A 72089-nucleotide genomic window follows, 5' to 3' on the forward strand; every position below is an offset into this window, starting at 1 on the left:
GCTCATCTTACACTCAAGCGTGCTGAGAAAGCCCGTGCCTTGGTTAATAAACTTCCAGGTAAACTATAAGATAACTGAGAAACGTAAACTTAAAGTACCAAGCTTGGTTATCTAGTTATGATTTCACATCATTCTGCCAAATGTGTGTTTGGTTCCTTCCATTTGATCTCCATAGTTTACCTGTTTTGCTTACAATCGCTTAACACGGTGCTGAAGTTGTTTTATCATGTTAAACCAGGAATGGTGGAGGCATTAGCTTCAAAGACCGTGGCATGGGAGAAAGAGAGAGGGGTTGAATTTTTGTATGATGGTGTGAGTAATAATGTACACTTTGAGCCTTTACTTCCCATATATGCTTACACTCTTGGTATCTAACTGACCCTTGCATGCTACCCAGATTCGTCTGCTTTCTATGCTTGAAGAGTACACTATCTTGCGACAAGAGAAAGAGCAAGAGCGACGTCGGCTACGGGTATGCTATTAACCGTATTTCCCAATTATAGTGCATAAGCAAATACTTTTTAATCATGTTATGGGACCAGGCTAATAGTCGTTCACTATTCTCGTGCTCCAGGACCAGAAGAAACTTCAGGGACAGCTGATAGCAGAGCAAGAAGCACTGTATGGGTCAAAACCAAGCCCATCAAAGCCCCAGAGCGTAAAAAAGGGTCCTAGGTATTCAACTGGAGGTGCAAGCAATAGAAGAGTCTCCTTGGGAGGAGCCATGGTTCCAGCTCATAAACCTGATTCTCTTCACTCTGCAAAGGCTACTCCCAAAACACGTCCTAGCAAGAAAAGTGACCATTTAAATCATCGCCAGGACGATGGCATTCCCGCTTTCTCAGCTGGTATGTTCTCTGTCTATGCTTTAATGAATTTAAGAAACATCTCAATTGCTTTCGAGGTAACTAGACCATTTTTCAGTTAGGAGAGGCCTGGACATTGCTGAGACTCCTGTTCGAAAGCACTCTTCCACTCCCAGTGCTGTAAATGGTAAAGAACCAGAGTCACCATTATTAGTTCGTAAGCCATTCTCACCTATCTCTTCAGCAGTATCATCGAAAGCCAATATGACAAACATGTTAGAAGTTGAAGATAATGGTGATACTTCACACAAAATGCTTCATCGAAGTAATGATCTCTCACACACTACTACTCCATTAAAGACAATTCCTTTGGTCGACGAAGAGAATAGGACTCCAAAGGCAATGCCAATAATACCTAGCACACCTTCGACATTATCAGTTCCAATGCAGACAGCCATGACACCGGCACCTACGTTGGCACCTATACCTTTCGCTATTACCAAGCCAGTCGAAGAGATTGAACGGTCGTTTGAGGAAAGAAGGCTTGCTTCTCTGCTTTCTAAGATTCAAATGACGTCATCATGATCAAGTGACACTTGAATTAAATTTGGTTCTACTTTTTTTTTTAACTGCTTTTTGTTCTCTCAGGTTTGTAATGGCAAAAGTCAATTATAAAATTGACTTTTTCTGCTATGCTATCTATGTAAGGAGTTCCCTGAATGTGGACGAAAATGTTGCAAACAATTCTTTGTGACTCTAATGCCAACTTTCAGTTTTCTTATCGATGTTCCCACACAATCAGTGATCGGAAGTTTCCAGAACTAGAAACTTTTTATGTAATTTTCACAGTTTAATGGACATTTTCTTGCATGAACTTTTCCTCCAATGTTAAAAGTTTGAAGATTATTTGTCTAATAGCTGCAAATTGGGTATCGATCTAGTTTGGTTTTATTTGATCCTTCTAAAATGTAAATACAACCAAAATTTCTATTTCAACACCCATAATGCAACAGGCTCGCACTTTTTATGGATTTAATCTATTTATTAATTTCATCGGGTGTAATATTAAACTGAGAAAATATATATTACTCCAATGAGAAAATACATATTACTCCAATCTATTAAAAGTTGTATCGAGCTAGTAGAGGGACTAATTAGACCTATTAATGCGAGTCTCAAGACACAATTTCAGACTTATAAATGTGATGGACTCACACTATCTCAAGGACTAACAATAATGTCAAAGGCTAAACAAATTAAATTAGGATTCGATCAAAGAAAGATTCGAGGAAGAATCTTTTCGAGGAAAGGAGGAATGATATATGCACGGACGGGGTGAAATTTATTAAATTCCATTCACCGAAGTTGCCAATTTTCAAGCTTAGGAAATCAGCAGACTTGCGACGACTTTTTGGATGGGATCCTGACATTTCTGGGTTGAGATGTCTCATGGCGTTTGAAGATCTCTCTCTTAGCTTCAAAACGCATTTTGAATAACTCGATTTCTAAATGGGATTATGATGGAAATTATGAGTTTCGGGTTTTTAATTCGAGTTTAAACATATTGGGTTTGGGTTTAATTTTTATTATAATAGAGCCCAATATTGTATTTATCAGCTATTATTATTTTATTATTCTAAAATTTTAATAATTATTAAGTAGTTTAAGTTATTTAGGAGTTTTATTTAAACAAGAAAATTTAGTTTAAAACTACTTATTTAGATTAATTAAAGTTCTAGTATACTTAAGAGTTTTATTTAGATTTATTTAGCTAGCCTATATATAGGCCTTTGCATTGTACACAATTCAGACAATTCATTATTATTTAACTTCTCTTTTGAGTTAATAAATTCTTTTTGAGTTTTTTTTTCAAGAAATTCTCTTGAGTTTCTTTTAGAAGAGTTTTAACAATTTTTTCAGATTGTGGGGATTATCTTCAAACTTTTTCTTACCAAGTTTTCTATATTGGAGGGGAAATTAGAGCCGATTGAAGGGGGTTGTGGATTCTTCTTGTTTCCAAGGCTTCTTAGGACTTCTACACGCCACATTCCATCTTTTCCATCTATCTTCTTTATTATTCTAATCTTTGATCTCATTATTCTATTTTATTCATATTGACTAGTTATTTTTAATTGTTCTCTTTTTTTATTATTATTATCTAACTTGGATCCATTTGCGTTTCAGGTTGTTTTAAAATCCAAGTTTCTTTCAGAATGTCTAGACCCCTAAGTCAAATCCGCGGCTTTGACAAATTTTACGATCTGCTTTCGCATTCATCCGCCTCATTCGTTACCATTTGGTATCAGATTTGGGCATTTTAGGTGTTCTTTTTGTTTTTATATACTGATTTGTAGCAACTCATTGTTTATCATTTGGTATCAGATTTGGGTGTTTTAGGTGTTCTCTTGAGTTTCTTTAAGAAGTTGTTTTAACAATCTTTCAGGTTGTGGGAATCATCTTCAAGCTTTTTCTTGCCAAGACCTTTTTCTTGGAGGGGGAATTAGAGCCATTGAAAGGAGTTGTGGATTCTTAATGTTTCTAAGGCTTCTTAGTACATCTTATCTTTTCTATCCTTAATTTATCGTTTCCTACTTATTTAAGTTAGTTCTTGTTGTTTTAGCTTGCTGATTTTATTGATTTTCGTTCTAGGTTAAAGTTGTTTCAAGAAAGATGTTCTCCTATCTTGTTCCATCAAGAAACACATAAAATTAGGAGTTTTAATTTTTTCTTATTGTTTCAAGCATTCTTGCACAAAACAGTTTGCTTTTATCTTTAAAATCACTTTTAACAAATCTGTTTGTGTTTTGTTTTTCCAGATCTTGTTGGGGCGTTTTCTTGAGGTCGAAGGACGATTTCTTTTCATCCAAGAAACTCTAATTCATTCTCTTTTGGACTCTTTCCCAGTCGGTTCATCTTTCTTTTATTTTAATTTCTTTTGAATCTCTTTTGTCACAACTAATCTGTTTTCATTATTTCTTGTGTTAGTTTACATTCGTCTAGAGATCTAGGATAAATCTGCGACTTTAAAAAACTTTACGATCCGCTTCTGCATTCATCCACATCATTCCTTATCACCTATATAATTAGGTCTTAACTAATTTCTAATTAAATTCAAACTCTTTGTCTATTAATTATAGATTTATTTAGTGATGGAGTCTGTAACACCCTTTACTCTACCTAATCGTCGAGTCCAAGCAACAGAGTGTCACATTCGTTGCTAGAGCAACTACTAACAATTTCATAGTAAAAACATTATTTCACTTCATAAATTATATGAAATCAATCAATAATACAACATAGAATAACATGAACATTCTTTTTCAGATCTTATATAAGCATAAGAATGCTTTAAATTCAACCCAATATCAAATACTGACCTTCTTATAATATTTTAAAAATTTTAGATCAAGTACACTATAAATGAATCATTCAAATATTCAATCATGTCATAAACACCTAAATAATACACAATTAAGTCCGAGCCTTGAGCCATAAGCTCTTTTGTAGACCCGAAAATGAATTAGGACCAAATTGCAAGGTTTTAAAAGTTTAGGTTCCACGTCATGACGTGACCTTCTCTACGTCGTGACATCACCAAAATAGTAAGTCACGTCACGATGTCAGACCACTTGACATCGGGACATCACAAATTATCTATCGACATTGCGACAATGGGTATTTCACGTCGAGATGATGACCCTATTTTTTTTGATGAAATTTGTCCATTTGGTACCTATTTCATGCCAAGCCAAACCTTAAGCTTATTTAGTGCATGTATGCACATCTAAACCTACACAAAACCAATTTAAAGGCATTCGAAAACATTCATTTATCATTACTCAATTCAAACAATTCTAATTACCAAAGCAACATGTCTAAAATTTTGGCACCAAAACCTATCAAAACTACTTGCTCAATTCAAACTTACCTAACATACATATACCATTTCAGATAATTATATTTTCATAGCATTATGCATCAAATCATACCATTAAATTCCATTCCAATACCCTAACACACAATTTCTCAATCAACCAAATATTTATCTATCATTAAAGTTACTAAGTAATCATTTCACTTGTAAACATTCAATCCTTCTCCTATTGAACATTCAATCAATTTCACCAATATAACCATACTAATTGTTTTCCAAATTTTCCAATCATAAGATCCACATGCAATATAACATATTACCAAGCTTACTCACATTTATACATGCGCATGGACAAGTCCAAAATCAACCATTCAACAAGGTTCAAACAAAAATCAACTAACCAAGATAAACACTTATATCAACCCTATATACATGCCACAAAATCGAACTTCAAACGATTAAAAGATTACCAAAACAACAACATGATAGTGCAAGCTTCTCTACGATCCACCTCGCATGTTCCACAAGTTGGCAATCTATAGGGAAAAGGAAACAAGAAGGTAAGCATTACAAATGCTTAGTAAATTCACTGACTTTTAAACAACAACTTACCTCAAATTATAACATAATTCAATAAGATGCTAGCTTTACGAGTTTGCCTAAACATGGCAACTACATATCGACAAGGTGAGTATCAACATATATTGCATCTTATAATAAATCAAGCATATAACATTCTCAATCACTTATAACCAACATTTATTAAATTCGATATCAATTTCATATCATTTTCTATCTATTATAAATAATACATCCAATTTCAATATAATGTTATTCATTATTTCATTTCATTATTCAAATTCGAATCAAATCATTAATTCATCACATTTTCATATCAATCTTCCCGACTCGTATAATAAGTTCAAATGATCTTTTATAAAGCACATGTATTTGTATCATCAAATCATATTACCAACACAATTCGTATATCATTTATCCCATTTACACTTTATACCCTTATTAACCTGACTCGGACTCAGACTCAGACAAATACACGGATCCAACCAACCACACTAGTTTGGCACCCAGTGCCTCATCGACACGTAGTCAAAGTAACCTTGAAATCTTCCTATCTATGGCATGCTAACTATATACGGCTCTGCCCGAACAAATAATAGGGTTACAATTTACTCAATTTCATTTACAAGTCAATTTCTCAATTCAATGTTATCATATCATCAACCAATTATCAATTTGTATGCATAACATTATAATTCATCTTAACATAAAACAAATTTTGTAATTACAACAATATACAATATTTTCAAATCTATTCAATTTAATCCTCTATCTCGAGGATCAAACATAATCATCTCAATTTGGTTCAATTCAACTAATCAACCTCAGATTGCAATTCATTATATTCAATTTATCAAGAATTTGTCATTTCTTTATGATTTAGTCCATATCTCACCTTTTGTACCAAATCGTAAACAATCCAAATTTCAATTAAAATATTTATAATTATAATTTTAAATACATAAGAATTTAACAAAAACATACCGTATGAACTTACCTGAAAAAACAAATGGTTAATTCTATAAGGACTAATCAACAAATTTACCATTTTCCTTGATTAATTCTAATTTGGTCCAATTCTCGATCTATAAATTTATTAAATTCAATTTATCAATTTCGACACTCTTATTTCATCCTATTATAAACATGTATCAACTCAATTTCATTTTTGAATGCTCCTAAAATATAGCATTTTATTCTATTTAGTCCCTAAAATCGAAATAGTTATAACTTTCAAATTTAAGCTTTGTTTTTGAATATGTTTTAATTTCATCCTTCCACAGCCCTCTAGCACATATATTTATAGAAATTTCATGCTAATTTTGAAATAATTACACTTTAGTCTCTATACTCAAAACTAGCACATTTTACTTTACAAATTAGTCTCTATTCATATCCAAGCACTAAATCTAACAATTTAACACTAAAAGCTTTAAAAATCATCAATGACAAACTTTTAAAACTTTAACAGTTTTTCTATTTAATACTCGGATTAACTAGATTAAGTTACAACGATATCAAAAACATAAAATTTACGAAAAACAAACCTCGAATTCACCACATGCAGGTTTCGATTGCTTGGAAGAATTTGAAGCTCTCAATTCCTCCATCCATGGTGTCCGAACGGTGAAGGAGAAGAGAATGAAAAATTCTCTCCCTTTCAACCTTTGTTTTTACTTTAATGTTTATTATTTTCTTAACTTTTAATGATAATTTCAAAAACAAAAAAATAAGGCCAAAGTCATGTCTTTGTCATCCACTATAATCTATTGTGGCAAAATTGCTACTTAAGTCCTTGAAATAATGTTATTTAAGTCTTTTTAATCAATAGCGATTAATTTTTATGTTTTTTTACAATTTTTTCATTTACCTTAATTAGTTGCTAATTCAAAAAAAATTACCTAACCAAAATTAATTCACCAATATAACAACTCTGTAAATATTTAATAAAAATATTGGTTTGGTTTATGAAAACAAGGTCCCGATACCTCGTTTTCCAAAACCACTGGCTTTAGGGTCGAACCACTTAAACTTTAACTAACTTTCAAAATAACAAATTTATTAGATCAAAATTCAATATAACATTGTAATTGACGCGTAAATATTAAATAATAATATTTACTGACTCGATCATTGAAAAATGATGCCTTGGAACCACCGTTTTCGGTGCCACTGAAAAACGGGATATTATAGAGTCATCCCACTAAGTACTATGACTTAACTCTCTATTATATACCATAATGAAAACTACTCATTTCAAGCTTTAATCCAATGACCTCATCATATTTGGGTTGCCCTTATAGGATATATATGATCCATTTAGGTGCTTACAACCGAGGGGGATTGATAGGCTTGTTCTATTTCACTCATCGCAAAGGTGTGTAATCCATCGTCACCAACAAGTGTATTAATCTTCGTCTTAATTGCTATAAATATATACGAGTCAAATACAATCTCAACAACGATTTTGATTTATCAACTAAATTGGTCACTGCTAGACAAAAATATATGCACGAGAAGGCAATATATAATATCGAAAGAAGGCTGAAGATGGTATTATAGGTTTCGCCAGGGTGGTGTGCTTGATTTAGAGGAAATATTGATTGTTAGAAATGTTTTTCAATATTTCATGTTAAACTTGAGTCCTAATGAATGGAGGCAAGCTGATGCGGATGCTAGGGTAGACACTATTAATCTTATTCCTACACAATTTGGATGGCCTAACGAGGCAACTGATGAATTGGCTCTTATACTATAGGGGAATAGAGACGAGCCTATGAATTATTTTTATTCATTTTGTAAACAAAATCCTTGTTCATGGTATTCCCAACCTTTAACAAATATCGAGTGTGATGCGAATCCCCTTATGCTAACTTCTGGTGCTAATATAAGAATTTTTGGTGATGCAGGCTCAAATCAAGGTTTTGAAGATAGTTCTGAGGAGTTCACCAACTTATCAAGAGAAATTGACGAATACATGGACGTACACTCATATATGCAAAGTGTGTGAGGTGGTCCTTCTGGTATCATTGCTGGAGATGACAATGCAAGCAGTAAAAAGAAATGGAAGATTGCTGCTGGAGTTGGTAACATTGTTCTAAGTAGAGAAGACAAAGGTAGTATATGAGCAAAGCTTCGTCAAAAGAGAAAAGGGGATTACATTGAAATTCTTGATGGCATTGCTCCTATTTTTATAGCTCTTAATGTAAGTTTGTCTCCTGCTACTTTTCCTATTAACTGCCCATCACCACCAAAAACAATTTTCGACAGTCCTTTTTGAATTACAATTGATCACGACCCCTTGGTGGTTCTGTGAAATTCAATATTCTTGGTGGTGGTACAAGGACCTTGTTCCCTTGGCGTGAGCAGCTTAGTGTAAATAAGTTTCCCTTCAGCTCTAGTGAAGTAGGGAAACAATGGAATTCCCTCTTTCCTGAGGAAACAAAAGGGCTTTTTTGTCCAAGTGAATCATCTATGAAAATCAGGAAACCTTCACTGCAAGAGTTGGCAGTCTCTTTGTAAGTGATGTTAAATAAAGCATGCGTTGCTAGCTTGGACCTTGTTGAAGGTATTAACAGGGCAGAATCATGAGGAGGGAAATTGAGAATATGTATTAGTCCGCTAGGAGAGCACTAGCTCGGGCATGTGAACACTATGCTACTTTGGCTGAAGAGAATAGGAGATTGTCAGAAGAAAACCAAAGGTTGGGAGGTCGACTTGTTATTTTTGAAAAAGACGTGGAGAAATTACATGGAGTGATCGTTGGTGAGCGAGCAGATAAAGTAGCATTGGAAGCTAGCTTAAGAAAGATGGATGAAGAACATAAAACTGTGGTGGCTAACTTAAGGAAGAGCCATGAGGAAACCATGGAGAAATACAAGAAGGAAACTATGCAGAGCCTACAGGAATACTCGCCAGATTTGAAGGCTAATTTTTTGTTACATGCTCAAATAGATGGTGGCCATTTTGATGCTTGAAGAGTAAATTTTGATGCTCTTAGCGAGCTAACTGGTAGTCATCTAGATTTCGATGTCTATTTTCCTTCTAGAGCAGCCTAGGAGGAATTCGCAGCAAAATGGAAAAACTCACCAATTTTTTTCCTTGCTGGCGATCCTGCCGAGACAAGCTCTATTCCTGAAGATGCCTTTGGTGCCAGTGTTACTCTCATGAATGAAGGCCAAGGAAATGAATGCGAGGAGCATCACGGGGAAGAAAATGAAATGTTAATTGACCCTTTGGGAACAAATAACAATCCATGATTTGATTATCCTTGTTGTATTTTGTTTATTGTCTTTGAATTAAAAATTGAAATCTTAGTTTGATCCTTATGAATGCTGCTGAATTTTTTCATGTTATAATGTTGTCCAAATGTGGTTGTTTTGCATATTATAATGCTGTCCAAATGTGGTTGTTTTGCATGTTTTAATGGTGTCCAAATGTGGTTGTTTTGCATGTTTTAATGTTCTTCAAATGTGGTTGTTTTGCATATTAAAATGTTGTCCAAATGCGGCTGTTTTGTATGTTATAATGATGTCCAAATGTGGCTTTTATGCATGTTACAATGATGGCCAAATATGTTTAAAAAATTTTGCTTCTTGATGTTCGAATGAGATTGAATTTAATTGAGTTAATGCATGTTCGAATATAGTTATTAAGTTATGTTTCAAGAGTGTTCAAATGGTTGTTTATAATTGTCTTAAAGGTGATCGAATAGGGCTACTCAATTGTGCTATAAATGTGTTTTCAAGGGTATTAAATTGTGGCTATCTTAAAGAGGCCATAATGTTGTCCAATTTGATGTTATATGTGGTGTTAATGTTGTCGTATTTTTTAACATAATAATGTTGTTCAATGTGTATAAACAAGGCACTCCATTTTGTGCATAATGGGGTGGTCCAAATAAATGTATTAAAATGTTGTTCAAAATTGCATATTTAATTATTGTCTAAGAATAAATATTAAGTTGTTGCTCGGAAGTGCGTAGCTAGGAAAGTACTGAATTTATGCATTAAATTATTAATCAGAATATATGCTTGCTTGCTATTTGGTTTGCTATCTTAACAATTAGAATGTGTATTTTTATGTCATTCGAATCTGGTTTATCGTTACGGGTTAAGAAGCTTGTAGTGCTTGATAGAATTGTAACACTCCTTACCCGATACCGTTTCCGGAGTCAAGCACGAGGCGTTATCTGATTTAACTTACCAGTTCAGAGCATAAAATTTTCTTTTAAAATTTATTTCACTGTTCACCATAATGCTGTGCACCTGCGCAACAGTCACTAATTTAATTATAACTCGAGTTACAAAACTCAAAATTTAGATCCATAAATTTTCCCTGAAACTAGACTCATATATTATCTGACCATAAAATTTTCAGAATTTTTGGATTAGCCAATTAGTACATTTTATTCATTAAAGTCTCCCCTATTTCACTGACTGACGGTTCTGACCTTTATTCACTAAAAATAAATTTTCTCATCGTATGATTTTCATATGGAGTTATAACTTGTTTCTACAGAAAATAGACTCACTAAGAAAAATAGAAATATAAATTATTACTCATAATTATTTTTGTACAATTTTTAATGATTTTATAAAGTCAGAATAGGGACTCCAAAAACTATTCTGACCCTGTCTAACTAAAATTCAAATATCTTAGAGTATAAAATTCCTTTACCCACAACATTATTTTTCTGTGAAAATAGACTCGATAAGATTTAATTCTATATATCATTCATTCTCTAATTCATTTTATACTATCCTTGGTGATTTTTCAAAGTCACGTCACTGCTGCTGTCCCAAAACTGTTTCATTGCAAATTTGTACTCTTTCATATTTTCTAGGTATAAACTATCACCTAGGCATTCATAACACCACACATGTTCTTAATTAGTCATTTCAATAGCTAACCATTAGCCATATCATATAAACACACTCAAAATGACTAAGTCTCTATACATGCCATAGCTTTACACGTTTCGAAATCACATAATACCGAGATGTCTGTAGATAGTGTGAGACGAACTCCGACGTCCTTGTGATCCTCGAACTGACTTGGCGATACTATAAAAATAAGGAAAATAAAGAAAGTAAGCATAAAGCTTAGTAAGTTTACAAGTAAATAAATAATCATACTCATAAATGTCATCAAACATTAGAATCTTTACTCGCTTCTTTACTTATTCGCTTACTTAAATAACTCCTGATTATAACTTACTCCTCCCTTGCTGAAATTTCTTTCTCAACTGATAACTAAGATATTCTCAATCCTTATAACTCACCTGAATTTATTATTATGCTTTTATCTAAACTTTCATGTAACATCGTCTATTTACTAGCCCGTTGAATCACTTGGAATACTAAGGATACTCGGGTCTCTTGTCTGATAATACATGCCAAAGCTATTTCCCAAACATAGTCTTACATGGGATGTTTTCTGTACTGCCAATGCCATATCCCAGATATGGTCTTACATGGGAGTTCTCATATCGGTGCCCATTCCATGTCCTAGACATGGTCTTACGGGGGACCTCTCATCTCGGTGCCAACGCCATGTCCCAGACATGGTCTTACATGAGACCTCTCATAATCTCAATGATGCCAATGCCATGTCCCAGACATGGTCTTACATGGGATCTCATTCCCTTAATGTCATGACATTTGTATCCGATACATTCCCAATGTTTCAACAGGGCTTTTATTACTGATTCTCTGTCACCTCATACTTAAGTCAACATTAGATATTTTCATGAAATAAATACATAATTGCTGAAAAATAACAACATTAATAATAATTATCAAAATATTGCATTTATTCACCGTAAACTTACCTCAATACAAAATATGATCAAATCTAGCACTTTAGTCTTCAAGCTTTTTCTTTCCCTGGTCTAACTCTGGATTTCGTTTTTCTTGATTATGGAGCTTGGAAGCTTGAAAACTGTAACTATGGCTTCCCCCTTGCTAATTTCGGCCAAATGAAGAAGATAAGCACAATTTGCCATCTTTTTCCCTTTTAATTCATTTTAATTACCAAATTACCAAAATGCCCCTAACTTAAAAATTTCCTATTTCACTTATCTCATGTCCATTTTTGTCCATAACTTAACCAATGGTCTAATTACCATATAAAGTCCTCCAATTTAAAATTTCATAACAATTTGACACCTCTAACATGTAGAACTCAACTTTTATGCTTTTTACAATTTAGTCCTTTTGACTAAATTGAGTGCCCAAACGTCGAAATTTTTGAATGAAATTTTTACGAAATAATTTCATGAAATTGTAGGCCATAAAAATATAGTAAAAATAAAATTTTCCTCATCAGATTTGTGGTCCCAAACCACTATTCCGACTAGGCCCAAAATCGAGATGTTACAAGAATTGCTTGGGTTATTAGATTTGAATGGTTTATCTGGGTGCCAATTGAAGCATGATTTATGTGAATGTAAACAATTATTCAAAGTTTAATTAAATTTTGGACTTTACAGATCAGGAATTTGAAGATGAATATGTGACAATCAGCCTGTATGACTACAAATGCAATATGAAAGGATTATGTTCTTATAATATAATTTAACATATTAAATTGGTTACGAAACTTTGGTTTTTATTTTATTTAAGTCCTTACATAATTTATGATATGTTATAATATTAGTTATAGAAATGACATGGATTTGATTACTCAGTGTTCGGTATGTTTTTCGTGCCCAGGTTAGGTTCAATCGTGTGAACTCGTTGTTATCAACAACTAGCAAAAAATCCCGCACTCGTTGAGTTGGTGAAAGTTTTGCTATTTTGAGTCGGCATGTACCTATAGGATTTTATGCTATATTAAGATTAGTCGGAGAATTGTCCATATTTCGAGATGTTATATAAATAAGCGTATATGATTGTTGATAATAGTTTGTACTATGTATATGTTTCTTGTTGGTACTGCTATACAAGTATTTAGATGAGGTTATAGTATAGTGCTTTGGATGTGAATCCGTATATATATAGTTGGTATAAAGGATGCATAAAATGCAATGAATAATTAGGTTAATAGTTGAGATATTGGTATATTAACCATGATATGGCCATGGTCTAAATGTATGATTTGAATTTATTATGGAATGAATGAAGTCAGTTGTTTCAGCAACGAATGTGATATTTCATTGCTCGAACCCGATGATTGGGTTAGGTAATAGGGTGTTACACGTGTAGTCATATTGATAACATTAATATACTAAGTAACAAAAGTTACCAAGATGATTAACTCTAATGAAGCCATTCATAACTTTGAATTCGTTATACTTGGGTTATAACTTGAGGTCACTGAATCCTCATCCATATAAACGTATGCTAAAAAACTATTTAAGAGTTGCTTTCTTACATCAACAAATTCAAATAAACTTTGGTTGCAATTTTAAATCAACAAATCTTTATAATATCATATGTGAACGTAGGTCAATGAGTTGTTTTAAGAGTTGCGATCTTAAATTAGCTAACTCAAGGAAATTTAGGTTGTGTTCTTAAATCAGTTAAGTCAAAAAACTTTAGGTTGTGATCTTAAATCAGCTAACCTTTATTATATCAGCTATGAACGTAGGTCATTGAGCTATTGTAACACCCCTAACCCGCATCCATCGCTGGATTAGGGTTAAGAGCATTATTGTAGTAACAGAACACTTAAACATACATTTCATACATTATCATAAACATATAAAAAATAACCATTCACATACATATCGTCCCTAAATTGAGCCCTCGAGGCCATAGAGATAACATAGAAATAATTCGGGACCAATTTGAAATCATTTGGAAAGTTTATGAAAAAGTTACAAAAATTTGACTACAGGGGTCACACGGCTGTGTCTCAGGTAATGTAACATTTAAAATAGGGACACATGGCCGTGTCCCAGCCCGTGTCCTCACCCGTGTAACACTCTGAGTAGGGTTACACGCCCAAGTCACACGCCCGTATGCCAGGCCGTGTAACTCTCGAAATAGTCCCACACGCCTGTATGCTAGGTCGTGTGTTAGACTGTGTAACTGCCTAGCTTGCACGCAATATAACCTATAGGGGACACATGACCGTGTCGCCAGACCATGTGTCACACATAGTTGAGTCACATGCTCGTGTTTCAGGCCGCGTGGACATGAATTTGCCCAATTTCAAGCCATTTCCAACACAAAACCATGCAACCACCTAAAGGTCTTTGGTACACATAATCAATGAATCAAAACATGACCAAAACCTACATGAAATGGCCAATTCAATAGTCCAAGATCATTCAACCAATATGTCATACAAGGCACCTCAAATGCAAACATCAAAACTTACCTAAACATGCATATTTGGTCACCTTTCCATCATTAAATATAGTTCATCTTTGACCAAAACATGCCACAAACGTAACCATTAACACATCACCTCAAACATACCATTTGAACCATTCAAATTACGCATCTCAAGTTAACCATAATGGCACCATCCAACAAGGTATCAAATGGTACCAATCAAGACAACTTGCACAAGTTATACATACCAAATCATCTATTAAACATTCAACTAAACATCATTATAAGTCCACTTATACATAAAGATAAAGGTACAAACATGCTCAATTACCATTTCCAAACTATCACCAACATGCCAAGAGAATCTTATTAACAAACACTATAAAGTTACCAAAACATCATCATTTGGTAAAGCATCAAAGTTAATCGAATCAACATAACCTTTCAAAGCTTAAACATGCCAAGACATAATTAACACATACATCTTAATGCCATTACAGAGCACCTTATACATGCCATTATAAACCTTAGCCAAATTACTTAGAATCTAACCAAATTATCCACTGGATAGTGTGATCGGTCTCTGATGAACTTCCAACCGATCGAGCTTCCGATAATTTGTAAAGTAAAGGAAAATAACGATGTAAGTAATGAATGCTTAGTAAGCTCGTAAAAACTTTAAGCATAATATACCATTTCAATAATGAACTTTACAAAATTGTATAAACCTTTACCAATGCCATAAGATTAATAAAGCCTATGCAACACCATTAAACTCATAAGTTAGCATACTTGTTCATGATACATATGAAATCAACCATTAATATATAAACATAACATTTTAATTCATCATCGTTACCATACGATCATGTTTTATTCCATTTGCTTACTTACCGTTTCCAATACCATTAGTTTAATATAAGCCTATTCAAGCATCATCAAGCTCACATGTTATTAGATTCATTGACAATTATATAAACTCATTTATATCATAAATAGATCTCATAAGACACATTACATAAGAATCAATCTTTTCATATAGATATGAACCTTTCCAGTTAGTCACTTACCGTTCCATTCCTTTTCTTGCATGTTTCATTCCTTTTCTTACCCGTTTCATTTGCATAGTACAAAGCATAAGCATGAAAATCAACCATAACCACAAGCTTGACATAAGCCTAAACAATATCATCAATCTACAAGTTAGTGCATTTATACATGGTTCAAATGAGTTCATCCATAACAAGTAACTTAGATCTTTGTTCATACCATTTAAATCACTATTTCCTTTTCATAAGTACATGATATATTTCATTTGAACACTTACCATTTCCTTTCCTTTTCATGCCCGTTGAACAATTTACAATATCATCAGATACTCGGGAAAGCTCGCACGAAGTGTGCGTAAACATATAATCGTAACATTTCCTTTACATTATTGTTCACACGAGCTGTGAAATGGGCTTGCTCATACGAGCTGTGGGTCAGAATGTACACTACATGATATTGCTCACACGAGCTGTGGAGTATCCGCAACAAACGCAGGGCCTCAGCCATCGGTAAGAAATTCAAGCCCAGCACTCGAAACATGAAATCCCTAATGACATGTCATTTGAATACTACGAATTCCTAAGGTTCAACCGGGACTCGACATCCGTCAATTCATCATTGCCTCGTTACATTGGTATATCAATTGATTTACATTAAAAAAACAGAATAAGCATTCGATTTAAACAACATTATACCAAATACAATTTATACGAACTTACCTGGCTAAATTACAGCAATGACTGAATACAAGGGCTATTTGGTAATTTTCTCTTCTCATCGATTTCCCATTCGTTCTTGATCTAAATTAATATTTTCATTCAATTTATTAATTTAGGCAGCAAAACCAATTCATTTTATGCAATTAAGCTAATTTTTACATTTTTACAAAATTTCCCCAATATTTTACTTTTATTCAATTTAGTCCTTGAGCCTAAAACATGCAAATTAACCATTTTTACTCAATTTTAAGCTTAGCCGAATTTATTGGAACATTACTACAGCCTATATTTCTGTTATTACACATTAAATCCTTGTAATTTTACTATTTTCACATATTAGTCCTTAAACATTAAAATTACCAAGACTCACTTTACAAAAAAAGTCTTATCTAGCAACCAAGCTTAAGATTCTACCATAAAATTTCAAGAACATCTCAATTTCATCCATGGTACAATTCTAAACATTTAAAAACTTTACAAATTGACCCCCAGGCTAGCTAGATTAAGCTACAACGACTTCAAAAACATAGAAATCATTAAAAATGGGATCAAAATCACTTACAGGCAAGCAAAAGAACTTGGTCAAATGCTCCAAACCCTAAAAATGGTGTTTTTGTTCTTTAATTTCTGCTGTGATTCTCAACTAAGAAGATGATACCATCTTTTACCTTATTTTACTTTACTTAGTAATTAAATTACTTATTTAACCTTCCCTATTAACATTAAAATCACTTAATTTTATGTCGATAAATGTCCACTAGCTTTATGATTGGTATAATTACCAAGTAAGTCCATTTAATTAAAATTTTCATAGCCATTTGACCCTTTTAACAAGTAGAACTCAACTTTTACACTTTTTATGATTTAGTCCTTTTCATCAAATTAACCCATTAAACATCAAAATTTCTTAACGAAAGTTCCTTAATAATACTACATAAACATTTAAATAAAATTTACAGCTAGGTTTTATAAAATTGAGGTCCCTATACCTTAATTTTTAAAACCACTTGACTTTAGGGTCTTACCACTTAAACCTAATTATTCATCCATATAACATAAATTGTCAATTCAACATTCATTTTAATACCATATTTGACTCATAAATAAATATTAATTTTACAAAATTTCTCATCGAATTTGTGGCCCCGAAACTACTATTTCTAACACTATTGAAAAACGGGGTATTACAGCTATTTTAAGAGTTGCGATTTTAAATAAATTAACTCAAGGAAATTTAGGTTGCGATCTTAAATCAGTTAACCTTTATAATATCAACATTTGTAAATAATACTTCTTTATTAAAGAAAAGAATTTGTTCATACATAATACTTCTTCAAATGGCGAGCATTCCATGTTCATGGTAGAATAGGACCCTCCATTTTTGCTAACTTGGTAGGCTCCATAATCTATTTTTTCTATCACCTTGTAGGGTCCTTCCTAGCTTGGAGCCATCTTTCCCTGCAGCACTGCTAGAAGACTAGCCTCGGTATTTCTGAGAACAAGATTACCCACCTGAAGTTGTTTTCCACTTTAGAATTATAATAGCGAGCTACTTGTTGAGCTTGTGTAACAGCCCTGAATTCTGTTATTTCTCTAATTTCATCAACGAGATCCAAGGTAAATCTCATGGCCTCTTGATTAGCACTTTCATTAAAATGTAATGTTCTATGCGAGCGCATACCTATCTTAGCAAGAATCACTACTTCTGCTCCATAAACAAGTGAAAACGTAGTGTCCCTAGTCACGTGTGAGGCGAGGTTTGCAAGGCCCAAATAATTCTTGGCACTTCCTATATCCAAGCGCCTTTGGCATCATCAACCTTCTTTTTCAAGGCTATTAGAATTTTCTTATTCATGGCCTCTACTTGACCATTTGTTTGGGGAGTCTTGACAAAGCTTTAGGCCAAAGCAATTTGTAAATCCCTATAAAAAATTTTAAATTTCTCTTGGAATTATGTTTCATTATCTGTTATGATTAAGTTAGGGATGCCGAATTTGTAACACCCTGTACCCGGCCTTGTCACCAGGCCTGAATACGGGATGCCACACCACCGTCTCGTCTCATTTACATTAAATAGAAAGCTAGATTCAATAAATCAAATGTCTTTTGTTATGTCGATCAAGTTTTATTACATTTAAATGATTAATTTTCATTATTATATGCAAATATTTCGTTAATCGATCATACAAACACCCAGAGTCATGCATAATGGTCAAGTAGCAAAATTCCACAAAGATGTCTGTAGGTATCGATATTGATAATCAGGTATTGATGTTTCCCTATTGTGGTATCGTTACCACTTGTGAAAACAATACCAATTGAGCATTCTGTTTCTTGATTCAAAAACCCATCTGTCAAAAATGATCGGTACCTCTGAACCAATTATCGATATTTCTTTCCCGAGTATCGATACTCGTAAAAGGGTATCGATACCAAATCTCCATTCTGTTTCCTGTACATATTAATTCACAAAGGTATCGATTTTTAAAGCCCAATATCGATACCTCTGCTACTAGAGCTAAATTTACAGCATAGGAATGCAATTAACTTACCTCAAATAATTCCTAAACAACATGTATCAAGTGTTAAGTCCAATAATCATTCATACGGATTAATCGATAGTATAAAACACCAAAATCGAGTCCGAACAATTGTCATCATGCTAACATCAAAGACTAAGTACTCTAACATAAATAATAACATGAAATTCACGTAAGCCAACTCAAACATCCAAAAATCAACAGCTCAAAAAGATTCGACCACATTGCCTATCTCCCCAAAGCAAATGAAAATAATAAAGCACCTATAAAAATCACCAGCCTTCCTTGGATCACTCCCTTGGAAACCACACTGCCCACACCATGACGACACTAATTTGCAAACTTTAAAATGTGGGGAATGAGATTTTGTAGGCTTGGTGAATGGATAAAATAACCACAACATAAACATGTCATCATGCTACACAATCAGTCATTTATTCACAAATAGCACATTCTTAAGTCTAGCATCATCTAATATTAAAACATGCATAGTCTAGGAGTCTTTTCGTAGCACATATACAAAATCATTCAAGCATAGAACATATTCCACAAAATTATATAATAAAATATAAAATAAAATAAAATCAGATAAAATGAAACTTGGACTATGAAACATGTACTGAGCTCTATCATCACACATTGGATACACGGATCTGTTTACACCACATGACTCGTAGAGTCAATCATGTCCCATAAGTGAAGCGTATAGCTAACACTCTCCTTATTTCCGAATGGAGCTTAGCTCGCATTCCCTTATCCCTCCAACATGTCCCAGGGCCTCAACGCCTAAAAATCTCTATACATATAAGTGAGTACCCACAATCCTATGGCATGCCAACTATATCTAATGGTTCCAAGATCACAAGGCCAAAATATCCGAAAAAAATCACATAATTACTTACCGAATAACCGTGTACTGACACTACATATTAGCAATTTTTGCAAGACACTAGCATAGTCATATAACATATATATCACACATTTACCCCATGTGCATAATTGCACTTTACACAATAAGCACCATGTCCATATATCACCTACTATTCACATTATATAACCATATAACCACAAGATGGGTATAGTTTAAGAAAACTTACACTCATAATTTAGAGTAGGGGTTTAGGCTACGTCTAAATTCCCAACTATCACACGACTCGTGTTTATGAGTAGCAATTCTATACACTCACCCCTTTATGCTTTTGTCGAAAATTGAAAGCTCAACTAACGTTCTCTAGCTCGTAGTAATCTTTAACGAATCTGAAGCTTAACACATATAACCACACAATAACCACTGTCAAACATCAACCAAATATTCACTCAAACTGACTAAATCACAAGCTTTAAGCTAAGTCCCCATGTAACTTAAACTATTTATAATAACAAACTTTATATACCAATACCTCGATCTATACTCAACCTTTTTGCTTAAAATTAGTTGTGTTCATCCAATTATTCATCTACGCCTAATTCGCAACCTTCAAACTAGAAAAATCTACTCAATTTATGGTAACGACATTTTTCGACATCTTTTAGGCAATTTTTTGTAAAATTCATTAAAACATGAGAAATCATTAACGAAACTTTAGGATAAGTTTGAAAACCTTCTAATAATTCTAGAACAAGTTGAAAAACACTTTGAAACCAAGTTTTTATGCAAAATCCCAAAATCCGCCATTAATGGCTTGATTTTCGGCTTTTATTTAAAATATGCGATTCGAGGGATAATAATTCAGTTCTAGAGTCTAAATAACATTAAAAATCGATGGTGACATGAATGATTACCTTTGACGGAAGAATGAATAAATTTTGACAAAAATATGAAAACCTCACGTTTGAAGAAGATGATGAAATCTATTGAGTTTTTGGGTGTTTTTCTTGAAGGTTTATGATGGAAAATGACTTAGGAAGGATAGAAAATCAATGTATTGTGATTTGAGACTAAAAAATCAATGGAGAAAGCAAAGGGAATAACACTTGAAGCAAAAAGAAACAGAGGTGAAAAACATGTTGAAGGGGATGAAATAGGTTCAATTTTACAAAATGGTAAAACTGCAACATAAATGCCTACTATTTTAACTTTATTACGAATCCATCCTTTTTCAAAATTAAGGGTTTCTATAACACTTTTTTGAAAATTGATTTGATAGTTAAGATGCCCTAGTTGGAAAACTATCGAGTACCAATCTTACGAAATTCTGAGCTCATATAGGCCAAAATCCCCAAAATACCCCTAAAACTCCTAGGCCCTATTTTGAGGTGTTACAAAATATACACACAATAGACTTCCAAAGAAAGGATTCCATTTGTTTTTCTGTAATTGGACCTAAGGCTTCAACTTCTACCCATTTAGTAAAATAAACTACATCAAACACTATGAACTTCTTTTGCGTTGTAGCTATCGAAAATGGGCCCAGAATATCAATTTCCCAGGTTGTGAGTGGCTAAGGGCCCGACATAATCTGCAAAGGTTGTGCTGGCAGTCATTATACTTGAGCATATCTCTGACAAGAATCACAAGTGTGAACCTTATGATATGCATCCTTTTATACTATTGGCCAGTAGTATCCCTACCTAAAAACTTTTTGGCGAGAAGTCTGCCAATCAAATGGTCACTACAAATTCCTTCGTGAATCTCCTTCATCACATTGTCTCTAAGAGTGTGAAACATCACATCAATGGTTGGGAATATCCATTTCTATATAGTACACCCTCTAAAAGGGTATACCTAACAGTTACACAATAAAAAAATTTATTTTAATCAACCAAGAATGGAATAATTCACTAACTAATAGTCATTAATCAACTAGTATTGGGATACTATACTAATTCACAAGTATTCAAGATATAATTAATAATGTCATACATCGCAACCTTATGTTGTAATTTGGCGATCTCTTTCTTATTAAGATGATTTTGCTCACATTACAATGTTTGGATAATCGGGGTCATCCATGTTTCTTCTTGATCCAAGCTAAAAATTTGTGGGATATCATAGCTCAGGACATCTCTATATTCCATCAAAAATTTTCCCCTTTGTTTGATGACAATAGATGATGATAATTTTGACAAGACATTTGCCCGAGTGTTGTTTTTTCTTGATAGTTGTTTTACTTGTACTTTATTGAACCCTGTGAGTAGCTGAGCTGCTATGGAATGGTATTTTTTCAAAATTGATTCCTTTACTTCATATTCACCATTCATCTGCTTAGCTATTAACTGCAAATCGGTATGCGCAATTAGCTCATCCGCTCCAAGCTGGCGAGCTAACTACAATCTTGATATTAGTGCTTCATACTCTGCAACATTATTGGATATCTAAAAATCGAAAGAGAGTCCATATTGCCACTCATTTTTATCAGGGTCAATTAGAAGCACTCCTACCCCTAACCCCGTCTTTTTGTAGAACCATCAATGTAAACTATCCAACTCTTTGAGTTATCAGCCACACCCCCTGTGGCGAACTAACTACTATATTTCACAAAACAAATGGAAAAAAAATTTAGAACAGAACGTGCATTTGTCCTAAGTTACCATAAAAGATAGTAGGCTAAACACATAGTTATTATGAGTCTTATTAAGAGACAATAAACACCAAACAAATTTAATTCTATTAACTATTCATGAATTAATATTTCAAATTATAAATTACTTGTAAGATTATCAGACTTCTCAAAAGAACATTCCACCATAAAGTCAACAAAAATCTGACCCTTTACCGCTGTTCTCGGAGCGTACTCCACACCGAACTTGACTAACTTGATTCCCCACTTTGTCATCCTTTCTGAAGTGTCAGCTTTGGACATTATATCCTTAATGGGTTGGTTCTTTATAACAGCAATGGGATGAGCTTGAAAGTAGAGACGTAATTTGTGAGTTGCAACAATTAGAGAAAAAATAAGTTTTTATTTTTTTGAATACCTTTTCTCCCTGTTTTGCACTAATTTACTGACATAATAAATTGAGTACTGACAAGCTCCTTCTGCCCTGATTAAAACAGTCACAACCGTCTCCTCCGAGGTCGCCAAATAAGTATATAGATCATCTCCTACGTGAGGTGACATCAACAGTGGTGGGGATGTGAAGTATTCCTTGAGTCTTTCAAAAGCTACTTGGCACTCTTCAGTCCAAGAAAAAGTTCTCAGGGCATTGAAGAAGGGTAAACATTTGTCTGCCATTCTGGAAACAAATCTATTAAGTGGGACCACTCTCCCCGTCAAACGTTGTATATCTTTAATTGTCTTCAGGGGAGGCATATCCAGGATGACACAAATCTTCTCAGATTAACTTTAATTTCCTTCTCTGAGACCATGAAACCCAAAAATTTGCCAACACCAAAAGCACATTTTTTAGGATTAAGCTTCATGTTGTGAGCTTGTAGAACTGCGAGTATCTCTAATAGATCTCTAACATACCCTTTCAAAGTAGAACTTTTCCCAACATATCATCAATATAAACTTCAATACTCCGTCCGATCTGCTCCTAAAAAATTCTGTTCACCAGCCTTTGGTAGGTTGCACCTGCGTTCTCCAAACCGAAAGCCATGACTTGGTAGTAAAAAGGCCCTCCTCAGTAACATAGGTTGCCTTATCTTGATCCTCTGGGGCCTTAGATATCTAATTATAGCCTGAGAAAGCATCCATAAAACTCATAAACTTATACCCCGAGGACGCATCAACCAACCTATCAATCGAAGGTAAGGGAAAACTATTCTTAAGGCAAGTTTTGTTAAGGTTGGTAAAGTCATTACACACCCTCCACTTACCATTATTCTTCTTCACCATCACCACATTCGAAACCCAATCAGGGTACGCAACCTCTCTGATGAATCCTGCTGACAATAGTTTTCCCACTTCTTGCATTACAACTTCAACCACTTGTGGAGCAAACTTTCTTTTCTTCTGTTTAACCGATTTAATCTCAGAAAGAACATTTTAGTTGTGAACAATTACTTGAGGGTCCACCCCAGGCATATTCGCGGTTGACCATGCAAAAACATCAGAATTTGCCTTTAGGCTATGAGCTAAATATTCCTTTTCCTCTGCTGCTAATGTTAACGAAATTCTCACTATCTTGTTTGTATCATCATAAAATAATTGCAAAGTTTCCATAGCTTCTGTTGCTTCTAGTTTCTTAACTCTTTCCTCACTCATTGCATCCAAACTGTCAAAATTCAAAACCTGATTATCTGTGTTTGCATGTTGTGAGCTCTGTCCTTGTTGTATGTGTTCATGCGTTTGCTGTATTGATAAATGTGGCACTGCCTGGCTGTTCGCTGATCAGATTGCATGAAGCTCGTTTTTTGTAGGAAATTTAATCTTCATGCAGAACGTAGCCACCATCATCTTAGCCATTCTCATTATGGGATGCCTGAAAATAGTGTTGTATGCCATGGAATGATCAACCACAAAAAACTTAACATATTCGTGGTGTGCTCGCCATCCCCCAAGATAATAGGTAAAGTGATACAGCCCTTTACCTTAATAGGATGGTTCGCAAAACTATACAACGAGCTCGCCTTTTTCAATGCTTGCTCCTTCAACCCTATTTTCTGATAGGCGTCCCATGTTAACACCTCAACAGCACTGCCACTATATCAACTAGTATCCTTTTTACCTCTAAACCTACAATAGCTACTGACACAACCATCGGATTGTTTCCTTCCTCGTCATAAAATAATTCGTCGTCTTCGTTACTAAAGTCCACCCTCCATTCTTCTTGTTGATGCAACCTCTTTGGTGAGCTAACTGACATAACACTCCTAAGTTGAGCCTTCCTCTTCGCATTGGAGGTCGCCCAGTCCTTATTTGTCCTAATTATCACATGAATAGTTCCTCTCACCTTTTGCTTACCTTTAGCCTCAGTCCTTGCACTCTACCCTAGTTGATCAATATTCTAAGCCAGAAAATCTTTGAGTTCACCATTCCTGATTGCCTCATCTATAGTGTATTTTAAGAAAGAACAATCTTTATCCTTATGTCCCTCCATTTTCGTGGAAAGCACACCTATCCCTAGAGCTCGACCTTCTTGTATTGTGCCTCATAGGTGGAGTTGACAATATGCCAAGACTCTTTACCTGGCTAAGGATATAGGCACGTGTAGCATTCAAAGGAGTTCTCAAATTTACCACAAGGAGGATACCTCCTCGCGTGCTAAGGCTGAGACCTTTGAAACACCCTGGATGACTCATTTCGTGATTGTCCCTTTTGTTGTCCCCCACCTTGTATATGCAGAGTCTGAGAAGACGATCTTTGGAGACTATGAACTCCCTCTATGTTCCTCGAATGTCTGTCATCCTTTTGGAAAGTACCACGAGCCTTCACCTCAACAAGCTTGTTAGCCCGCTTATATAAATCTGCCAAGCTCTACGGCCTATTATCAGTGAATGAGTATTGCATGTACTCATTTAAAACTCTCATGATTAAAGCATCTATGGCCTACTGGTCCTCCAAATTTTTTGTATTCAACGTTGCCGCATGAAAAAGTTTGATATAATCTTGCAAGTTTTCCCCTTCTCTTTATTTGACAGACATCAAGCCTATAGGCACACTCATTATCGTCCTATGTGCCCAAAACCTCCCCAAAAACATCTGAACCAATTGTGAAAAGCTTTGGATGGAACTTTGTGGGAGGGATAAATACCAAACCTTTGCACTTCCTTTTAGGTTTGTTGAAAAAGCCTTACACTTCGCAGCATCGAAAGCTCCTAACACATTCATATAATCATTTTACTACATGAGATGTGCTCGAGGATCCCTACTACCTTTAAACATTTCCTTAGGGACCTTAAAATCAACTTGTAAGTTTATCTTTGCAATCTTAAAAGCTAGTGGATTGTTAAAACAAAATAACCAATCCATGTCCTGAGATTTAGGATGCAAAGCTCGTACATCTCTACGTAGGGCATCCATCTCATTCCGCCATGGTTTTGCATGCACTGCAAGACCTTTCTCATGAATGCAATTACTAATTTGAAGATCGGAATTATCAGATTGTACCTTTTTCCTTAGCTCGTCATTTTGCCTCAACAACTCTTGTTGAAATGTTCATTGTTGCTCAAATCTTACATTTTGTAGGGCCATCTGCTCCTTCATTAATCTTATATCCTTTTGAAGAGCAAAAAATTATTGTTGAGGCACCTCCTGATCAGAGGGGAGTGACAATCCTTGACTAGAAGGGATATTTAAGTCAAGCGAGTTCGAGGCTCCTGTACGAGTTGAATTACCTAAATTTTCCGGTCGATCAGCAAACCAACCAACAAATAAGTCTGCTTCACTAAGTTGATTTCTTGCACTATAGACTCCAAGTTTTCCGGTGAAAAAATTGATGGGAAAATTTTCAGTAGGATGAGCCATTTTTGTTTCTTACAAACTGAAAATTCGAAGATAAAAAAGTCTCCACGTTCACCGCACCAAATTGTTGAGTGTTTTTCTCTCTCTCAAGTAGTGGTACTTGTATATTTATATGATATGGGTATTGTCATTGACACGACATGCCAGGTAGGCTTCATGCATAGAGGCACATATCCTATTCTAGACTCAAACATGTTTATAAGGTCTTATGCACGTGTAACCTCGGAAGAGAGCGAGCTCGACTTGCGAGCTCATCCCGCGAGCTCATTACAACCCTGTCCAAATCCATTTGGGATTTGGGTCGGTGATGGTAATCATCTTAACAAATCTACTTTAGGGAATGTGAAGAGACGGAACCAACAAAAGGGTTTGAATATGTATTTTTGTTAATTTACTAGCATTCATGTTGAAGGGTTTTCAGTTTTCTCTTCTTTTCTTTTCTAAAAGTGTTCTTGAATTTGTGTATTTCTGTCGATGGACAAAATATATAATGATGGTGTGGTTGGTTTGTATTGAAGCTGGTGATTCAATGAGAGGAGGAAGAAGAAGATGAAAAGGGGGGGGAAGAGGGGAGAGATGGAAGAAAGAGAATATTAATTTTAATTATGTTTTTCCACTTGTCATGATTTAATTGTCTGGTGAAAATTCTTTTAACAGAAGTAAATGGTTCAAAGTTTAGGTTTTTTTGGTACTTAAATGGAAAAACAATATAGTTAAAGCCAATTTTTCACTTAAACCTATGTATAATCACGTTAAGGGAATACATTGATGAAAATTAGAATACATTAGAGAAAGGTGCATGGAAGTAGGGTAAGAAAAAAAAAACCGACTAAATTGAGAAATCGAGCCGAATCGGTAATTTTGTTCACTTTAACATTTTTATAGTTCGGTTTGAATTAGATGATGTCATTGAATAGCATCAAGTTGGTTCGGTTTTGGTTTATTCCATTAGATATCAAAAAGTTCAAAAAAACCGTTCAAAATTTTCAAAAAAAATCTAATATTTTTTGTATATATAAGTCCAATATATAAACCCATTTAAAACCCAAAACAAAAACTATTACTTCTAAATTCTAAATATAAGTTTTATTATGCTTTTACATATTTTATAATTAAATAAAAATAAAACTTAAATCTAATTTGAGTGTTAATCTATCATGAATTCATTGTTTATTCATTAAAACTTCTAAGAATTCAAGTGTTTTTTTTTTACTTATTATGTACAGTTCTTTTTCTATTATTATTGTTGTTTTAGTTATCATTATTAACGAGTGTTTTTTTTGTTATTACACATTAAGAGTTATAAAGTATAAATAATTTAATATTTAATTATGAGCGAAAATTGAAAGTAATTAAGTTAAAATTTAATTAGATTTTTAATAAACATTTATAATTATAGATTTTACAAATTATTTTTAAAATAAATATATTAATTGAAATTTTATGTATAACTAAAAATTTTAATTTACCAAACAGTGTAAAAACCATAAAACAATTTTTTTAATCTAATTAAAGTCTAAAATTCAAATCCAAAATAATTTTATCTAAATATAATTCAAAATCATAAAAGCCCAAAGATAATATGAAAACTCAAAATCTAATCTAATTTAGTACAGTTCAATAATAACCTAATTCGATTTCAGTTAAAAGAAAATAAAAAAATCAAATACCAAGTACAGTGAAACACCAACCACATTTAATTAGACACTATTTTGCCTGGTTAACATATGTGCACTTTTCCTTTTAACAAAATCCATGTCTCCATTTTCGAGCAAGGTAATTACCATGCATAATATTTGCTTTTGATATATACTAATATCCTTGTGTTTCGATTTACATCACCTATGTCCCACAATTACATACACAAAACTATATTTATCTACAAATTTAAAATTTAAAATTATTAATTAGATTCAATTACTTAATTAAATTATTATATTTTATTAAATATAATATGAACTCTAAAATAGTCAAAATAAAAAAATTTAAATTTTTTATAAAACCAACCTGTGCCGTTACCAATCATTATTGACCGAAACAGATCAAAACACATCAAAATTTTGAACGAAACAAAACTAAAACTAAAATACTGGTTTAAGACTATAAAAACAAAATCTCAAACCAATTACTAAAAGAAACCCTCCATTTTCTTAGTTCTTACTAAACATAAACACAAATAATGGCACAAACGAACAAAATTTGATCTATGCAGTAGACACAAATCACTACTTTCTGCAGAAAAATTCAATTAGGACAATATTGGATGAAATTTAAAATTGCAACACAATTAGATACTGTTTTCTTTTCTTGCTCATTGATGATCACTCAAGCAGTAAAAAAATAATAATTCATAGCTCAGTAGAGGCTAGACTAATCACCGAACTCCAACCAACTCAACATCAAACTCGAGCCATGCATTCGGAGGTATCCTACCGCCAGCACCCTTAGAACCATAACTGCATGACAAAATTTTCATTTAAACAATCTCGATTGCTGGTTACAAGTCTTACCAGCATTCACAACTAATTTACGAAAGCATAATGTACATACCCCATTGCTGGTGGAATTACGAGTTTTCTTTTATCCCCAACACGCATGCCTGTGGCCAATGTACATTCCAGATATGCATAAATGCTTTGACAAATGAGTTAAAATAACAAGAACAAACATAATAAATTGTTAACGGTTCAATTACATACCTTCGACACCAACATCCCATCCTTTGATGACTTCTCCTACGCCTATAAAATCAACCCAAAATATTTAAAAATCAATTAACTAAACAAAAGTTCTCCGACAAAAAGAAAAGCCAAGTTTAGTATTTCATAAGCCGTAAAATGTCATAGTACCTAGGCGAAATTTAAAGGGGGCCCTTCCCACATTGGAATCAAAAATTTTTCCATTCTTCTGAAGCTTCCCAATGTAATGGACACTAACCTGAACCGAAAGAACAAACTAGGGTAAGAATCTCCAACTCAATCCAAGTAAAATGTATGCAAAATAATACACATAATCTTGTCATCAAATATGACCCAAAATCACATCACATGACTAATTGAAATATCTATTAAATTTATTATACAAGCTCCATTCTCTTTTCAGGCAATCTTCTATCCATTCCCTTCAGAAAATACCCAAAATATGATTACAGAATTCATGATTGCAAAAAAATAGAAGAAAGAACTAAAGTTATTTTTCTTAAGAGGGGAAAATTCATTAATTGAAAACTTAGTGGAGAAAGAATAACCTGCTTCCCACGGGATGCTCTTTTACCATCTGGTTTGCCCATTGCTAACTCTTGGACAACCAATCCATTCGGAAAGGTTCTCACTTGAGAAGATTTGCCAGCAGTTTGTTTCTCTTCAGACTTCAAAGTGGAAGTATCCTTATCTCCACTTTGTGAAACTGATGCATTTGCACTTACTTGATTCCCTTGGGTGGTCTTCTTCTTTTTCTTCTCAGAGAGGTTCTCACCAGGCACAATGTCTGGTTCAGAACCAAGGGCCCTGCCAGGAATACAGTAATTGTTTGGGTAACTAAATATAAATTTAGCTAATGGCAACTCATAGCCTCAGCATACAGTGCAAACTGCAATCGGTGCATTTCTAGATAGAAAAAGAGGGAGAAGAGAATATCCTGACATCCTAGGCCATTTCCAGGTTTCTACCACTTGAAAGACTTCAAACATGTCTATCAAGAAGTACAATTGAGCATTATGCAAAGTCAGATCAACAGACTAAGGAGACGAAAGTCTCTTCTCTCTACATTTTATCTGAAGGTTTTAACTTAAGACTTCAACTAATAAATATACTTGTTTATCAAGCATATATATTTATGACTTATTTTTATTAGAGAAAGGAAAATATCAAGAAGTAAATGCACGTGCAGATAAAAAGACTGGCACTGTCTATCTGCAGTCACCTCTCTATGAATACACAAAAGTGGAAAAGAGTACTCACCGATCACTATGGAGATGATCTTGTTCTTTTCCAACAGGCATTACCTTATCTGAATCCTGGCTCTCTTCCTTGACAAGCTGAACTTCATCACCCGGTAAACCATTGATGTCATCTGTATCCTTTCCTTTTTGCTTCTTTTTCTTCTTCTTTTTCCTAACAAAGTTTGCATAATAATCACATAGATCAACAGACTGAACATAACATTAACAAGTTAGCCCGCCTGCATGATATAAATAATACAACCGTGACATCAAGTTTAGAAAAAACTGTTAAGTTGAGGGCATCTTACCCCCCTTCTTCATCAGTGTTTTTAACTTTTCGTTTCTTTTCACTAATATCTTTTCTTGTCTTCTTGTCTTCTTTAGTTAAATTTTCTCTCAGTTCCTCGGTTTCTGGTTGAGGCTGCTCAATAGCATCTTCGCTTTTTTGTGAAGCAGAAACTGGAAAGCCATCTTCATCTTCAGTTTCCAAATCTGTCACACCAGCACCTCTCTTGACAATAAGTTGACCCTGTGAGTTCTTTCGTTCCTCAGAGCCAGTCAATTTATTCTTTCTCTTGGATCGTTTAGATTCCTCATTTCCTTTTGTAGGTTTTTCATCATCCATGATCTCCTCGATTACAACTAAAGTTAATTCAAAAAAGAATAGAAAGCAAAAAGCCCATCAACTACCGGTTAAAATGCAACAAAAACCCTGTACATGGAATAAGGAACATCTAGAAACTATTATGTACAATTTTCAAAAAACGAATAATGGATCAACAAAGTGAAATAATAAATTACATAATTGGTCAATGCTTCAATAATGTGCTTAAACATAAAATTTCACCAAAAATTTCAACTCTGACCACTGAATGATCTTTAAAGAAAAACAGCTAAACCAATTATAATTACTAAATCCTCATCACATCTATGAAACAGTTCTTGAATCTTCCTTCACATTGATGTTTATATACAGGTTTTAAACAAAAGAAAGTTTCTCCATCTGCCAACCTTCTGCACATCAGTTTTAACCAAAATTTTCAAATTGCTCAGGACAAACAGAAATTCCAGAAGCAGTAGGTCATAATTTAGGGAACAAGACTATCTTTTTCATACCAAGTTAGCCATGCATTACTTACAAGTTCTAGCTGTACAAAATTATTAAGAAAATCAAATTAGAATAGTTTTCAACGGCTGCAGATTGGTACACATGACATGATAGAAAAAAGCAACATATATGATCCAGTTCTACTTAATGAAATCTGGTAAAGCTATCCAAAATGTCAAATACCTCCACTATTTGGGACAGGTGGACGGAAGAACTCAAGATCATCATCATCTATGAAATCATCTCCATACTCCTCATCAGAATCATAATCAGAGGACTCATCTTCGGACTCAGTCTCAGTCTCAGCAATATCCTCCCCATAAGAATCACTTCATAATGTAGTAAAGGAATGAATAAATCACGTTATATGCGCCACGTTCTGAGTTATAAACACCTCAACCATGTTCTCAGTTCTTTCATGAAGCAATTTAATAATAAATGAAATGCAAATATGCTTTTCTTCAAATAAGAGAAATTAAATAAAAGGATACGACTCATATTCATCTCGTAGGTGATCTCCATCATCAGCAACAAAGTAACCAGAGAGGTGGATGCTTTGAGGGCCAATTACTGAGAAAGCAACTAAATCATCATCTTCATCAAATTTAAGATCTAAGGCGCAAGTCTCATTCTGATTTGGTAACAAGGAACACAGGATGATCGGACTCTTGTGTCCGACAGAACACTGAAGTACAGACCTTTCTTTAAATGATCCAAGGCCTAAAGTTGCCTGTGTTACGACATAATATAAATTAACAATGCAACATACATGGTATCAAGAAAAACAAAACCAAAAGTAGGAACCCAAAAATCATTTGGACTAGCAATTTAGAGAACTAACAAGAAGCCTAAATTCTGACTAAGATTCACCATTATACGTTATGTATATGTTTCAACTATTCAACTCCATATAAACAATGCGCTCCATTGATGAAGGGTCAGAAAACCTCAAAACATAACTCATAAAAGCATGTAACTACAATCTTACTGCTACAGTATTTACTAATTAATAATTGTATAAGAAAAATGAAAACTCCAACATGAACCAGAATTCAGAAAACGAAATGCTCTGGCTTTTCCTTTTAACTTTGAATTTCTGAACCAGGATAATATACCTGAGTAATGTGAAGCTTTCCCCGAACATTGTCAGAATGATAAGGGTGTGGTTTTCCAGGTTTAACTTCAATTCCTGGTTTACGAAAAATAAAAAGAGAGCCTATAAGAACAAATAGAGAGTTTCAAGAAAAAACAAATACAACAAGCAATGCATCGTTTGGTTACTGGTAAATGGCCGGAAGACGATAATGAATCTTGGGTTTAATTTCAAAAGAATCCTCGATCCAAACCCATTATCATAATTCAAATTTCTCAAATATTTCCTCTACTGTTTACCATAACCAAACAATGGAACAATGAAATCTGAAAATAAAAAAAAATTTAAGAGTTTAAAGCGAGAAAAGTAAAAGGATTTTGGTCAAGATGATAAAAGAACTGACCCCAGAAACCCATTTCTTCTTGATGGGAGAAAATACTGAAAACCAAAAGCAGCTGCTTCTAAAACCCTAGAGGGTTTTCGTTATGCGATTTTATTAAACCCTAATGCCCGTTTAATGATTTGGTCGTCCTTCGCTCAGATGAATTTTAAGCGGTCGGATCAAATTTCCCTCAATTAATGCATATTTAAATTTTCCTCGCTCAATATAAAAAATTTATAAATTGCTGATTAAATTATTTGAAAAAATATCCTTTCCAAGTTACTCAACTTTTAAGGGTGTTTATTTCTAGTGTCATGGGTTTAATTTTCTTTTTGTTTTAAGTTATCGGATTTAATCTCATCGTCACCATTGTTTTTACATTAATGGCAGGTAAATGCGCTGCTTATCTAAAAAGGTCCTAAACTACTAAAAGATATTTGATGTGGTCATAAGGTCATTAACTCATTATAGGATAAATTATATCCAAAATCACTCAACTATTAATAAGTTTACAATTTGATCAGTCAATTTTAAAAGTATTATAAGTTTATCACTAAACTATTTGAAAGTTATATTCTAGGAATCTCGCCGTCATCTAGCCTCCTCTAACAAGAAAGCACATTGAACAAAGCTTTTTTTTCATCATTTTTCAACTTTATGCTTTAATTTTTTTTGAAATGACCTGACACTCCATTGATTTAAATTCAAAACCCTAACAAAGAAGCTCTTTGATCTCTATCCACCATCATTAGATGGTCGCCTAGCTTCGATATGTTTCTCTTCTTAATGAGACTTTCTCCTTACCTTTTGAATTGAACTTTCATTGCTTAGAACTCTCCAACTAAATCTTGTCTGAATCTAATATCTTTAAGTCTCTCTCTTTTTCTTTTTTTAGCTTAATGACAAATTTGGCCACTAATGTTTACATATTTTGTCAAAATGGCTCTAGTTGTATTTTTGAACATTTTTTTGGCCATCAACCTTTATTTTTTTTTTCAAATTGCTTATTTTAACAAATTTGATGAAAGCACCGTTAAAAAATTTAATGAGATGATGTGGAATAGTTTTAATGAGATATAATTTATTACTTAGATAACCCAATAAAATAATTACATGTGGAAAATAGTAAAATAAATAATTCATGAAGTTAAAAATAACTCTTAATTTAAAGAAAATAAATGTAATTATCTACAAAAGGTTTCAAAATGAATGCACCCATTCAAAATTTTCGGTTTGATTTATTAATTATCTTTTGAAACCTCCTAGTAAACAAATGTATGCATTCATTTTGAAATTTTTTTAGATAGTTATGTTTATTTTCTTTAAATTAAGAGCTATTTTTAAAATTTCATGTATGATTTATTTATCTTATTATTTTCACATGCAATTATCTTATTGGTTTACTAAGTAATAAATTACATCTCATTAAAATATTTCACATCATTCCGTTAATTTTTTAACGGTAGTTTCATCAAAGCTGTTAGAAAAGCGTTAGAAAAAAAGATTGATGACCAAAAAGCCTCAAAAATATAATTAATGTCATTTTGACAAAACATATAAACGTTAGTGGTGGATTTTGTTATTAATCTTTATATATATATATATATATATATATTGATTCTTTTCTCTAGTTTTATTCTGCCCATTTGCTTTTGTAGGTCATATTTGATTTTTTTTAATTGTATTTATTATTTGCTTTTGATTGTGATTATTGTGATATTTGGTTGTTCATTTAGAGTAAGGGTGTGCGAATAGTTTGACTATTGATTTTCAGGGTTGTTGAATTGGTTGGGTTAGTGAGGCATGGGGCTTGAGTCGTTGTCAATATTGTTTGGATTATTGGGTTAGGGACGATTAATTGATCAAATTATAAACTCACTAATAGTTGAGTGACCAAAGTGTAAATTTACTAATTCTATATTTGATGTTCGTTTGCAACTTAATTGCCAATAACTTTTTTTTTATCAAAAAATTGCCTAATGATTTGAATGATGCCTTTCGGATCATTTGAAGAGTGATTTTAACTTTTAAAATTGAGTGACTAAAGTATTAACTTATAAAAGATAATTTTCAGAAAATAAAACTAAAAATATTTGTAAAAAGAGTTTAGATCTTTATACTCATATAATTTTTACTAGATTTTTATATGTGCATGAAACGGAAAATTTTATTTAAATTATAAGATAAATAAATAAATTTATATTAATATTTTACATTTTAAAATTATAAGATAAATAAATTGAAATATTTAAATCAAATGTGAAAAATAATTAAAAACTCCATAGAATTATAAAATATTAATTACATGTTTCTAACAAAGTTTGTGTATTAACAAAGTTGTAAAGAAAAACTCTAAACTCGTATTTAAAGTTTTAAAATTTTAATAAAACTCTTTGATAGTTAAAATTCTTAAATGAGTTTTCAAAAAAAAATCTATAAATAACTAAAATTTTAGAATAATCTCTTTTGAATTACAATATTAATACAATATTGATGAAGGAAAGGAAAATTACAATCTTTGAGTTGGTGTTTTAAAATATAAAAGGTTGGGACCAAATAAAAGAAGAATAAGGGCTAATTTGATAAAAATGTAAACAGACTAAATTTGATATTATGCCTTTTAATTCAAATACACTTTCTTAAAAATACTATCTTAAAAATTTAAGGATAAATCCCAACACTATACATTATTTTTGGTTTAATGTACAATTTTATATATGAATTTTGATTTTGTGCAATTTTATACATGAAATTTTGATTTGATTCAATTCTCATAAATTATTAACACAATTGCCTACACAAATAATTATATTTATTCAATATAAAAATAAATTGATGTATTTATTTTTTAGACATGTATGATTGAATCAAAATTAAAGTTTTATGTATATGTTTGAACCACAATCAAAATTTCATATGTATAATTGCATCAAATCAAAGTTCATGTATAATTTTGAAAATTTTCTAGAAAATAAAATAAGATTTACTATCTTAATAAATTATAAAATTATTTATTAACTTTACCTTAATTAAAATGTAAGGAAAATGCATTTGATATTGATTATTTTAATCGCACTAAAGATACTAATATGATAATTAAAAGTTGAAAAAAATCAAAACAACAATGAAATAAGAGATCTCATTCACAATTCAAAATTTTGAAATTATAAAAAAAGTAATAAAAATATATTATATTAATAAATTGTAAAATTATTTAGTAGCTTACCTTATAATATCATGAGAAGTAAATGGTTAAAGAAATGAAAGATAATATCCTTGTTAATTTATTTTTACACTTATTTATTGTTAACTATGAGTAAATTTCATTCATCAAATCTTATTTTAGTTCACATTAAATAATAAGGAGGAAATGTATTCAAATATGTTTAATTATGGTTTTTCCACTTTAACGTTTGAGAGGTTTAGGGTGCAAGAAGACATTGTAATAATAAAAAAACAATGAATAAATTCTAGTTAAAATTAAATTTTCTTTTATTTTAAAATAGTAGATGCGAGTAAGTGAAAATTTTGAATTCAATATTTTTACGTATTTCAATATCTATCGGACAACCATATTTAATTTAGATTTGAATAATTATACTCAAATAATTTGTAAATAATAAAAGGATTTTAATTTTTAGATAAATTTACGTATTCTCGGATAATTCAAAAATTCATATATCCAATTCACTATCATTTCTAATTATACATTATTAATAACTATAAAATCCTAATTAATCATAATAAAATTCTAATTTTTTATTTATCAAAGATGAAATAACAATAGCAAAAATTACATAGCTACCATCCACACCATGACTATCATCATGCAAAAATTTCAACACCTTATCTCATTTTGCCCATATTCAACATTTTTTCTCCATTAAGACTCTTTAAACGGCATTAGGGTTTAATAAAATTATGAGATCATCATCAGTCATAGGAGGTGCCATTCAACTCACTTGGTTATCAACAAATGGGTTTATACAACCTTATCGCATTAGGACCATATTCCAAATTACCCATTGCTAAGCCTTGGTCTTTATTACCAGTCTCATGTTCGCCCAGATTACCAATAAGCATGCTACCTACATTCAACCCATCACTTTCATCCTTCAAAATGAATATGGGAGAAGTTTGAATTACAACCCTTCGATTGTTATGATTAGGGGTTTGCAGCATGTCCCCCCTATTGGCATGCAATTTCCCTCGAGTTGTGGAGCCAAGTTCCAACTCGATTCTAGTTGCCTACCAAGTTCAATGTTGACTGCATTAATGGCACCATCCACATCGTCATCTCTGTCCTTTCACTATTCTGCGGTTATTGTTACCCTCATATTTGGTTTGGTCCTTATTACCGAAGTGACTCAAACAATCAATCCAAAAAAATCAAAATATGTATAATTTTGAGTTTTAAACATGACGTATAATATATTAAATTATTACAGTTCAATACAAATGAAAATCAAGCTAAAATCGATACTAATATGATGATCCGGGGTTTTAATTGATCAAATGAGGAGTTAGGTTTTGAATCCTAGGTCAAAATAATAATATGAGGCTTGATGTCTTGAGACATAGGGTCCATGTTAAGGCTTGCAACTTTTGAAACCAAATTTTAGCTCCTAGCTTGCATGTCTTGAAACACACACCTAGAAATGTATGTTTCATTTAAAAATGCTCATCTTGTCTCTAGACTTGTTCAACTTGTCTTGAGACTTAAACCCAAAAATGCAAGAAAATGACATTTTAAGTCATGCAAACATGCTTCTATGTGCCTTTAAACAAGCCGTACACTAATCCAAAGTAATACAAGCAAGTTTAACATGCTAAACTAGGTTCATAACTGTAACAATCCGTTTTTCAGTGGTAATTGAACAATGATTTCGGGACCACAAATTTTTACCGTGTTGACTCGTAAATTTTATTTATAGAATATTTACAGAGTAAATTTAGTTAAGAAATTTTAACGTTTAGATAGCTAATTAAAGAAACAGGACTAAATTGTAACTGGTGTAAAATTTGTTAATTATGGTAATTAGATGATTTAATAGCTTAATCATCAAAAGAGGGAGGAACTATGTAGCGATTAAACCCTTGTAATTAAGTGTTGGACGGTTTAGGGATGGAATTGGCTTAAAATGCATGTTACATTAAGGGTAAACTTGTAATTTAATAAATTAAACTTAAGTAGAATAATAGTAGAAAGATGATCATCTACTTTAATGGAAATTACCACCTAAAAACCAAGTTAGAAAACCTCCATTGAAGGCTTGGAAGTTTCGGCTAGGTTAATGCTTGCATGTAAGTGAGTTTTCACCCGTTTCTTGTAATTTTATGTTTTTGAAATCGTTACAACTAGGTCCAGCTAGCCTGTACCTTCGTTTTTGAATCTGTTAAAATTTTGGAAGTTACCATTGATGAACCTAAGTTGTTTGTGATGATAATTATATATTTAAAGCTTTGATTGTGATACTTGGTTGCTTTGTGAAGTGATTTTTGTTAGATATTGATTTAAGGATTAAATTGTTAAAATGTCAAAATGTCAAGGTTTTATAGTGAATTCGATGTGTAATAGAGACTGTTAAAGGGCCTAGAATAATCGGATGTGTAATAGGGACTGTTAAAGGGCCTAGAATAATCGGATGTAATTTGATTCTTAGGAAATGGTCAATTTGATGATTTTCGGGTTGGAGGACTGAATTGCAAAAGTCGTAAAATTTTAGGGAAAATGTGTAACTAATGAAAAGTTAAGGGTCATATACATTGAATGGGATGTGGAATGTGTCTGAGATTAATATATTGTATTTAATTATTATATAGATCAATATTTGAATCAGAGAGACAATAACCAAGGAAAAGGGAAAATAACGGAATAGTCCCTGCGTATTGACCGAAATCCAATCGTAGATAAGTCCATAGTATTTCAATACTTAAATAGTTTTACTTGTAAACTTATATTATTTTTCTTTAATTAAAATGTTTATATATAATTATTGAAGAATGCACATTTGTGTCCCTGTTTGTACTTTGGTACCACTAAATGCACATTCCTACCCCTGTTTATACTTCAGTACCCCTGAATGCTCATTCGTGCCCTTGGTTGTACTTTAATACCCTTGAATGCACATTCATACCCCTGTTTGTACTTCGGTACCCTTGAATGCACATACGTGCCCCTGATTGCACTTCGGTACCCCTGAATGCACATATGTGCCCCTGCTTGTACTTCGGTACCCCTAAATTCACATACATGCCCCTGTTTATACTCCAATAACTCTGAATCAAATAGTATATGAACTATATTTAATTGTATTTAGATTAAATGTTATACTATGTCCTTACTAAGCTTTGTAAGCTTATCGGTTCTTATGGATTGTTTTGTAGATAAATGTTGCTGACAGTTTGGAGGGATCATTCAACTGACTCACACTATCCACCTAAGTTGGTATTTTTTGTATCTCCTGGGGTAGTGACATGTATGTATAGCTAATTGTAACGCATAGGTTTGTGCAAGTGTACACAGTCGTTATCAAGTAATAAGTAAGTATCGAGTTATCGTCTCCACAAGGATTGTATTTGTGCTAAGTCACTTAATTTGTAAAATTATATTAACAATTTGGTAAATAAAAACACAATATAGTTGAAAAGTGGTGATTAAAATATATTAAACTAAATGCAATGATCCCTAATGCAAATTATCCTAAGTATGCAAACTAAATGAAATAGATTTTAGTAAAATCAAACACAATTTTGCAACAATTATAACATAAATAAACTAGGGCAATTACTTTAATTAAACTCAATTTATTATCAACATGCTTAATAACATTCGGAAAAACATTCCATGGCAACTCGATCTTTCATGAGTTTGAAAACCACATTAGGTCCTTTCGAAATCCTTTACTTAGTAAATACGCATTTTAATGATCATTATTTACTAAGGGTTTCTTAGTTTTCGTGTGAAGTAACAGGGATGTGTCAGGTTTGAATCAATTTAATCACACAAATCTAAAAACTATGCTGATAACAAAGCTTGGTCAGATTGTTATGCAACCTACAATTTAATCGGGTCAGGATCTAAATTGAGCATGAACATTTCAATTATGTGTTCATTAGCCGTCGTCTGGTCAGGATCACTCAGCTAATTTAGGTGCATTCCAATCATGTATGAATGAAATACAAACTTGATTTTAATTGAAAACATGATCGATTGAGGCACAAACATTATAAGCATGAATCAAAAAATATTATTTAATCAAAGCAATCATTCTAGCTTAAATAAAATTAAGCTAACATTGTTGTAAACAAGAACAAAAAACACATAGCAAACATCTTTAGATTAAATTAAAGAAAAGAAAGATTAAACCTAATTCAGAGTGGTTGTTACCCAAGACTCTGATTGACGAGGCTCCTTCGCTTCTTTGCTTTGCTCCTTTGCTAATGGTTCTCCAAGGTGGCCGACCAAAGGTTCTTTAAGAGGCTAATTTTGCTAAAAATCCTTATGCAAGGATGCTGATAGGTGTGAGGGGGAAAGATAGCTAAGAGAGTTGAGAGATGAGAGAATGATGAATGAGTGAGGGATGATTGAAAAAGTGAGAAATGAGCTTTTATTTATAGGTGAGGTAAAGGAGCTAGCTAGCTAAAAATAGGAGTGTCCATCTTTTGAAACTTCTTCCAAGGATGGCCGACCATGAATTGAGGAAATGTGGCTGATTTTGCTTGATTCTTGGTCAATTTGAGTGCCACCACAACTCAAGACTAAGACTCGGTCACCAGCAAATCTTCGGGAAAATTTCTGAGTTCTTTAACTCTTTAAGGACTAATTAAACCAAAAATTGATTTATGATCAGCCATGTGCAGCCGAAAATTGGGTTGTCTTGGTCCTAATTTGGACGGTTTTGCAATTAAAAGAAAAGTCTCAGACCTGTCCAAAAATAGTAGATAGTTTAGAGGACCAAATAATATAATTTTAACCACTTCAATTAATTAATTAACTTAATTAATTAAAATCCAATTTATTAATGAAATATTTAAAATGAAATATTATTTAATTTAATCATGCATGACCCACTTTATAACTTAAAAATATAATATGTTCAAACAAATATAAGATAAGCCATTTTATGCATGAAAACTATATAATAAAGCAAAAATCACATTTTAATAATTTCCATGTCCTAATTTCATATTTTCGCATATTTCATTAATTTATTAAACAATTACTTGGTTTTAACAACAAATTTAAGCAAAAGGTGATGAATTATATAGGAAAAATCCTATATATTTTTCAAAGTTACAATAATTAAGTTGGTTTGGTACACTTTGATATTACCAATCTATGTCTCTTGGGTATCTTAATATGCTTGTTGACAAGGTCCTTCTTGATGTAATTTGAATGGTTGGAAATGATGAATTGTGGTATGTTTTGGTACATATTTGAATTAGGTTATCATGCATGAGATGAGACATTATTGACATGTTTTGTTAGTTGATGTTTTGACATAATTGTGGTGTCTTTGAATGGCACATTGGTTAGTTGATTTAGGGTGTCTAAAATGGCATGTTTATTGGTTAGTTGATTTAGGGTGTCTAAAATGGCATGTTTATTGGTTAGTTGATTTAGGGTGTCTAAAATGGCATGTTTATGTAATTGTGAATGATGTTTAAGTCCCTTGGATGTATGCTTAAATGGTTAGATTTGTAATACCTTGAAAATTATTACAGTAAGAAAGTAAGATAGTATCCTCGATATAGTAAAAATAAGGAAATAAAGTGACAAAAAGGAGAAATTTTGAGTGATGTCAACATTGGGAAGTATATTATGGTATATTATATATTAATTCAAGAAAGGACTAAATTGTAAAAGTGAGAAAAATTTTGTTGTTTAAGAGTAAATACTCAAGATTTGAGAGGTTAAAGTGTAAATATGAAAAAGTTGAAGGACCAATAGTGCAAATATTTTAAGGGTGGAATAATCTAGAAACTAAGGAAAATGGATGAATTAGGACCAAATTGAAAAGGTGAGGAATTTTAAGGGACTAAATCGTAATTTTACCAAATTAAGTGATGACTCAAGGATGAAATTTTAAAGATTACAAAGGGCAAAATGATCAATTAGAAGAGAGAGAAATCTAGAAGGCAATGATGATGTTGGTGATATTTTAGATTAATTAATTAAATAAATATTAGTTTATTAATATTTTAATTTGATTTTTAAATGATATTTTATTATTTTATTAGTATTTTATTTAGTATATATAAGAAAAGGAAGATGAAGAATCATCCATTCCACCATTTTTCCATGTATTTCACGTTAGAAGAGAAGAGAAGAAAGAAAGTTTTGCTTTCTTTACAATTTGGTCCTCTCACCTAAAATTCAACATTTTCACTTAGAAATCAAAGAAATTTTCATAGCCACCAAGAGAGAAAATTGATAAGGAGACTTTAGGGAGCTAGAATATCAAGTTAGATTCAAGAAGTACCAGTAGAAGGAGAGAGAAAATCAAGTTAAAGATTGAAATCAATAGCACAAGGTAAGAACATCAAGATTTCAATATATTTTTAAGTTTGATATTATTGAAAAAGCATGGAAATGATGTTATAGTAGAGTTTTATTAAATAAAGTCTTATGTTCTTGATATATTAGTGAAGTAAAATAAGAGAAAGTGATGGGAAATATTATAGAGAAAGGGAATAAAGGTGTTATAAATTTAGTAATCAACACTTTGCATTAAAATAGTTTTGGACAGCAGTAGTAGGTTAATTTTGAAAAATCACCATAAATTGTGAAAATCAAATTAGAGTATGAATAAAATATGGAATTAAATATTATTGAGTCTAGTTTCTCATAGAAGAAACGGTGTAAGTAATGGAATTGTAAATCGTGAGATATAATAAATTTTGTGAGACAAGGTCGAATGAATTTGGGTTTCCCTGTTCTAAATTGGAAAAATCATTAAAATTGTAAAAAATAATTATGGGTTATAATTTATATATTTAAAATACTTAATGAGTATATTTTCAAGAGAAATAAATAGAGAAATCATACGAATTCTGTAGAAAGAGATAAATAATTTTTAGTGAAGAGGGTTGGAACGTCAAATAGTGAAATATGAGAAACTTTAAAGAATAAACTGTACTTATTGGCTAAACCAAAATTCTGAAAATTTTATAGTAAGAATATATATGAGTCTAGTTTCATAGAAAATTAATGGATCTTAATTTGAGTTACGTAGCTGAAGATATAAATAATTTAGTGACTATGACTCAAGTGGACACTTTGAATGAACAAATTAGTAAATAGTGAAATTATAAATAATGTTACATATAAGCATGTTATATACATTAAGGATGTGGAATGGAGAGGAGGAGGAGGAAAATATATGATTATTCAACTAGCATGAATTTTTATTAAAATGACTAATTTGCATGTTTTAAATTCGAGGACTAAATTGAATAAAAGTAATATTTTAAGGGTAAATTTGTTAAAATGACAAAAAGTGACCAAATTGCATGAAATGAATTGTTTTATTATTTAAATTAATAAATTGAATGAAATATTAATTTAGATCAAGATTGGGTGGAAATTCGAGGAAAATAGAAAAATACCAAAATGTCCCTAAATTTTGATATTTCTACAATTTAGCCTGGTAAGTTCACGTAACTTGAATTATATTCTTAAATGCCTAAAATGTTTGTTATTGATGTGAATATGATTTTAATGTTCATTATATGAAAATTGATGAAACATTGATATATTTGATAAAAAGGGGAAGAAATCCCGGTTGAATGGAAGGAAAATTCGATGGATCTTTGAAAAGGAATTGACGGTAAAAAGGATCTAGCCTGGACGGGTGATCCTATCCTGATATAGCCCTCCCAAAGAATATGTGGAAAATGGATTTAGCCCGGATGAGTAATCCGAATTAGGGTCTGAATTTAGCCTGGACTGGTAATTCAGATCCAAGCTCATTAGAGTAATTGTTATTGCAGGGGATTTAGCCTGGATTGGTAATCCCGACAATACTCTATGAGTTTATATTACAGGGGATTTAGCTTGGACTGGTAATCCCGCTATAAGGATGCTGTTTGCGAGAGTGTGCTCTCTAAAATGGAAATGTGCGCACATGAATATGAATTGACGGACCCAGATTTGTACATTAAAGTGTACCCCTGAAAATCCATCGAAATTTCGAGAAATTCAACTGGATAAATATGGGAAAATAACAAGGGAATGGAAATCATGGAATTGATGCGCTCATCAATCATGGTATATATATTATTGATACATGAAAATTATTGAAATAACTTGAATGTTGAGTTTGTGCATGTTAGGGGAATAATGCATTGAATGACATGTATAAGTTAAATTGGCCAACATTTGCTCATTAATGTTTTAATTTTGATTGGTTTCAAATATGAATGCTACATAAAATGAAATGTCTGATAATTAACTTGTGAACTCTAGTAATGCTCCGTAGCCTTGTTTCGGTGACAGATTCAGGTTAGGGGTGTTACAAGATTGGTTAGGTATGAACTGGTTGTGAAATGGCTTGATTTTAGGCAAGTGTTGGGTACACATGACCTGACCCACAGGTTGTCATACGGCCAGACGACACGACCGTGTGTCATCTGAGAATTTCTTAGGGTCCAAGTCAGCGAGTTACACGGCCTGGCACATGGGCATGTGACACAGTCGTGTGACCCTACTCAGTGAGTTACACGAGTAAGGACACAAGTTTGGACACAACCGTGTGTCCCTTGTTCGAAAGTTGCACGGCCTAGGGTGTTGTCAGCAGCCTGGCCACATAGCCGAGTGACCCTTGTTTCCAATTTTTTTGCCACTTTTTCTTAAACTTTCCGATTTGTTTCAAATTAGTCTTAAACTGCTTCCAAGTTATTTCTAAGGCCTTGAGGGTTCGATTTAGGGACAAATGTGTTGGAATGAATGGTTTGTGATTTATTTAATTTATTGAAAGTTATGATGTTTAAATGTTTCTGATTGTACGGTAATGCTCTGTAACCCAAATCTGGCGACGGTGATGGGTTAGGGGTGTTACAATAACATATAATTTCATGTCCAAAATTGTAACACCCTTTACTCGTCCCAATATATAGACACAATTGACCTGCCACAAATAGTAGTGGCAATTTAAGTACTTTTCGACACTTAACGAGCTTGTTTTTAAGTCGTTTCGTGTTTAATTATTTTATTTTTAGTTTTATTAGCTTAGAGTTAAATTATTGCAAAATAAGCGTTTTTACGTAATATTTCGAGTTTGTTGACCTATTGGGCCAATACCGGCCTTAAGGTAGTTTTAACGATTTAATTAAGTGTCCAAGACACCTATTTTCAGGCCCAAAGGCATCAGGAACGGCAATCGAGTTGCAACACAAGCTTTCGATGTCGCAACACAGAGGAACCAGCACAATAATTTATATTTGAATTTGTGTGTCGTGACACACACTAGGCTGTGTCGTGACACAGGTCTGATGAAGAGAAAAAATTAATTAAGGGTGTTTTCGTTCGCATAATTAATATTTAGTGCAATTGAGGCTTGTAATTGACCTAATTAGGGCTGCTAGCTTTGCCTATAAATAGGAGGCTTATGGTCAACTAGAGGGAGCTTTTTGCCAAGTCGTTTTAGGGTTTCAGTTTAGTAGTTTAGGATTTTAACTTTATTTTATTTTAAAAATAGTTTTATTTCTTGTTATCCGACTTGGACTTAATTTGAGTCCAAGTCTTTGTTGTTAAGTATTTTCATAATTTTCTCTTATATTTCTCTTGAAAATGATGATATCTTGACAACTGTTGAAGGATTTCACGGATCCGAGCACATTAAGATTCTCAATAGACTAATTTCTATCTTTCTCTCTTTTAATATAAATTGTGTGCTTTGCATGCTGAATTTAATTGTAAGGAAGATGGTTATTAAATCGATGAGTGGCTAAATCCTTTAGGGAGATTAACGAGCAGATGTAGGACTGATTAATTGAAGAATGAGGGTTTCTCATACGAATTAATTGGTATAAATTTATGTGTGCTTTAACCGTAGGATTGACGACCTTTGGAAGTAATCTAGGTTAAACGAGGTTGAGAGATAAGTTTGCTGAGTAAATCATGATTTATCCCGGTCAGGAAAATTAGGTCGAGAGATAAGTGAGTACTGGTCGATTAATTAATTAGTAGAGGCTGAGAGGTAATATTGGTTAGTTAATAACTAATTCACTAATAAAACCCGAATTCAGAAGTTAATTGCAACCACTGAAGTGAGTTAATGTAACATCCTATACCCGACCCGACCATTGGGTCTGGGTACCAAGTGTCATAATTAACCCTAGTTACTTGACAACAATTTTAACTTGGTCTAGTTACAACTTAATGACGCCATGATTAATTCATATTTGTCACATAACTTTACTCTAATATCATTAATCAACAACAGGTTTCAAAACATGACTACAACTAAACTTTTTACAAGTTCTAAGGTTCTTACAATCAATTTGTTGTATTGAGCATAAACAATTATTTACAATGACTTAAAACTTAATACTTCATTATGAAGGCACTTAATCAACACCCTGAGGCGTAGGCTCCTAGGATGCCCCTCTATATACATGATACAGCTACACCACCACTCGTGTTGGCTTGGCGGTGTCTGGCTTGGTCCCTCCATTCAGTCCTCGAGTCATTCATTGACCTTGCATACAAGGCAATACATTTGTAAGTTCAGATGAACTTAGTGAGATTCAGTGCAGTAGTAGTGATAGAAGACTCTTAAAATTTCTGGTACATATGAATTAGTGCACGGGATTAAAAACTCCTTAAGTGTCTTAAGAGATTTCACAGTTTGACTAGCGTAGCCGACACCCATGCGTTCTCTAAACTAATCATGGTAGACATATCAATTGATTTATTGGTAAGTGTACTCTTTCAAACAACCCTTTTTCTGGGACTTGACCCTATCTAGCTTTATCCAAGACTTCCATTTTACCTTCCTAATTTGACTCATCACAAGAGAACCATAAACGCAACTATGCTGATTGGCCACAACGACTAATTCTTCTATGATCCTTTCATTCCATACCAAACACAATATATACATACCATATTATCCCAAACATTAACCTCTTATGACTTAGCCTATGAGTATACCCTTCTCTTAAGAATACCTGTTTACTAATAGCTTTATTGCGGCATTGAGTATGAGATTTGGTTGATAGTTAAGTTCACATTTTTCCTCACGAACTCGTACTAGTAAGTAGTCCCATAGGACTTTGCCACTTCAGACCATCCGACAAGATATTCCAATCAACCACTAGTCCCCAACGAACTATCCCATCCTTAGATTGTCCTTGGCAGACTTCCACATTAGATAGTCTTGACGGACGTCTGATTTCTCTATTAATCCCTGGTAAACTCTATCGTTAAGTCAATCACTGGTGGACATTCCCTCCAAGATGATCCTTAGTGGACTTACCACTTTTCTGACGATCTCTTTGCAAATAAACCCCTAGAAATAGGTCCTGAGAACCGTTTGATTCCTCTTAACCCAGGTTGGCTTGTCCATTTCTTCTAGCAGACTTTTAATGCTAGATGCTTATTTGAGAATACTTGGAAGGAAAATACCCCTTTAACCTCTTATAACCTTGTTTAAGGTGCACTCATATATTCCTCTTGTTTTCGAATATTGGTCGGACCCCCTATTAGTATGCTTGCCAGTGTTCTCAAACGCTGCCATGATCATTATGTTAGACTACTCACCGCGTAAGTCATGTAGTGACTCCCCTTTTTATGCCTTGACATGCTTCCCTGTTTACTATCTTGGCAGACTTCATTTCACCTTAAGGCATACCTATCCACCATTAAATCATTCCATGACTAACCATGGACTTTGGATCTTGAAGAATCAGTAAATTTTTTTGAGGTGCTGCTCTGAAGAGTCTATAGATAACCATTCCACAATGCCGCCAAACCTCCTTGAATCCCTTTTCAATCCGTCCATTCCTCCACTACGCCAATTTTTCCTATATTCATCTAACCCGTCAAAGTAACTCCCTTCGTACTTCGCATTTTTATAGATATGCAAATCACGCATAAAGATACACACTCTATCCTAACAAGGAGTATGCCACACATCAATACATTGACATACAATTCTATCACACAGTTTAAAGACCATACTTGCAGAAATTTATGTATTTACACAACTTATTGCATGCATAGCTTTCTCATCCACTGTAATCATATGCAACAACATAATTCAAATAGAACTCAGAGCAGACATAAATACAGATCATGCAAGTAGCACAACATCCATCAATCACCCAAAAGTTTGATACATAAGCTTACTTGAAATTCTTCATCCTTGCTAGCCTAGCTTTTCCCAAATGCTAGAGTCCCCTTCATCCTGGCAGTAGCTCACCGGATTCACTACTTCTTGGTCTCAAACTTCATGATCACTGCCCCATGTAGAGCTTTTCCTTATCTTTCTCTTCTTCAAAACAACCAAAGAAGACGATGCAAAATGGAGGAAAATATAAACAGAATTGAGATCCTTCTCGTACGATCATCAAAGCGCAAATTAGGCCATCCATCGATAAACATTTTTTCTCCCAATAAGGAACTAGTCGATTTCAACTTAATTGAACCAGGATTGAAACCAATTATTTACCCTTTAACCACCAAAATTCCTAGATTTTTTTAGTTGAGCCTGCTGACTTACCATCTATTGCAATTAACTTTCAAGTTTTTCTTAATTTCAGGACCTTATCGAAAACCGAGTGTTTTTCTTAATTTTAGGACCTTATCGAAAACAGGGTGTGACAGTTAATCTTCTGCTTGTTATTCGAGAGTTTTTTTTTGTTTTTCAACTTTGTTTTAGTATTTTTGTTTTAATTTTATGACTTTAATCTTTAGTTTTAATTAGCATAATATAATTTTTGTGACTACTGTTTAAACCTGTTAATGTAGAAGACATTTTTAGATTTAATTCAACCTCCCTTGGGTATGATCCTCGAAATGCTTACCGGTGTTCCGTTGTAACACAAAACTATATTACAATTTGACCTGTTTACTTGTAGATACCGCACTTAATTATATATATTTTATTTACACAATTTTTACTCTAAATGTTCACATGTTTGGAGGCGGTTAAGTTGTTAACGTCGTTGTTGGGGAGATTTCGACATTAAATTTAAATTTATTTTCTACAATTAGGAGGATAAATAGGAATATTAAAATTATAGATACAATTTCTTTGGTTTATTTTATTTTGTTATCTTTAAGTTTTAATTTAGTTTAATAATTTTATTATGTCTCGATTTGAGTTTATAACTTGTAAACTGAAAAATATTATAGGATTTTTCCTATATAATTTCATCACCTTTTACTTAAATTTGTTGTTAAAACCAAGTAATTGTTTAATAAATTAATGAAATTTGTGAAAATATGAAATTAGGACATGGAAATTATTTAAAATATGATTTTATGCTTTATTATATAGTTTTCATGCATAAAATGGCTTATTTTATATTAGTTTGAGCATATTATATTTTTAAGCTATAAAGTGGGCCATGCATGATTAAATTAAATAATAAAATATAAAGTTATTTAATAATTCATTTTAAATATTTCATTAATAAATTGGGGTTTAATTAATTAAGTAAATTAATTAATTGAGGTGGTAAAATTATATTATTTGGTCCTCTAAACTATCTACTATTTTTGGACAGGTCTGAGAGTTTTCTTCTAATTGCAAAACCCAATTTTTGGCTGCACATGGCTGATCATAAATCAATTTTTGGTTTAATTACACAAGGTCTTTGAAGATTTAAAGAAATAGAGATTTTCCCGAAGATTTACTGGTGACCGAGTCTTAGTCCTGAGTTGTGGTGGCACTCAAATTGACTAAGAAACAAGTAGAATCAGCCACATTTCCTCAATTCATGACCGGCCATCCTTGGAAGAAGTTTCAAAAGATGGACACTCCTATTTTTAGTAAACTAGCTCCCTTGCCTCACCTATAAATAAGAGCTCATTTCTCACTTTTTCAATCATCCCTCACTTATTCATCATTCTCTCCTCTCTCAACTCTCTTAGCTATCTTTCCCTCTCACGCCTATCATCATCCTTGCATAAGGATTTTTAGCAAAATTAGCCTATTAAAGAACCCTTGGTCGCCACCTTGGAGAACTATCAGTAAAGGAGCAAAGCAAAGAAGCGAAGGAGCCTCGTCAGTCAGAGTCTTGGGTGACAGCCACTCTGAATTGGGTTTAATCTTTCTTTTCGTTAATTTAATCTTAAGATGTTTGCTATGTGTTCTTTGCTCTTGTTTACAACAATGTTAGCTTAATTTTATTTAAGCTAGGATGATTGCTTTGATTAAATAATATTTATTTGATTCATGCTTATAATGTTTGTGCCTTAATCGATCATGTTTTCAATTAAAATCAAGTCTGTATTTCGCTCATACGTGATTGGAATGCACCAAAATTAGCTGAGTGATCCTGACCAAATGACGGCTAATGGACACATAATTGAAATGTGCATACTCAATTTAGATCCTAACCCGATTAAATTGTAGGTTGTATAACAACTCTAACCAAGCTCTGTTATCTGCATAGTTTTTAGATTTGTGTGATTAAATTGTTTCAAACCTGACACGTCCCTGTTACTTCACACGAATAATAAGAAACCCTCAGTAAATAATGATCAGTAAAATGCGTATTTACTAAGTAAAGGGTTCCGAAAGGACCTAATGTGGTTTCCAAACTCCTGAAAGATCGAGTTTCCATGGAATGTTTTTCCGAATGTTATTAAGCATGTTGATAATAAATTGAGTCTTATTAAAGTAATTGTCCTAGTTTATTTATGTTATAATTGTTGCAAAATTGTGTTTAATTTTACTAAAATCTATTTCATTTAGTTTGCATACTTAGGATAATTTGTATTAGGTATCATTGCCTTTAGTTTAATATATTTTAATCACCACTTCTCAACTATATTGTGTTTTTATTTACCAAATTGTTAATATCATTTTACAAATGAAGTGACTTAGTACAAATACAATCCTTGTGGAGACGATAACTCGATACTTACTTATTACGTGAAAATGACTGTGTACACTTGCACAAACCTACGCGTTACGTAACCTGAAGTGGAGCACTCCAATTGAGCCATATCTTGATTTGGAGCAATTTCTGAGACGATGACAACAATCATTAGGCAAACTTGGTTTGGTACCAGTTGGTTAAAACCTAGCATTGCTAAACCAATTATGACCAAATCCCAGTTTGAAATCAATCCCGCATTGCTGAGTTGGGTAACCACAAACTTGCAATTTGGTGATGATATTGACGTGGATCCAATGGCATTTCTGAGACGATTTGAATAGGTTTGTAGTATAATTAGGTATGCTGGAATTTTAGATGAGGCAATCAAATTAATTTTGATTCTTTTCGCACTTGAAGGCCAGATTAGAGAATTGTTAGAAGCATTACCACCTGAGACTATCACATCCTGGGAAGAATTTGTACAATTATTCTTGCACAGGCTCATACAAAAGTATTCTTTATTAAAGAATCAAGTCAAACTACTCAGATTTAGGAAGAACCAATCAAAACGTTGGGACAAGCTTGGGACTGGTTCAAGTTAATTCTTCGAAGAATACTTGGAGGCGATATTGATCTAGCTATTCAATTACAACATTTTTATGGAGGCCTAAGTTAGGACAGTAAAGGAAAATTTGATGTTATGGCTGGAGGGAGTATTTGGACAAAGACAACTCATGAGATAGTTGTTCTCCAGCAACGTTTACACCTGGGGACTGACTAAAGAACTAAAGGTAGTAAATGAGCTCATAGTTGTCGCTGAACAAGAATTAATAGTGGAAGAAGACAACATGAAACGAATTGAGGAGCAATCAAGTGATGGTGAGTTTGATATCTTTAATTTGGACACAATGACAAAAGAATAATTTGCTGAAGACTTAGTAAGAGATTAGTTGTAACAAATATATCAGCTAGATGGGGAAAAGCAAAATAGAGAACCATTGAGTTAATAAGAAAAATCCCCGACAAACATGGTTCCATCGATCATCAAACTACCCACATTGGACCTACAATCACTACCAATACATTTGAAGTATGGATATTTGGGCGATGATAATACTTTACCCATGATTATTGTGGTTGATTTACTAATTGATCAAGAGAAGGCATAAAAAGGCAATTGGGTGGACATTGTTGATATTAAAGGAATCAGTCCCGTGTTGTGCCAACATAAGATTCGACAAGAGGAAGGAAATAAGTCGGTCGTAGATGCCTAGAGATGTCTTAACCCTACCATGAAGGAAGTGGTGAAAAAGGAGCTTTTGAAATGACTTGATGCAGGAATTGTTTACCCTATATCCAATAGTGAATGGGTAAGCCCAACACAATTTGTTTTTAGGAAAGGTGGCTTGACGATCATCGCAAATGATAAAAACAAGTTAATCCCATCTTGAACTATAACAGGATGTCGAGTGTGTATCGATTATAAAACAATTGAAGGACGCAACGAAAAATGATCATTTCCCACTCCCATTCATTGATCAAATGCTCAACAAACTGGCAAGAAAAGAGTACTACTATTTCCCTGATGGGTACTCAAGATATCATCAAATCCCGATACACTTAAATGATCAGGAAAATACAACATTTACATGCCCGTTTGGGACATACACATTTCGAAGAATGCTATTTGGATTATGCAATGCTCCCTTTACTTTCATGAGATGTGTGACCGCGATCTTCGCTAACATGCTAGAAGAAGGTTTAGATAAATTTTCAGAATGTTAGGGCACTTTATAGTGAGTGTTAGAAAGGTGCGAAGACACCAATTTGGTCCTTAATTGGGAAAATGTTACTTCATGGTGAAATAAGGAATTGTTCTAGGTCATCAAATTTCTAAGAAGGAGTTAGAAGTAGATAAGGCCAAAATTGAGGTAATAGAGAAACTTCTACATCCTACAATAGTTAAATCAGTGCAAAATTTCTTAGGGCATGCAAGTTTTTAACAAAGATTTATAAAGGTCTTTGCTCAATTCTCAAAGCCCTTAAGTCAACTGCTAGAGAAAGAAACGCCTTTTATGTTTGATGAAAAATGCATGCAAGCTTTTGAGGTACTCAAGTAGAAGTTAACCTTGGCACCTATTATTGTTAGCTCATAGTGGACAAAGCCTTTTGTAATTATGTGTGATGCTAGCTACTCGCTGTTAGAGCGGTGTAATAACTTGTTTTCCAGCGGTGTCAGAAACAGTGGTTTCGGGGCCACAAATCTGACGAGTAAGTTTTTAAATATTATTTATGAATATTTATGAGTCAATTATGGTTTTTAAAAGGTTTTTGATATGGTAATTTATGTTATTCGAATTATTAATTAAGTTCAAGTTATAAGACCCGAAAGTCAAGTGGTTTTAGAAAATGAGGTATCGAGACCTCGTTTCTATAAACCAAGCCGTAAATATTTTTATAAATATTTATATAGTGTCATTAAGGTGGTATTAAAGTTTCGTTAAGAAATTTTAATGTTTCGATAGTTAATTAAGTAAAAGGACTAAATCATAAAAGTGTGAAAATTGAATTCTACTAGCTAATGATGTTAAATAGCTATAAAAAGTAAATTCATGGACTACTATGGTAAATATACCATAATATAAATGAGTGGGCGGTTGGCTTTGTTTTATTATGAATATATATATGTGTGTTTTATTAGTTAAAATAAAACTAATTAAAAAGGTAATAAAATAAAATAAAAGACATCATCTTCCTCTTTTGGATGTTTGGATGAAATTGAGAAAGAATAAAGCCATGGAAGGTGTTGAGCTTTCGACTTTCTCTTTGAAGTTGCATGGTATGTCATTTTGGTCTCGTTTCTATTAATTTTTATGTTTTTGAGATCGTTGCAACTAGGTCCATCTAACACATACCTTCGATTTTGAAACTGTTAAAGATTTTGAATGTTTCCATTGATGAATCTTGTGATTTTTGATGTTAAATGATGAATTTGAGATATTAGTTGTTATGTAAAAGTATTTTGTTAAGTGTTTTTAATGAATTTGTTGATTAAGGACTAAATTGTTGAATTAATAAAAGTACAAGGATTTGATGTGAAATTTTTGTAAATATGGGCTGTATTGGAAGCTATGAACATTTGGATAAGCTTAAATATGGGTAAAATGATTAATTTGCATGTTTTAGGCTTAGGGACTAAATTGAATAAAAGTAAAATGTTAGGGAAATTGTGTAAAAATGTCAAAAGGACTAAATTGCATAAAATAAATTGTTTTACTATCTAAATTAATAAATTGAATGAAATTATTAATTTAGGTCAAGACCGAGTAGAAAATCGAGGAGAATGAAAAATTACCAAAAATCCCCTAGACTTTGTTATTTCTGCAATTTAGCTAGGTAAGTTCGTATGAACTGTAATCTGTATAATGTTGATTAAATTGAATGTTAATATGTGATTCTATTGTGATTGAATCAATATATATGTTATTATGCAATTTATCTTGTGATGAAACGATGGAAATCCAACGACGTTTCGACGACTATCAAGCTCTGTTTGAATCCTAGGAATATATAGGATACAAATGACATGTCATTAGGGTTACCATATTTCGGGTGTTGTTCCTGAATGTCCTACTGGTGGCTGAGTTTCGGTATTTATTGAGGATACTCGACAGCTTGTGTGAGTAGCACCGTGTAGCTACGTTCCGATTGACAGCTTGTGTGAGCAGACCCATTTATGACTTGTGTGAGCATCTATTTAAAAGAAAAAGAAAAGGAAACGCAATGGTTTCGAACATATGTTTAGCACACTTTGTGTGAACTTTCCCACGTATCTGATATTATTTTAAGTGGTTTAATGGACATGAAAAGGGAAGGAACGATAAGTATTCAAATGACTTATATAATGAAAACTATGAAAATGAATGAAAAGGAAATGTTAAATGAAAGTATGTCTATGTTCATGAAATTGATGATTCAAGTGAGGTTATTCATGTTTAATGACTTATCTTTTGTTAATTCAAGTGAATTATGAATTGATACACTAACATGTGTTGTTGATGATGCTTAGGCTTGTGCCAAGTTATTGGTTGGATTGTATTATGTTAGTTTTAAAGATATGTACTGAAATGGTAAGTGACCAAAAGGAAAGATGATTACGTGCATGAAAGAGTGGTAAGAATTAAAGTATGTAATTTCTCATGAAATGGTTTATTGTGTAGTTGATTCTAAACGAGTTATGCTTAAATGTATTAGCTTGTGGCTATGGTTAATGTTACGTTTATGTCTTGTATGTTATGCATATGAAACGAGTGAGGAAAGGTAATGAAATGGTAAGTTCATAGTTGAATTGAAATATGATAAAAAAGGGATTGATGAGTTCAATGATGTACTTATATGAGAAACTTACGTATGCTATGGATGAAGTTGCCTAATTCATAAATGAATATAATAATTAGTGAATTGATGATGTTATCTAAGTTTGTGCTAAGTGAATGAAATGATAAGTAAGTAAATGAAATGGTTCATCATTTTAAGGAAAGGTTGATAATTATGTAAGTCAATCTATAAGACTTTATTATGTTATGAATGAAAGGTGTATGTGATGTTTATAAATATACTTAATTGTGAGCTGAATGGTGTTTAATAGGTTTATACTAAGTTTAAAGTATTGATGTTGAACCATGTTTAATCTATGTATGATAGTATTGAAGTGATAAGTTATGTTTCAAGTTTTTACTAACTTACTAAGCATTCATTGCTTATGTAGTTATTTTCCTTTACTCTACAGATTATCGGAAGTTCGATCGGGTTGGAAGCTAGTCAAAGATCTATCACACTATCCAGCGGTTATATCGGCAGATTTTAACTTTTTGGTTACGGTTATAGTGGCATGTATAGGTGGACTTGTGGTTTATGTTAGTTGATGAGTTAGGCATATATATGTCATTTTGGTTGATGTAACTTTGGTATTTTTGATGCCTTATTGATGTGTGTCATTTTGACAATGTGTTAATGCATGTTTGAGTGGCCAAAATGGTAGGTAATGAATTTACCTCAATATGGTCAAGTTATGGTATGCTTTTGAAAGGTTTTTAATAGATGTGGATGATTGAAATATGGTTTGTATATATGTCGGTTGTTGTGATACGAACTTGTCCAAGGGCTCAACTGAATCCGTTCATGATCCAATCGAGCTACCAACTGGTCCAATTACTCGAGCTCAATCCAAGAAATTCAAAGAAGCAATTTTGGCCTTAGTTGAACAAGTTTGGGAGGAAACTTTGGATGGGCTCACTGATCGAGTTTGGGAGTGCTCATCAAATACCCCGTGCAATCTACTTGAAACCGAATTTAAATTTAGCTAGCTAATTTAGCTGCTGATTAAAGACTTAAATGTTCTTTAGTTATTTCAATCATATTAATTATGTTTTAATTCCATGCAACATTATTACATGTCTGATTGTTTTTAGTTGTTTCAAGTCTATTAATTATGTCTTAGTTTGTACAACATTATTACATGTCTAAGTCAGATTTCTTAATTGTGCCTTAGCTTATTACACATTTAATTTTTGTTTTAGTTTGTCTTATTGTTACTTTTTAATTGAGTTTAAATTTGTCTTGCAGGTTATTAAATAGTTGGCTGGACATACATGCACCATTTCCAGATTCATTGGACTCATTTAAGAAGGGAAATTGCACCCGATTGTTCATGCATTTTGAAGTTGTTGAATACACTCTCCTAGGTGTCCATTCGTGAAAGAAAGAACAAATATTGAACTTAGTTTTGAGCTGGTCAACCAACTTTTCAATACTTGGTGTTCACACCCAAACATCCATTCAAATCTGAGTGTTCACACTAATGACTGTTCGACACCACAAGAAGCATTCATTTGTTGTTCATACATTCGATGCACCAAGAAAGCATTAACTTCAGCTTTTAAACACCTTGACCGATCAAGTTAAATGATTCTTTGAGCTCAACTATTAAGTCAATCCCAATGGCTATCCTGGAACTCCAATTGACAAAGTTTCAAAGACTGCTCGGGAACTCCAATTGACAAGCTGATCATTTAAGACATTCAAAGAATTATTTAGCTGAATTAAGTCAACTTAGCTTCATTTAAGTTGTAATTATTTTTGTGTCCATTCGGCTGGTCTTTAGCAGCCTATAAATAGCTTGCTTGTAACCTATTGAAAGAACTTTTGATCCTTGAATGAATTATAGCATATGTGTGAGTCCTTCAACTCTCATTGTTCTTGGTGATTCAAATTAACTTATCTAGCTTGCTAGTGGTGTCAATCTATTTCCTTTCCAAACTTATCACTCTTTGAGTGTGGCATTCACCCCTTTATACCGACTGATTCCTATCTTCCTAGATAGAGGGTCACGGTCCTATCCATCTATCCATTGATCACCTTAATAGCCTTATAAGATTCGGGTCTCTATTCTTTAGTAGAGGTTCTTTCTTCCCCTGTTAAGTTCAATTTCCATATTTCCATCATTTTATCTTTTGTTGTTATCTTTGTTTTAAACTACCAACCTTTTTGAAAACAACCAATTTGTTTATCAAGACTTTGTTACTTAATTTTACTATCGGGCAACAAATGACTCGATTTCATCAACAAATACGAGTTCGTATCATGTTGGAACCATTCAGAAATGGCTAGTTTGGTGTCACTTTGATGGTTTTGATGCTTGTGTTGAAATGGTCAAGTGAAGTTATGTTTTGAATGATCAAATTGGTATATTTGTATGTGATTTTGACATGTGGTCATTGTTGTAAGTTTGGTATGGAATTAGGTCAATGATGTTTATAATTCAATTCAACTAGGTCGAATTCAAATATATCTCAAACACATAAACATTTAACTAACTCATATAAATGCATATTATCACATTAAGTACTAAACTTACCTTAATATTGCATGAACTTATAACTTCACACATTCCTGCATGAAATCAATTCCTGCTTGAACATATGACTTCGTAATTAAATCAATTCATGCATGAAACCAGTCATCTAATGCTCAAATTAATTCGGTAATATATATCCATATACGAATCAAATTCGGCAATGTATATCTATATACAAATCAAATTCGACAATGTATAAAACACATTTAAATTTAAAAAACATTTATTTACTTATGAACTTACCTCGTACTCGGAATTGACGAATTGGATCGATTACTCGATAATTTTGCCTTTCCCCCGATCTAATTCTGGATTCCTCTTTTTTGGATCTATATGTATTCAAAATCAACTCATTTAATCATATAATCATTCAATTCAGTCCAAAAACACATATTTAAGTCAATTTGCACTTTGGCCCTAAACTTTCACATTTCTTACAATTTAGTCCCTATTTTACAAATACAAAAAATTCATAAAATTCAACAAGACCCATGCTTGGCCAAATTACCATAGTGCCCCTAGCAGCCCATATTTCACATTTATTCACACTTTTAACCCCACATTTTCATCTTTTCACAATTTAATCCCTAATTTGAATTTTCATCAAAAATCACTTTATAAAATATGAAAATCTAACATCAAATATTCATATTTAACCATTAAAGATAAAAGAAAAAATAATCTCATCAATGGAAACTATCAAAATCTTTAACAGTTTTGAAATCGAAGACACGGGCTAGCTGGTACTAGTTGCAACGATCACAAAAACATAAAAATAATTAAAAACAGATTAAAAATACATACCAAATTGAAGGATATAAGATTGCCGAAAGTGAAGCACAAAAAGTGGCTTTCTTCTTTGTGAAATTCGGTTGAAGAAAGATGATACAAAATGGTGTTTAATGTGGTTTTATTTATTATTAACTTTAATTACCTAATTACTTAATTAACCTTTATAAACTTTAAAAATTACACAAATGCCAAGCCATTAAAATACACTATCAACTATAATGGGCTAATTACCATATAAGGACTTCCACATTAAAGCCCTATAGCTATTTAATTCCTTTAGCTATTAGAACTCAACTTTTACGCTTTACGCGATTTAGTCCTTTTTACCAAATTAAGCATTTAAACAGTAAATTTTCTTTACGAAACTTTCACCTAATAATTATATCTTGTTTTAAATTCAATAAAATAATAAAATAAATATTTTAACTTCAGATTTATGGTCCTAAAACCACTATTCTAATTTGACCCAAAAACTGGCTGTTACAAAAAGTCAAAAAAAAGAGAGGAAAAAAAGAGTTAAAAATAAGTGAGAAAAAAAGAAAATGAGTTGCAAAAGAAAAGAGGAAAAACAAAGAAAAGGAGAGGCTGAATCTGAAAAGTGGAATTTTTATGCGAAAGAAAAGGAGATCCAAAAATCTTTCTTGTTAAAACAACCTTTGTTTATACTTATGTACAAATAAAGCTTGATGGGAATTAATGAGCTTAATGATACCCTACCTTCTTCTGTTTTGTCTTTGTTACAGGAATTCAGCGATGTCTTTCTAGAAGAGATACCAAATGGTTTGCCACCAATACGAGGGATTGAGCATCAAATAGATTTCGTGCCCAGAGCTGCCATTCCAAATAGACCTGCTTATCGAAGTAAACCCGAGGAGACTAAAGAGCTTCAAAGGCAAGTGTTCGAGTTGTTAGAAAAGGGCTATGTGCGCGAGAGCCTAAGTCCTTGTGCCGTTCCTGTACTTTTAGTTCCTAAGAAAGACGGATTGTGGCACATGTGTGTGGACTGCTGAGCCATTAATAAAATCACTATTAAGTACTGGCATCCAATTCCGCATTTGGACGACATGTTAGATGAGCTAAGTGGAGCTCAACTATTCTCTAAGATCGATCTTAAAAGTGGCTATCATTAGGTTCGGATGAGAGAGGGAGACGAATGGAAGACAGCGTTCAAGTCTAAACATGGATTGTATGAATGGTTGGTTATGCCTTTCGGCCTAACTAACGCCCCAAGTACTTTCATGTGACTTATGAATCATATCCTTTGTTATTTTATTGGTAGACTCTGTAAATTTTACTTTAATGATATCTTAGTCTATAGCAAATCATTGGACGAACATGTGCAACACCTGAAAGTTGTTTTGGAAGTTTTGCGTAAGGAGACTTTGTTTACAAACCTTAAGAAATGTTCATTCTGTACTAAAAAAGTTGTTTTCTTAGGTTTTGTTGTCAGTTTTGATGGTCTTGAAGTCGATCAAGACAAGGTGAAAGTAATACGTGAGTGGCCCCGATCGACAAGCATTTCTCAAGTAAGGAGCTTCCATGGCTTAACCAGCTTTTATAGGAGGTTCGAGCCTAATTTCAGCACATTGGCTACTCCTTTGAGGGGTAATTAGGAAAAACTCCAATTTTCATTGGGGTGATGATCAAGAAAAAGCTTTTATGAAAATTAAAGATTGTCTAACCAAAGCTCATTTGTTATCCTTACCTGACTTTAACAAAAATTTTGAGTTAGAGTGTAATGCTTCAAGGATAGGAATCGGAGCAGTGTTAACACAAAACAGACGTCCTATTGTCTACTTTAGTGAGAAACTCAACGGAGCTGCCCTTAATTATCCAACATATGACAATGAGTTGTATGCTTTGATTCGAGCCCTAGAAACTTGGTAGTACTATTTATGGCCCAAGGAGTTCGTGATTCACACCGACCATTAAGCATTGAAGCATCTTAAGGGACAACATAAGTTGAATAAGAGGCATGCTAAATGGGTCAAGTACCTTGAATCGTTTCCCTATGTTGTTAAATATAAAAAAGGTAAGGAAAACATAGTTGTTGATGCATTGTCAAAAAGGTATGCTTTACTTAATAGTTTAGATTCTAAACTGCTTGGGTTTGCATATCTTAAAGAATTGTATGATACTGATGCTGATTTTGGTGAAGTATTCAAAGCTTGTGAGAAGGGACCATTTGAAAAATTTTATAGGCATGAAGGCTATTTGTTTCGTGAAGGCAAACTATGCATTCCTCAAAGATCCGTCTGAGACATCCTAGTGAACGAGGCGCATAGTAGAGGTTTAATGGGACATTTTAGAGTGACCAAAACCATGTCCATGCTTTAAAAGCACTTCTTCTAGCCAAAGATGAAGCGTGATGAAAGACTTTATGAGCGATACATTACCTGTAGGAAGGCTAAGTCCAGCATCAATCCTCACGGTTTGTATAAACCCCTACCTATTCCCGAAACACCTTGGACTGATATCTCTATGGATTTTGTGTTAGGAGTTCCTAAGACTAGGAATGGGAAAGATTCTATCTTTCTTGTGGTTGACCGGTTCTCGAAAATGGCTCATTTTATTACTTGACATAAGACTGGTGATGCTGTGAATATAGCTAATCTATTTTTCAGGGAAGTAGTTCAGTTGCATGGCGTACCAAGAACCATTGTGTCCGACCGAGACACCAAATTTCTTAGCCATTTTTGGAGAACCCTGTGGGGAAGACTTGGCACCAAGCTATTGTTTTCTACAACATTCCATCCCCAAACGAACGGTCAAACGGAAATAGTAAATCGAATTGTATCCATGTTGCTAAGAGCCATCATTCGGAAGAATTTGAAGTCACGGGAGGAGTGTTTACCTCATATCGAGTTTGCTTACAATCGCTCAATTTTAAATTGTATACGGTTTTAACCTATTGACTCCTCTTGATTTAATTCATTTGTCTTCTAACCAACTTGTGAATATAGATGGTAAGTGAAAAGCTGAATATGTGAAATAATTGCATCGGAAGGTGAGGAAAAATTTCGAAAAGATAAACGAGGAGCATGTGCATAGGGCAAACAAGGGGCGAAAGTGAGTGATTTTTTAGCCTGGAGACTGGGTCTAGATTCACATGCGCAAAGAGAGGTTTCCCACTCAAAGAAGATCCAAGTTACTTCCTAAAGGAGATGTCCCGTTCCAAGTATTGGAGCGAATCAATGATAACTCATATAAATTGGACCTGCCAGGTGAGTATAATGTAGGTGCGAGTTTCAATGTGACTGACTTGTCTCCTTTTGATGTAGGCAATGATTTGAGGACAAATCATCTTGAAGAGGGGGCATGATACAAACTCATCCAAGGGCTCAACCGAATCTGTTCGTGATCCAATCGAGCTACCAACTGGTCCAATTACTCAAGCTCAATCCAAGCAATTCAAAGAAGCAATTTCGGCCTTAGTTGAAAAAGTTTGGGAGGAAACTTTTGTTGGTCTCACTGATCGAGTTTGGGAGTGCTCATCAAATACCCCGTGCAATCTACTTGAAACCTAATTTAAATTTAGCTAGCTAACTTAGCTGCTGATTAAAGACTTAAATGTTCTTTAGTTATTTCAATCATATTAATTATGTTTTAATTCCATGCAGCATTATTACATGTCTATTTGTTTTTAGTTGTTTCAAGTCTATTAATTATGTCTTAGATTGTACAACATTATTGCATGTCTAAGTCAGATTATTAATTGTGTCTTAGCTTATTACACATTTAATTTTTGTTTTAGTTTGTCTTATTGTGGCTTTTTAATCGAGTTTAAGTTTGTCTTGCAGGTTATTAAATAGTCGGCTGGACATACATGAACCATTTCTAGATTCATTGGACTCATTTAAGAAGGGACATTGCACCTGATTGTTCGTGCATTTTGAAGTTGTTGAATACACTCTCCTAGGTGTCCATTTGTGAAAGGAAGAACAATCATTGAACTTAGTTTTTAGCTGGTCAACCAACTATTCAATACTTGGTGTTCACACCCAAACATCCATTCAGATACGAGTGTTCACACCAATGACTGTTCGGCACCACAAGAAGCATTCATTTGTTGTTCATACATTCGATGCACTAAGAAAGCATTAACTTCAGCTCTTAAACACCTTGACCGATCAAGTTAAATGATTCTTTGAGCTCAACTATTAAGTCAATCCCAATGGCTATTAGGGAACTCCAATTGACAAAGTTTCAAAGACTGTTCAGGAACTCCAATTGACAAGATGATCATTTAAGCCATTTAGAGAATTATTCAGCTGAATTAAGTCAACTTAGCTTCATTTAAGTTGTGATTATTTTTGTGTCCATTCGGCTGGTCCTTAGCAGCCTATAAATAGCTTGCTTGTAACCTATTGAAAGACCTTTTGATCCTTGAATGAATTATAGCATATGTGTGAGTCGTTCAACTCTCATTGTTCTTGGTGATTCAAATTAACTTATCTAGCTTGTTAGTGGCGTCAATCTATTTCCTTTCCGAACTTATCACTCTTTGAGTGTGGCATTCACCCCTTTATACCGACTGATTCCTATCTTCCTAGATAGAGGGTCACGGTCCTGTCCATCTATCCATTGATCACCTTAATAGCGTTATAATATTCGGGTCTCTATTCTTTAGTAGAGGTTCTTTCTTCCCCTGTTAAGTTCAATTTCCATATTTCCATCATTTTATCTTCTGTTGTTATCTTTGTTTTAAACTACCAACCTTTTTGAAAACAACCAATTTGTTGATCAAGACTTTGTTACTTAATTTTACGATCGGGCAACAAACGACTCGATTTCGTCAACAAATACGAGTTCGTATCATGTTGGAACCATTCAGAAATGGCTAGTTTGGTGTCACTTTGAAGGTTTTGATGCATGTGTTGAAATGGTCAAGTGAAGTTATGTTTTGAATGATCAAATTGGTATATTTGTATGTGATTTTGACATGTGGTCATTGTTGTAAGTTTGGTATGGAATTAGGTCAGAAATGTATGATTTATGAATGGTTAAAATACGCATATGTGTAAGTATATTTGATTGTTGTGATTGAGGTGCCTTTTGGCATATTGGTTGTATGGATAGATGCCATATTGAATTAGCCTTATTATGCATATTTTACGTATGTTTGAAAGCTTGATTGTATGTGCAAATGTCTTTTAGGTGTGAGCTTGAAATGGGTGAAAGGAATGGCTTGAAATTGGCCTATTTCTTGTCCACACAGCCTAAGACACGGGTGTGTGTATCAGTTGTGTGTGTCACACGGCCATGCGACACGGCCGTGTGTCCCTTGTAAGTTTCTAATGGTTTCTTTTCGAAAGATACACAGCCTGACACCCGGGCGTTTGGCTTGGCCGTGTGGCCAATGTCAGAGAATGACATTTGCATAGACACCGGCTGAGACACGACCGTGTGTCCCTATTTCAAGTGTGACATGGCTTGAGACACAGGCGTGTGTCTCAGCTGTGTGAGTCACACGACCGTGTGACCCCTGCAGTTTAAATTTTTCTAACTTTTTCCTTAATGTTTCAAATGTTTCTGATTTAGTCCCGAACTATTTCTAAAGTGTTTCTAGAGCCTAAAAGGCTCGATTAAGGGACAATATGCATGTGTATGAATGGACTTTGATATGTTTAATGAAATGACTGGAAATGTATGTTTCTATGTTATGGTTTTATGGTAATGCTCCGTAACCCTATTTCGGTAACGGATATGGGTTAGGGGTGTCACAAGCGGTGTTAGGACAAGACAAGGGTAAAGTCTTTCATGCAATTCATTATACAAGTAAGACACTAGATCCCGCTCAATGTAATTATACCATTATTGAAAAGGAAATGTTAGCGGTCGTATTTGTTTGTGAAAAGTTCAAACCGTATTTAATAGTGAACAGAGTTTACATTTACACGGGCGATTCAACACTGAAATACATCATGAAGAAGAAGAAAACTAAAGCCTGGCTAATAAGATGGGTGTTGCTTCAAGAATTTGATCTATAGGTTCTTAATAGGAAAGGAATAGAAAATCAAGTCGCAAATCATTTATCAGGACTAGAGATAGAAGTAAAGGAAAAAGTAGGCACCAAAATCAACAAAAAATTTTCGGATGAGCAATTGTTCCAAGTAGAACAATGTTGGATAATACAATCAACTCATAGTACACATCGGTATGCTGATATCATCAATTATTTAGCCCGAGGCGTCTTTTTAGTAGATTCATCATAGCCAAGGAAGAAGAAAATCATGTATGAAGCCAAGAAATATATATAGGAAGAACCGCATGTATTCAAACAACGCTCAAACCAATTAATCAGGTGATGTGTAGCTGAAGAAGAGATAGAAGATATTCTATTGGGATGTCATACGTTCCCATGTTGTAGTCATTTTGGAGGGAAGAGAACAACTCAGAAAGCACTGCCATCAGGATTCTATTGGCCCACCATGATTAAAGATGCTTATTAGCGAAATTGATTCAATTTGAAAAAATTTTAAAAAATTGAATTTTGAGTTAATTGATTCGAGTTATTCGAATTATTCGAGTCAACTCGAATAAATCTAATCGAGTTTAGAGTTCAAGTTTTCTAATCTGGCCTTATTTTTTAGCCTAAGCCCATTTTTTGGGCCTATATTTTTACCTAAACCCTCTCACTTTTTGGGCGGGCCTTCGAGCCTGGCCGGGCATGGACAAGTCTAGTCATACTCAAGTATCTTATTTTATTATTATTATTTTGCTTTGAAAAAAAAATCAAATATATATGGTTTCAAATTTATGTTCTCTAACATGGATCTAGTTGTATTGTAACAATATTTTTATGGGTAAACTACCAAAATAGTCACTTTTGTTTGGCTCAGGTTACATTTTAGTCACTTATGTTTGAAATGTTACGTTTTAGTCACTTATGTTATCACGTTGTAACATTTTAGTCATCGAGCCGTTAGTTTACATTAATGATGTAACGATGAACCGATGTGGCACGTTAAATAATCATTTCAAACAAAAATTCTAGGTTAATTTATACAATCGGTCCCCATATTTTTCATTTGGAGCAAATTAATTTTTTTCTTTTATGTTTTTTTAACTTTCTTTCTTTTTCATCTCTTATGCTTCTCCCTTTGTTTTCCTCCCTTCTCCATTTATTCCAACGTAGTTTTTCTATGTTTTATTTTTTTGAAAAATTTAATTTTTTCGAGTGAGGCGAGCTTGTAGACTAGTTACAAATGGAAAGCATAGAAAAACTATGTTAAAAGAAATGAAGAAGGGAGGAAAATTGAGGGAGAAACATAAGAGAATAGGAAAAAAAAGTTAGAAGAACATAAAAGAAAATTTTTTAAATTGTTAAAAATGAAAAATATAGGGACCAATTGTAGAATTTAACCTAAAATTTTTGTTTGAAATGATGATTTAACGTGCCATATCAACTGACCGTTACACCATTGTTGACAATTAACGACTCAGTGACTAAAATGTTACAACCCGATAACGTAAGTGACTAAAACGTAACATTTCAAACATAAGTGACTAAAATGTAACCTAAGGCAAACAAAAGTGACTATTTTAGTAGTTTACCCTATTTTTATTTGACATTTTTAAAATTTTTAATTTAACTTGAATAATTTCACTTGATTCTACTCGACTTGAATTTCATTTCACTTGACTCAATTAAAAAAATTCAAATTGAGTTAGGATGATAAAATAGGACTCGTGAACTCGAAATATTTTCACTCGATTCAATCGAACGCTTACCCCTAATGCTTAGAAGTTTGCACAACACTGCGATAGATGTCAATGAACAAGGAACATTTCAAGAAGGGATGAAATTCAACATGGAATTTTAGAGGTAGAAATATTCGACTTTTAAGGCATAGACTTTATGAAGCCATTCCTCAGCTCAATTGGAAACCAAATATCCTTCTAGGTGTGGACTATGTTTCGAAATGGGCAGAAGCAATTGCACTGCCCACCAATGACAGTAAAGCAATAGTCTGATTTTTACACAGGAATATATTTGCACGATTTGGAACACCCAGAGCGCTTACCAGTGATGAAAGATCCCACTTTTGTAGTAGAAAATTAGAAGCAGCATTAGCCAATTACAGTGTTAAACATTGAATCACCACTGCGTACCACCCGCAAGCTAATGGTTAGGTAGAACTGTCAAATCGAGAGGTAAAGAAAATAATTGAAAAGATGGAGAACCCAAATCGAATAGATTTGAGTACACGACTGGCCGATACATTATGGCTTACTAAACTGTGTACAAAACTCCACTAAGGATGTCACCTTATAAGTTGGTTTATGAAAAGAACTATCATTTTCTAATTGATTTAGAAAAAAAAGCATACTAGGTTATTAAAGAATTAAACTTAGATCCCTACTTAGCTATGGAATCACGACTATTTCAGTTGAATGAGCTAGAAGAGTTTAGGTCTTAGCATATAAGAATGCAAAACTTTATAAAGAAAGGAACTAGAGACATGACACGATGATAAAAGAAAGAGCCTTCCTACCGGGACAACATGTTTTGCTTTTTAACTCTAGATTAAAATTATTCCCAAGTAAATTGCGTTCAAGATGGATAGGACCACACATAGTCAATCGAGTTTTACCTCATGGTGCGGTAGAGTTAATAAATCAAGACAGAAATGTTGGAAAAAATCTGATTTAAAAACGATTTTCTTACACAATGAAAAATTAAAATTTTGAAAACTGAGCCAATTTGTCATATTTATAGCAATAAACCCTAAACCAAAATCGTACATGTGTTTTCGGATAAGCAGATCCTTGATGTTTTCAAACTTTCAACTAAACCGTCTTCTTCGCCATTTTCATACCACAAAATGCTTCGATTGTGGGAGAACCGATTGAATCAGAACACAGAACTAGAAAAAGTTTTCTTTTCCTTTTCAGGTGAAAATGAAAATTCTCTCTTCTTTAATAGATACTGATAGAATTGTTATTCTAAAAAAATATATTTAATAGTTGAGAATAAGTTCTCTCTGTTTTTCAGCAGAGTAACAATTTTTCAAGTTGTGTAAATAGCTCTACCAGTGTAACAATTTTTTGATTCTTTCTCTTTGCCACGTCATTCTGTTGTAGAGTGCTCGATGTGGTTAGCTGGGATAGAATCCCATTCTCTATGAGGTACTCAAAGAACTTATCAGATAAATATTCCTTACCTCGATCAAATCAAAGTGTCTTTATAGGTAAACCTAGTTGTTTCTCTATTGCCGCACAAAACTCTTTAAATTTTTCAAAGGTTTCACTCTTGCGGTGCATTAGGTATACATACCCATATCTAGAATAGTCATCAATAAAGGTTACATAATAATCATAACCACCTCATGCACTAATGCTCATGGGGCCACATACGTTAGTGTCTACAAGTTCTAGGGGTTTTCTGACCCTTGTTCCTTTTGCATTAAAAGATCACAAAGTCATCTTACCTTCTAAGCAAGATTTACATTGTGGAAGATCAACTTCTTTAAGTGAACTTAAGATGTCAACTTTCATAAGTCTAGTGATTCTTTCTCGGTTAATATGACCAGGTATGAAATGCTAAATGCACGCCTCATTAGAGTAAGAAGTTTCAAGTCTTTTATTCAATATTTCAATCTAAAAAAGTGTTAACATATTTTGTTTGATAAAATAAAGATTATTTTACATCTATCCATAATAGATAAGATTGCAATTTCTAAATTTTGCAATTCCATTATTAAAAGTCACAGTCAAACCATCTTTATATAAGCATGCAACAAAAATTAAGATTCTTTTAACACTTGGTACATAGAAAACGTCTCTTAAAATAATCTTCCTAAAATTATAAAAAAATATACATCTCCTACTGCTTTAGCTGCCACACTTGTCCCGTTCTCGGTCCGCAATGATAGACTCTTATCTCTAAGGTCTTTCATCTCCTCGAACCCCTATAGAGAAACACAAACACGATTAGTAGCTCTCGAATTAATGACCCAATGGTCTATTGAATCCTCCACTAAACAAGCTTCTATCATTAAAAGTTTCATACCTTTACCTTTAGCAGCTAGGTATTCTTTCCACTCTTTGCAGTTTGACTTGAAGTGCCCATTCTTATTGTAGAAGAAACATTTAGACTTCAATAATTCTTTAGGCTTCTTGGTTTTCTTACTTTCCACCTGTGGTAGGCCAGAGACATTAGCCTTGCCTTTATTGCTACACTTTCTCTTCTTTTTTGAGGAAAAATCATAACTATATTGATTCTACTCTTTAGATCCACTGACCGCCATTCAATATCAACTCATAGGATTGTAACTCCTTCATGAGTTGTGTAAGCGTTAGGTTTTTTTTTGCCAAGTTTATATGCGGCTCGAAAGCCAACAAAATCCTTGGACAAGCTCTTGAACACCATCTCAATTTGAATGTTCTAGTCCAAATTGGCTCCATTGTCTACGACCTCGATAAAGTGTCCCATAAGAGTAATCATATGGTCTTTGATCGAAGTCTTGAGCTTTTTCTACGCATTCATTAAGCTGGTTATAGTAGACTATAGAGCCAAGGCAGCTTGGTCTTCGAACATGTCGTCTAGATTATCTAGAATTGCTTTAGCAGCCTTACAACTCTCTAGTTGTTTATACAGTGTGTTGGTCACGCTTGCCAGCATATAGCAACAAGCTATCTCATCAGACTCTTCCCGATGTTTTCTAGCCTCAACTTGAGTGGCCGGAGGACACTTATTATCAAGAACTGTTTTAAGTTTCTCACAGCTCAGGACAAATATCATGTTCCTTTTCCAATCCTTATAGTTATTTCAGTTCAGTTTATTTTCAATAAGGGAGTTGGTGCCATTTTTGAATTGAAAATAAAACACTCATATATTAATATCTTTGTATTAAGCAAATGTTTGAAAACATTTTACAACAATACAATGTGCATTAAGATGATGCATGCATTTTACATTAAACCTTGAAAACATTTGTAAGCCGTTGCAATGATGTTTCCTACACTCATTGAATCAAGCCACCTTAGGGTGATCATGATCAACTAGTAAGAACATGAATTTCCATCCAATTAGTACATGAACCTAATTCCTTAGGCATTCACATGTACTAATAATTGTGTAACATTTGGTCATCATTCTAACTTAAGCATAGCTCCTCAGGAGTTACTTAACTAGATAATCTTGAGTGTATAACCATCAACTCAATACCTATCACATCATGCACCACAAATGTGTCATCTTGGTGCAATCTCACCGAGTAGCATGCTGTGACTAGTTGTCCTCTTTAAAGCTAAAATTTCTTGATGTATCGCATGATAATACCTACCACAGAGGTCGGTCCAATTATCATATGATCATAAGAAAATTCTGCTTACTTTCAGGAAGCCGTCTCTGTGAAATCCACATGATAATGTCTGCTTTGGGGTAGGTCCATTTCATGCCATCATAAGAGACCATTGATGGAAGCCTTGGGTCTTGTTTAGGGACCTTCTCCCACTTAATATTTTAAAATCATATAAGGTTTTTATATTTTCAGTTTCAATAATGAATGACCAATATATGCATGACAAGTACATGTGGCATTCTTCCTAATCTATATGGCATGCTTATATCATATTTGAATGAATATATATTTGTAGTCATAGAAATATCATCATGCTTGTCTCATAAATATAAAAGCAAAAAAATTAAATGACTCTGACCAGCCAAAGTTTTCATGATTTCGTCCTAGAAAAATAATAAAATTATAGAATTAGAAAATTTACCCTAAAGCATACTTTGGGTCTTCAATTTTGCCACCACGGTCTTCTACTACAGTACTAGTTCACGTTTCCATTGTGACCGTCTTTTCATCGTTGTTTTCGTTTCACCACCATCGTCGACCACCACTGGGTTGCCGCCGACCACCATCACCGTACCACCTTCGACTCCACTGGGTCGAGTTCTGTTGTCTTGTTTTTCGGGTTTTATTGAAAAATAATTTTATAAAAAAATCCTATGTCCTTTTCTGGCTCACATATTTTATTCTAAATAAATAGATAATAAAATAAAACCTGCATGGAGATGATAATCCATAATCTAAAATATACATGCCTGAAAAAAGAAATTAAAGTACAAACAGATTTCTAGGAATCACAATTTTGGCAAAATTACTTTATCATCCATTACAATAAAATAATTATATACATTCACTCACATATATTCTCCTAAACATGCAAAGAATTACAAGTGTGCCACATCTTATCAAATATTAATCAAACAAGATGAAGAGAGAGAGATTCAGTCTCAGTTTATACTATAAACATAACACAACCTGGCTATGATACCAATTGTTGGAAAAAATATCCGGTCTAAAAACAGTTTTCTTGCACAGCGGAAAATTAAAATTTTGAACACGATTCGGTTTGTGAGATTTATAAGAATAAACTTTAGACCAGAATCGTACCTGTGTTTTCGGATAAGCGGGTCTTTGATGTTTTTCAGCTTTCAACCAAACGTTCTTCTCTGCTATTCTCGTACCACGAATTGCTTCAAGTGTGAGCTTGAACCAATTGAATTAAAACACAGAATTAGAAAAAAAATTATTTTTCTTTTCGGGGTGAAAACAAAAATTCTCTCTTCTTTAATAGAAACTGGAAGAATTGTTATTCTGAAAAAAAAATATATTTCATAGTTGAGAATAAATTCTCTCTATTTTTCAACAGAGTAACAATCTTTCAAAGTTCTGTAAATAGCTCTACCGGTGCCATCTATTTATAGGGAGAGAAGGTGGAACCCTTGTTGAATTGTTGAGGTTTATTTTAAATAGAAAAATAACTTCCTAGTCCAACCAGGAGAGGGAGAGGGGCTAATAGGGTGTGCTTCCCCTCATATGTATTATGATGGGGATTCAGGCTTCTCATTGTATTGGGCCTAATTATATGTGCTTTCTGAACTTTTAACCCAACAATTTATAATGTAATCTAACCCAATACACATGTTTCTATTTTCCAAAATAAACATTAAAATTCCAATTAAATAATTTTCTTATCCCAAATTTACCCCCGATAAAAATATGATATTTTACCCCTGGTAAAATTATGACGATTTTACCCCTATTAAAACATTAATTTTGAACATTCCAGTACGTGTCACGACACAAGACCCCTTGTGTTGCGACACGAAAGTTCGAACCCAAAATGATTTTGAGAAGCCAAGACATGTCGCGACACCGGTAAAATAAAAAATGTTAGCTGAAGTTCAAAATTAGGGGTAATTATTTTTTCTCTCCCTCATTTGTTCTCCTAAGTTTTATATATTTTTCCGCAAGGATTATGTAAGCGAAAGTCATTACTCTTGATGAGATTTCAAGAGTAAAAGAATTTCACTGAAACACAACATCCAAATGATGTGTTTGGGAGCACACCGGTAAAATTAAAAATGTTAGTTGAAGTCCAAAACTAGGGGTAATTATTTTTTTTATACTCTCAATCCTTTATTTATTATTTATTTTTAATATACATTTTATTTTATTCAATATATATAACATAATCATATATATAAAGAAGCATATTGAGGCAAACATGGAAATCATTGGTTCTAAATAAGTTAGGTTGTTGCTATATTTGACAATGGCCATGTTGGTGTAAAATTTTA

The 72089-nt window shown here is 33.2% G+C and overlaps 2 protein-coding genes across 2 annotated transcripts in view; one reads left to right on the forward strand and one right to left on the reverse strand.

The window, feature by feature from the left end:
• The window catches only part of LOC105798719 (65-kDa microtubule-associated protein 3), a 4712-nt gene extending 3032 nt beyond the window's left edge, over positions 1–1680 (forward strand). Inside the window, exons 9-13 of the mRNA XM_012628908.2 lie at positions 1–58; positions 239–312; positions 398–472; positions 575–848; positions 925–1680. The exon at positions 1–58 is cut by the window's left edge and continues 30 nt beyond it. Coding sequence (XP_012484362.1) covers positions 1–58; positions 239–312; positions 398–472; positions 575–848; positions 925–1391 — 948 coding nt within the window. The 3' untranslated portion in view covers positions 1392–1680. The remainder of the gene's footprint in view (positions 59–238; positions 313–397; positions 473–574; positions 849–924) is intronic.
• A 26646-nt stretch (positions 1681–28326) lies between these two features.
• LOC105798718 (peptidyl-prolyl cis-trans isomerase FKBP53) lies at positions 28327–32899 on the reverse strand. The gene is made up of 11 exons (XM_012628907.2): positions 32746–32899; positions 32365–32438; positions 31741–31979; positions 31433–31578; positions 30450–30783; positions 30161–30313; positions 29449–29707; positions 29051–29138; positions 28901–28942; positions 28752–28800; positions 28327–28657 (listed from the first exon to the last, which is right to left on the reverse strand). The coding sequence occupies exons 1-11, from the start codon at positions 32756–32758 to the stop codon at positions 28576–28578; spliced, it is 1479 nt and encodes a 492-aa protein (XP_012484361.1). The 5' UTR covers positions 32759–32899; the 3' UTR covers positions 28327–28575.
• Positions 32900–72089: the final 39190 nt, after the last annotated feature.

This window comes from Gossypium raimondii, chromosome 9 (genome assembly GCF_025698545.1).
Source record: "Gossypium raimondii isolate GPD5lz chromosome 9, ASM2569854v1, whole genome shotgun sequence".
NCBI classification, from domain to species: domain Eukaryota; kingdom Viridiplantae; phylum Streptophyta; class Magnoliopsida; order Malvales; family Malvaceae; genus Gossypium; species Gossypium raimondii.

Excerpts from the sequence above, each read along its gene's own strand:
- LOC105798718 (XM_012628907.2), bottom strand. Across the intron at positions 31,980-32,364 it reads GAAAGCTTCACATTACTCAG|GCAACTTTAGGCCTTGGATC; the intron begins GTATATTATCCT and ends GTCGTAACACAG. Across the intron at positions 29,708-30,160 it reads GATCATCTCCATAGTGATCG|GGCCCTTGGTTCTGAACCAG; the intron begins GTGAGTACTCTT and ends TATTCCTGGCAG.